The 72,089-nt window shown below is 45.2% G+C and overlaps 1 protein-coding gene and 1 pseudogene across 1 annotated transcript; one reads left to right on the top strand and one right to left on the bottom strand.

Annotated features, from left to right (window-relative positions):
- Positions 1 to 28,903: 28,903 nt before the first annotated feature.
- Positions 28,904 to 32,067, bottom strand: LOC125518107 (probable E3 ubiquitin-protein ligase RHA1A). Its single transcript, XM_048683044.1, is given in 3 exon segments — positions 28,904 to 29,063; positions 29,477 to 29,564; positions 31,704 to 32,067. Coding segments are annotated over 3 exon segments (612 nt in total).
- Positions 32,068 to 42,020: 9,953 nt separating this feature from the next.
- LOC125518106 lies at positions 42,021 to 70,611 on the top strand (annotated as a pseudogene).
- The last annotated feature ends 1,478 nt before the right edge of the window (positions 70,612 to 72,089 follow it).

Below are 72,089 nucleotides of genomic sequence, written 5' to 3'. Positions count from 1 at the left end.
AGCATAGAACATGTATAGCTCTCCTGATTCATCATACTGGAGCATGCAGATAAATCTGTCTCCTAATCTTGGGTTGCGCTTCACCTTACTGCCCCCTAGTACTTCTCTCCGATCGTTAACAATTTTGCTCCAATCTTTCACTATTAAGCATTCTTCGCTTTCAGAAATCCTGAATGCACTCATGTGCAATGTAGGAAATCTTGGTCGTAAGCTAACCATTGACATGCGACCTTTTGTCTCGATCCACTGAGGCACAACTGTCATCGGAAGTCCCTGTTGAACAACATCGTATAGTAATTAATATACTAAGCAATGAAAGTTTAGCTTCAAAAATAATGTATGCAAAAGATGCACTAATTAAGGACAAATATTTAAAATCTTACCATCTTTTGATTATAGATGTGACCGTAGTTCAATACGATCACCATTGGTCGCACGTTTTGAGTACTAACATTTCTAAGTTTAGAAAAAAAAATTGTCTTGACAGTATTACGATCCTCAAGCCATGAAACATAATGACTTATCTCCTCGCAGTTTAGTTGAGCCCCGGGGCAGTAGTAGGTCCTGTCTACCAAGCGCCGGACATGTTTGCTTGAACCGAAATAAGCTGACAATACAAATTAGTTGTCAACTATTTTTGAATAAACTGTATGAAAGACATAAACATATGCATGCATGGTTGAGAAAAACTCACCAAATGGTAGAACTGGAGGCGTTTGCACATCGACCCAGATGTCTATATTACCTTCAATATCATCTTCCGGACGAATATCAAAGGTGATAACCATATTAGGCTCAAATGCATAAGCCTTGCATAGTGCTTGCCATGTTTTGCATTCAAAATGGGTGTATGTGTCTCCATTATATAATTTGACGTTGAAAGTATACCCATGCTCCGTCTTCAAGTAAACTCTTTTTACCTCCATATCATCTATAGCACTAAAACCTATCTTATCCAAGACAAAAATTCTTGCATGGCAGGGAATGCGCTATAGTAGAATAGTGAAAATTTAAAATTATAAGTTGAAGCAAATGAAGCATGAGTTTTGCATTCAAATAATAATTGACAAAGTGACTTACTGTATCAACTTCGAATGTCTCATCCATCTTGATGCTGAAGCGCCTACCATCAACAAGGAAATTTTGGTCGCACAGGCCGCGCTGGTCTTCACAGTGTTCGCACAAAAAAAATCTTTTTCGTCGTCAGATGACATTTCCTATGTTCATATAGGTGAAACATTAAACACCTATATCTAGCCAAATATATATTCATCTAACATTTGACATTAATATATCTAACTATATATTCAATTGACATTATTATATATTTTTAACTTTTCTATCTAATTCATCTAACATTCGACATTAATCTAACATTTATATAAACTCAAAATATATAAAAAATTAAATAAACAGAAAAAATCATTAACAAATAATATTTTAATTAGATCATCAAATCTCAGATACTTAAATTTTTCTTACTAGAAATAAAATAGTTATATTAATTATTGAACTAGTTCAAATCTCATATACCTAAATTTTTCTTACTAAAAATAAACTAGTTATATTAATTATTGAACTAGTTCAAATCTCATATACCTAAATTTTCTTACTAAAAATAAACTAGTTATATTAATTATTGAACTAGTTCAAATCTCATAAACCTAAATTTTCTTACTAAAAATAAACTAGTTATATTAATTATTGAACTAGTTCAAATCTCATATACCTAAATTTTCTTACTAAAAATAAACTAGTTATATTAATTATTCAACTAGTTCTAATCTCTAGTTCGACAATTTTTCTATCTAGCTAATTCATCTAACATTCGACATTAATCTAACATTCGATCATCTAATTAACTTTTCTGAAAAACAGAAAATAAGAAAAAAAATGTGTGTGTATGTGTGTATACGTATATGTGTGTACGTATGTGTGTATGTGTGTGTATGCGTGTGTGGTATATGCATGTGTGTGTGTGTGTGCATGCGCGCCGCCCCGTACGTACGAGCGGGGGCACCGGCGTACGGGGCGGGGGCGGCGGCGTACGGGGCGGGGGCGCCGGCGTTCGGGGCGGCGGCGGGGACGGACGGCGGCGCGCGGCGTTCGGGGCGGACGGCGCGCGGCGCAGCGGCCGGGTACGCGCGAGGAGAGAGCGAGATACGTACGGACGGCGGCGCGGGACGACGACGGGACCGCGTCGCGGGACGACGACGGACGGCGGCACGCGGCGTTCGGGGCAGCGGCGGGGACGACGACGACGACGACGGGCGACGGGCGGCGACGACGGGAGCGGCGCGCGAGAGGTTGACGAAAGAAGTGGGGAGATGTAACTGAAATTTCATAAGTGCTGTATATATAGGGTGAGCCTTTAGTACCGGTTGGAGCCACCAACCGGTACTAAAGGCCTTGCACTGCCACCCCAAAGTTTAGTCCCACCTCGCCCGGCGAAGGGTAGCCGCACTGGTTTATAAACCCAACCGAGGCTACCTCTTTGAACTCCTCTATATAGCAGGCTTCTGGGCCTAATTAATTAGGGCACGCTGCCCTGTGGGTCTGCTGGCCCTCCTGGGACTGCATTTGCACACCCTAGGTCTGGTAGACCCACAGGGCAGTGTGCCAACAAATTTGCTATATAGTTTTTTCTTTTCTGCATTACTGATTTTCTTTTATTTATTTTTGAGTAGTTTTTATATAGTTTTTTCTTTTCTGCATTATTTATTTTCTTCTATTTATTTTTGAGTAATTTTTTTGTATGGCTTTTTTATTTTCTGCATTATTTATTTTTGTATAGTCCAAAACCCTGATACTCGGAAAGAGTTTGTCCAATTTGTACATAAAGTGCGTCCAGTTTTTGCCGTGACCCTCTCTACTCTTTCGCGCATGCTATGCGGATGATATGATGATACCATGCCAAGTTTCAACATTTTCAGGATTCATTTTGTAGTGATTTTCAATTTCACGGTCATTTAGCTCTCTAAACAATTAGGTAAATGACCGAAAAACAACAAATGATGTCAGAACATGTTCGAAATTGATGACGCCGCTTTAAATGCTGCATACTGAACACAAAAGAAGTCCGGAGTTTAAATAAGTTATTAAAAATAAAAAAGAGGTGCAATGCTGGTTAATTTGCTTCAAGCCATTCGGAAGAGTGTAGACTGCACTGCACATAGCTCAGTGCAATCTATGCTATTCCGCAAGGCTTCAAGCTAATCAACATGTAGGTGAGCATTGCAACTCTTCGTCATTGTCTGTACACTCACGGCTTATAAACCGCTCATACTGCCTCTCTCTTGGCGAAGATCACAAGATAGTTTGGTTAAATTGCATTACTTGTAAGTTCAGTTAACATGGATGCTTATAATGCAAGAGCAACAGCAAAAGTGAAAATTTCGCACAAATAGGTAGTTGTGTAACTAAAATAGGTAGGAGGAGAGATAGCTCTTATGTCACAAAAAAGAAGTTGTATCAAACCTTTTATGTCGGATCTAGAACAAACCAATCAGTATCGCCATCATACAGCCCAACCGTGGCTCGTGATGCATATATATGCATATCAAATGCACGGTTGGACGTATGATGGCGAATCCGAATGATTTGTATTCAGTCGATAAACTGGTAGATGTATGCAGTTGATGAACTGGTAGATGTAGGTAGTCGATGAACTGAAAGATTTATGTAGGGAAGGCGAGAGGTGGGCTAGCTATATATAGGGTCGTCTGGCTCACAAAGTGATTGTGGTAGTTTTGATCCAACGACTCACATGAGCTAGGAAGAAACACACCCTTGATCCAACGACTCGCAAGAGCTAGAAAGAAACACATGATCCGTGTGATTCTTCCTGATTGGTGGGATGCACATTAGTACCCACTCCGGACTCCGAAACCCTGATACTCGGAAAGAGTTTGTCCAGTTTGTACACGAAGTGCGTCCAGTTTTTGCCGTGACCCTCTCTACTCTTTCGCGCATGCTATGCGAGTGATATGATGATACCATGCCAAGTTTCAACATTTTCAGGATTCATTTTGTAGTGATTTTCAATTTCACGGTCATTTAGCTCTAAACAATTAGGTAAATGACCGAAAAACAACAAATGATGTCAGAACATGTTGGAAATTGATGACGTCGCTTTAAATGCTGCATACTGAACACAAAAGAAGTCCGGAGTTTAAATAAGTTATTAAAAATAAAAAAGAGGTGCAATGCTGGTTAATTTGCTTCAAGCCATTCGGAATAGTGTAGACTGCACTGCACATAGCTCAGTGCAATCTATGCTATTCCGCAAGGCTTGAAGCTAATCAACATGTAGGTGAGCATTGCAACTCTTCGTCATTGTCTGTGCACTCACGGCTTATAAACCGCTCATACTGCCTCTCTCTTGGCGAGGTGGGACTAAAAACAGCTTGCCATAAACTCATTAGTACCGGTTCGTGGTAAGAACCGGCACTAAATGGTGATGGTGGGGCCATAGCCTGACCGCTGGCTGATGCAGCCTCTTTAGTACCGGTTCGTGGCATGAACCGGTACTAAAGGTTCGCCACCAACCGGTACTATTGATCGCCGCCACGAACCGGCACTAATGTACACATTAGTGCCGGCTCTAATTCAAACCGGCACTAATGTGCTTCACGTTTGACCCTTTTTCTACTAGTGTTCTCATCCTGTCATTTGCAAATTCAGCGGTTAATTAGATACTCTGATTGAATATTTCTTGCATTTTTGTTCAGCAGAACTACTTTTGCTAAACATTAGGTCCATATTGTTTTTCTTGGAAGCCCCCCCACACCGTCCCCCCACCACACACACACACGCACACCCTGGCTCTAAACGGCTTAGTAGGACGCACTCTAATGAAACTGCTTGGACCACCTTGATTTACATGTTCTAACATGTCAACGCTTAATGTCCAATGATCTTGGACGTGTCATTAATTCTTATACATAGAAGATCTCGACCGTTTGATAGTATCTGATTCTCTCAAAGGAACTCAGATAATTCTCCAGTAGTCTACCTAACGAGAACATAATGTTTATTCCATCATATTCATCCTGCGCTATGCGTGCTCTGGATGACCTGGAGCCAGCTGCAGCAAGGGGCCATTGCACGCATAATGCACCCTCAATAGCAGCCCTGCCTCAGGAGCGTAGTAACGGACATGAATCTTCGTTTCAGATCGCTCCCTTCTTCTAGTTACAGACAGTAATCCTGCATGTATGGTGAGCCATCAAATGCCTGCAAAATAATACATTTTACTAATTCCAATTGAATCAACACAAGGACACAGCAATCATGTTTGATAGAGGTACAACATACAAAGCATATACAGTAACAAAAGTAAAGAAAGGGCCGTGTGAACATCCTGCAATCAAGGTTGCAAAAGTAACATCACATAGCAGAGAGATGACGATTCAGCAAATCATGGTTGCAAAAGCATCAGAAGAAATACCCATGAACATTCCGCAAGCATAGTTGCAAAAAACTATATAAAAACATACATAGCTTAATATACAGGATGGTTTAAGTTGGAGCATTATTTCAATCTGCTGAGCCTTCATACTTGTTGCATCAGCATATTTTTTTGTCCCCTAAAGTCCACTTAGCCAGCATGGAGCAAGGAAATTAACAGTTCCGTAGGGCCGAGTAATATAAGCATGCAGGTAAAGAAAAACTTTGTATACTTAAAAGTACAGCATGTACATTGGTTTTGTCTACTAGTAAGCGCGTAGTGGTAAGAATAATGTAAAATGCCAGTTTTCATGAATGATGAACGTGCCATTGTGTAACAGAATATCACAACAAATATACACATTGCATCTATTATGTAACCTCCTATCCAAATACGCATTTTCAAAATATAAGAAGTGCGCCAGCACATTCCAGCCCGAAATTCCCCTTCAATAAAATAAGGACAACGCTAACGCCCACACATGTGGTGGGAGCGAAACCCGCCCACACGCTTTATAACACACAGACTGCGCCACGTCACCGCATGCATGCATGTGGGAATTTTTTTGGATTTTCAATTTTTAAAATGTTTTATCTCTTAAATGAAAAATCCGATTGAAGATCCGTTTTCACCATTAAATTCCTCGCGACGAGATCTTCGAAACTAGATCTCATATTAATATATTTTGACGAATTTTTTTGGGTTAAAAGTTGACATGTCTATTGCACATGAATTGCCATGATGTTTACACTGAAGTTGCCATGACATGTGTCGGTGTCAAAACCGGTGGATCTCGGATAGGGGGTCCCGAACTGTGCGTCTAGGCGGATGGTAACAGGAGGTAGGGGACACGATGTTTTACCCAGGTTCGGGCCCTCTTGATGGAGGTAAAACCCTACGTCCTGCTTGATTAATATTGATGATATGGGTAGTACAAGAGTAGATCTACCACGATATCAAGGAGGCTAAACCCTAGAATCTAGCCTATGGTATGATTGTTGTTGTTGTTGTGTCCTACGGACTAAAACCCTCCGGTTTATATAGACACCAGAGAGGGTTAGGGTTACATAGAGTCGGTTACAATGGTAGGAGATCTACATATCCGTATCGCCAAGCTTGCCTTCCACGCCAAAGAAAGTCCCTTCCGGACACGGGACGAAGTCTTCAATCTTGTATCTTCATAGTCCAAGAGTCCGGCTGAAGGTATTGTCCGGCTATCCGAACACCCCCTAATCCGGGACTCCCTCAGTAGCCCCTGAACCAGACTTCAATGACGACGAGTCCGGCGCGCAGATTGTCTTCGGCATTGCAAGGCGGGTTCCTCCTCCAAGTACTTCATAGAAGATTTTGAACACAAAGGATAGTGTCCGGTTCTGCAAAATAAGTTTCCACATATTGCCATAGAGAGAATAATATTTACACAAATCTAATCTGCTGACGTATTCCGTAGCGTGACATCACACTACGGCCAAGCCTTTATTCGAATCGTTTTTACTCCCCCCACCTTAGCGCACTTTGCGAGGCGGTTTCCTTGGCACGTCTTGTCAAAGCAGAGATCGTGTCCCCTCATTTACGGGATTCTCATCAATACGGACGTGGGTAACCCAACCGCGCCATTTATCACGGCGCTTGGGGGATAAGCGAGTTTTATCAGGCTGGTGGGGACGCATAGCAGCATCCGCCCTTATAAGGGGATAAGGATCCACCTTTTTACCTACGCCTTCTTCCTCCTTTGCCTATTCATCTTCCGCGCACTCGAGCTCCAGCGCCCAAGTCCGCACTTCCCACCTCGACCTTCTCCAGCCATGTCCGGAGTGGGAGGCAAGTGGATGGTCTCCTCCATCACGGAGGGACACATCAAAAAACTGAGGAAGGCCGGATACTTGTCTAATGACATTGCGCACCGGCTTCCCGAAGAGGGGCAGCTCCTCCCCACCCCAAGGCCCATGAGAGGGTAGTGTTCCTTCCCCACTTCCTCCGCGGACTGGGCTTTCCTCTCCACCCATTCGTCCGGGGGCTCATGTTCTACTACGGCCTGGATTTCCACGATCTGGCCCCAAACTTCGTCCTCAACATCTTGGCGTTTATCGTCGTGTGCGAGGCTTTCCTCTGCATCCGCCCCCATTTCGGCCTATGACTCAAGACTTTCAATGTCAAGCCAAAGGTGGTGCGCGGCAACCAGGCGGAGTGCGGAGGTGCCATGGCGGGCAAGATGGCCAACGTCCTATGGCTCGAGGGCTCCTTTGTGGAGACCCTGAAGGGGTGGCAATCGGGGTGGTTTTACATCACCGAGCCGCGCGACCCTGAATGGGTCGCAGCCCCCGAGTTCCGGTCCGGACCCCCTACACGGCTCACGTCTTGGAAAGAGACGGGCCTGTCGTGGGGCAACAAAGGAGAGGTAACCGAACTGCAAAAATGTATCCAAACCCTGGTGAACAAGCAGCTCAAGCTCGTCAATGTAGTCCAGGTTATGCTCATCCGCCGGATCCTCCCGTGTCAACAACGGGCTTTCAATCTGTGGGAGTTCGACCCAGCGCAGCACCGAACTCTGAACAGGCACTTCGACACAACGTACGAAGACACCTGGAAGGTGCAATTCAATGGCGCCGAGGCCGCCGCATCCGCTTCCGAGGACCGAGAATTCAGCACGCAGCGTCACCCTAGTGCGGTATGCTATTTTTACCTTTTACAGGATATTAGTTTTCCCTAGTTTGACTCTATGCGGGATCTAAGCTCCCTTTCCTTTGACACGATTGGCAGGCGAAGTCCGGACAGATCGACTGCCCGGCCCCTTTGCCCGAAGACCCAGCCGATGCTCACTTAGCGAAGCTGCTGGCTCCGGCACCTTATGTGGTGCCGAAGAAGAAGGCCAAGAAGAACACCACGGGGACTCGAAAGAGTGCCCGGCGCCTGGAGGTATCGGATTCCTCATCCGACGAATCCGAGACGCGCTCCTCCCGTGAAGACGAGGAGGAGGAAGAAGAACCCTCTCCCCCTCCAGCGGGGGGAGGAAAGAAGAGGAAGGCCGCTCCAACAGGGGAGGCCGAGGGGTCCAAGAAGGGGAAGACCCTTTCTCCGGACTACTCCACCGACGCCAACGACGGCGAAGAGGAGTGGCCGCACAGGGCCAAGCACCCGTCGAAATCGTAAGTATTCGGGGTACCAGAGTGATTCATAGTACTCCTTTATGGCACAACCTTTCCTTATGTCGAATACAATTGTGCAGCCCGCCCAAGGCCGGGCTCGACGAGTCGTCGAGCGGCTCCCCGGATTCGTCGGATGTGAATTCACTTCCGACGGCTACCTCCCCCCGCCCTACGGACGACGCCGAAGTGTTGTCCCGATAGGTTCCAAGTCAGAAGGAGGTTGTCCTGGAGGCGCCGCAAGGCGACTTCCCGGACTCCAGGAGTAAAGGGGATAAGACCCCCCAGGGCTCCAAGTCCGCCTTTGAGCCGGACACCGCGCCGGAATCTTCAACGGTTCCGGACTGTAGTAGGCGAACTCCTTCCAAGAGGAGAAAGCCTACTGAGCCGGCGGCCCCCGTCCAACCGGAGGCGCTGGACAATCTGCTGGAGGTGCTTAACGGCGCCTCCATCGACGAGGAGCACCGCACTTTTATGAGTGCGGTGATCCAGAAGGTTCAGTCCGCCAAGAGCGGACTGACTGAAGCTTGTGCCAGCCTTCTAACAGGCTTCGAGGTAAGTACAGAATATGTAAAAATATTACCGCATAGACAGTAGCCCCTGATGCTCTGTTTTGCGTTCGGAAAGAAAAGCCGAATAGAGGATCTAATAAAATTCGCAGGAGTCTAACAAGAAATGAGTCAATATGCGTATGCAGGCATCGCTGCTAGCGACCGCCGCACTGAATGCGGAGGTGGGCCCACTGAAGCAGGGCCTCGAGCGGTCCGAGCAAGAGCTCGGCCTTGCCAAGCGGCAGCTCGAGGAGAAAGAAGGGAAGAGATACATTATAAAAAACAAAAATATATAAAAGTGCAATTGCAAAAAGATGACAAGATTAACGTGGCTATTGTAGGGGTCACAACTGAGGTGGCGACCCTCAAGCAAGCGCTGGCCGAGGCCGAGAAGAGAGCGGCCACGGAGTGCACCGAGCGGGAAAAGTATGAGGCCCAGGTTGGCGAGGTGCGGCAAGAGCTCCAGGCTCTCATGAAGAAACATGAGAGTTTGGAGCTTGACTCAAAGACGCGAGCGTCCGAGCTCGCGGCGGCAATTGAAAATGCCAAGTCTGCCAAGGCCGAATCCCAGAAGGCCCTCCAGGAGTTGGATGCGGTGAAAAAGATAACAACGGGTAAGGCATTCTTTATGCAAAGCAAACATGTAAGAGTGAGTTACTTGTTACTTACCCGAATCCGGAGCTCTCCAGGAGCATTCGCAGATCTTCCCCGTAGCGTGTCCGATGCCGCCGCATTCTACCGAGCCGAGGAGGGCAGCTCGACGGAGAAGGTGTTCTGGTCTCAGTATGCTGAGGCCGGACACCCTGTGCCCCTCAGCGACCAGCTGAAGCAACTGGTCGAGCTCCACAAGGCGGCCGAACGGGCCATGAAGGGCTTCATAGTTCGGCTGTGGCCTGGAGAGGCTCTGCCTGGGAGCTACTTCGGGTTGGTGCGGCGGCTGGTGGAGGCCTGTCCAAGGCTCGAAGTTATCAAGTGCTCCGTCTGCATCGAAGGTGCCCGTAGGGCTCTTGCCCACGCTAAGGTGCACTGGGGCAAGCTGGATGCTGAGAAGCTTGTGAAGGACGGGCCGCCGCCGGGGAAAGAGCATCGCAAGCCCGAGAATTATTATAAGGACGTTCTGAAGGGTGCCAGCCTTATGGCGGATGAATGTGCCAGGGATGTAATTTTGGAGTAAACTCGCTCGTTTTGTCCTGTGTGCTGAAAACTTGTTCATATGCGCTAAGCAATACTTTTTTAATTTAAAATATTACCTTCTGTGCGGCCGTTTATCAAATTTGAGAGATGGCGAGTCGTCGGCTTCTGCCCCCATGCCACTAGTGCTGGGGTGTTCGGGATAAACCTGAGCGCTCTTTTTCCCATGTTTGGGTCCTTCGAGGGAGGCGCTCAGCACAACGAACAAGGCAATCAGACTATAATGCTTGAACACTCTCACTTAGCCATAGAATTCTATAATTTTAAATTTCGGCGAAGCCCCAACTATTCGGAAGACCGAATTCGGGGCGCTATCCACGCCTTGGCCGGACAAAGCTGACTCCTTCCTCTAAGCGGCATAATTCTTTAGAGACTCGAAGAACCTCTCGAACAGCGACCAGCTCTCGCTTCATCATGACAGTCAGTTTTAGTTTTCTCTACCGAGGTGCTCAGCCCAGCTCAACTGGGGCACAATCGCAGTAGTTCTCCTAGTGCTACCTTAGCCGATAGAGCGGGAACGTAAGGCACCAAAACATAGGAGCCGGGCAAACCCAACTATTGACCCAAGACATGATTCGGAGCCGATGCATATAATGCTATAAGTTCGGGGTGTCGCACTTGTTAAAGTGTTCGGGCTTCTCACACCATATTGAGGGGTATTAAAGCCCTTGGCGTATTTGGCCGTACCAAAGTGTACGGGTGTAGCATGTCGTTAATGAACATATGTTTGTATAAAAGAGTAATGCAGGAATAGACAAAAGCTATGCATTGTTTATTAAAAAGGGCTGCGATCAAGGCAGAACGATACAAATAACGCGATAAGCAAAAGTTGGACTATTTAACATGTCCATTCCACGGGCAGGCTGCGGAATGGTATGCGAAACAGGTATACTGCTCGTGATAGAGACCACCTCGGAGTTCCGTTAATGCGGCGTGGCTTGTCTGCTTCCCTGGTTCTTGCATCGTTTGTGCGGCGATTGTACTGCCGGACAGGCCTTCCGGAGAATGGAGTCCTGAAAGTAAGAGAAAATTAAAAAATCGGCAGCCCCTAGTACGGTTTAAGCCGTGTTTCGGGCGTGCCGTCATGGTGCCCCTCCCCCTGTACCCATGGTATTTCTAGAGCGTAGTTATGTACGCGAAGCGCTGGTGTCGCCTTTTCGCGAGGGCTGGGGTTGGGGCCGCATTGCTACGCCTGCTCGGAACGTGCCAGGTGGTCTTGTTGTAGGTTACTCTGGGCTCGCTTGACGGTGTCCGGACGTTTGATGGCCGGACTGAAGAACTGCCTGGAAAGGCTGCTTTGTACTTCCGCTGCAAGGGCCACCGTGTGCTCCTCCGTTCAGAGGGAGCGTTCGGTGTTTCCATTGACCGTAATTACTCCTCGAGGGCCTGGCATCTTGAGCTTGAGGTATGCGTAGTGCGGTACCGCATTGAACTTGGCGAATGCGGTTCGCCCGAGCAGTGCGTGATAGCCACTGCGGAACGGGACTATGTCGAAGATTAACTCCTCGCTTTGGAAATTATCCGGGGGTCCGAAGACCACTTCAAGTGTAACTGAGCCCGTACAATTGGCCTCTACACCTGGTATGACGCCTTTAAAGGTCGTTTTGATGGGCTTAATCCTCGAGGGATCTATGCCCATTTTCCGCACTGTATCCTGGTAAAGCAGGTTCAGGCTACTGCCGCCGTCCATAAGGACTCTAGTGAGATGAAATCCGTCAATGATTGGATCTAAAACCAGTGCGGCGAATCCGCCATGACGGATGCTAGTGGGGTGGTCCCTTCGTTCAAAGGTGATCGGGCAGGAGGACCATGGGTTGAACTTCGGGGCGACTGGCTCCATCGCGTATACGTCCCTTACCGCGCGCTTCCACTCCCTCTTGGGGATGTGGGTTGCGTATATCATGTTCACCGTCCGCACTTGTGGGGGGAAACCCTTCTGTCCACTGTTGTTCGGCGGCCGGGGCTCTTCGTCGTCATCGCTATGCAGCCCCTTGTCTTTATTTTTGGCATTTAACTTGCCTGCCTGCTTGAACACCCAACAATCCCTGTTGGTGTGATTGGCTGGCCTTTCGGGGGTGCCATGTATCTGGCACAAGCGGTCGAGTATTCGGTCCAAGCTGGACGGGCCCTGAGTATTTCTTTTGAATGGCTTTTTCCGCTGACCGGATTTATAGCCTCTGAATCCGGCATTAACTGCCGTATCCTCAGCATTGTCACCGTTAATGCGGTGCTTTTGTTTGTTGCGACACGACCTGCCACTACTGTCTCTAGTATCCGAATTACCAGGGTTCTTGATCATATTGTTGCTACGGGCAAGCCAGCTGTCTTCTCCCATGCAAAAGCGGGTCATGAGTGTCGTGAGGGCTGCCATAGATTTCAGCCTTTCCTATCCAAGGTGCCGGGCAAGCCACTCGTCGCGGATATTGTACTTGAAGGCTGCTAGGGCCTCTGCGTCCGGACAGTCGACTATTTGGTTTTTCTTTGTTAGGAACCGTGTCCAGAATTGCCTGGCCGATTCCTCTGGCTGCTGAATTATGTGGCTTAGGTCATCGGTGTCTGGTGGTCGCACATAGGTGCCCTGGAAATTGTCGAGGAATGCGGCTTCCAGGTCCTCCCAACAGCCGATTGATTCTGCTGGCAAGCTGTTAAGCCAATGCCGAGCTGGTCCCTTAAGTTTGAGTGGGAGGTATTTTATGGCGTGTAGATCATCGCCGCGGGCCATGTGGATATGAAGGAGATAATCCTCGATCCATACTGCAGGATCTGTTGTGCCATCGTATGATTCGATGTTCACGGGTTTAAAACCCTCAGGGATTTGATGATCCATTACTTCATCTGTGAAGCATAGTGGGTGTGCGGCGCCTCTGTATTGGGTGATATCGTGATGTAGCTGAAACGAGCTTTGTCTATTGTGTTCGGCCCGGCCGGATTTACTATATCCGGAGTGACGATCACCGTCACGTGCCGCGGGGCGCCCGCGCGATCCGTAGATCGATCTTGTTTGCTTTGCCTTGTCCTCCAATATATTGAAGGAAATATGCCCTAGAGGCAATAATAAAGTTATTATTTATTTCCTTATAATCATGATAAATGTTTATTATTCATGCTAGAATTGTATTAACCGAAAACATAATACATGTGTGAATACATAGACAAACAAAGTGTCACTAGTATGCCTCTACTTGACTAGCTCGTTAATCAAAGATGGTTATGTTTTCTGACCATGAACAATGAGTTGTTATTTGATTAATGAGGTCACATCATTGGTTGAATGATCTGATTGACATGACCCATTCCATTAGCTTAGCACCCGATCGTTTAGTATGTTGCTATTGCTTTCTTCATGACTTATACATGTTCCTATGACTATGAGATTATGCAACTCCCGTTTGCCGGAGGAACACTTTGGGTGCTACCAAACGTCACAACGTAACTGGGTGATTATAAAGGAGCATTATTAGTGTCTCCAAAGGTAGATGTTGGGTTAGCGTATTTCGAGATTAGGATTTGTCACTCCGATTGTCGGAGAGGTATCTCTGGGCCCTCTTGGTAATACACATCACATAAGCCTTGCAAGCATTACAACTAATATGTTAGTTGTGAGATGATGTATTACAGAACGAGTAAAGAGACTTGCCGGTAACGAGATTGAACTAGGTATTGGATACCGACGATCGAATCTCGGGCAAGTAACATACTGATGACAAAGGGAACAACGTATGTTGTTATGCGGTCTGACCGATAAAGCTCTTCGTAGAATATGTAGGAACCAATATGGGCATCCAGGTCCCGCTATTGGTTATTGACCGGAGACGTGTCTCGGTCATGTCTACATTGTTCTCGAACCCGTATGGTCCGCACGCTTAAGGTTACGATGACAGTTATATTATGAGTTTATACATTTTGATGTACCGAAGGTTGTTGGAGTCCCGGATGTGATCACGGACATGACGAGGAGTCTCGAAATGGTTGAGACGTAAAGATTGATATATTGGAAGCCTATGTTTGGATATCGGAAGTGTTCCGGGTGAAATCGGGATTTTACCGGGTTACCGGGAGGTTACCGGAACCCCCCGGGAGCCATATGGGCCTTCATGGGCCTTAGTGGAAAGGAGAAAGGGGCAGCCCAAGGTGGCTGCGCACCTCCCCCCTCCCCTAGTCCTATTAGGACTAGGAGGGGTTGCCGGCCCCCCTCTTCCTCTTTTCTCACTTGGGAATCCTAGTTGGAATAGGATTGGGGGGGAGTCCTACTCCCGGAAGGAGTAGGACTCCTCCTGCGCCCTCCTCCTGGCCGGCGTCCCCCTCCCCCTTGGCTCCTTTATATACTGAGGCAGAGGCACCCCAGAAACACACAAGTTGATCCATGTGATCTATTCCTTAGCCGTGTGCGGTGCCCCCTGCCACCATATTCCTCGATAATACTGTAGCGGAGTTTAGGCGAAGCCCTGCTGCTGTAGTTCATCAAGATCGTCACCACGCCGTCGTGCTGACGGAACTCTTCCCCGACACTTTGCTGGATCGAAGTCCGGGGATCGTCATCGAGCTGAACGTGTGCTCGAACTCGGAGGTGCCATAGTTTCGGTGCTTGATCGGTTGGATCGTGAAGACGTACGACTACTTCCTCTACGTCGTGTCAGCGCTTCCGCAGTCGGTCTGCGTTGGGTACGTAGACAACACTCTCCCCCTCGTTGCTATGCATCACATGATCTTGCATGTGCGTAGGAAATTTTTTAAAATTACTACGAAACCCAATAGTGGCATCCGAGCCTAGGTTTTTATGTTGATGTTATATGCATGAGTAGAACACAAGTGAGTTGTGGGCGATATAAGTCATACTGCCTACCAGCATGTCATACTTTGGTTCGGCGGCATTGTTGGACGAGACGACCCGGACCAACCTTATGCGTACGCTTACGCGAGACCGGTTCCCCCGACGTGCTTTGCACACAGGTGGCTTGCGGGCGACTGTCTCTCCAACTTTAGTTGAACCAAGTATGGCTACGCCCGGTCCTTGCGAAGGTTAAAACGGAGTCTATTTGACAAACTATCGTTGTGGTTTTGATGCGTAGGTGAGATTGGTTCTTACTTAAGCCCGTAGCAGCCACGTAAAACTTGCAACAACAAAGTAGAGGACGTCTAACTTGTTTTTGCAGGGCATGTTGTGATGTGATATGGTCAAAGCATGATGCTGAATTTTATTGTATGAGATGATCATGTTTTGTAACCGAGTTATCGGCAACTGGCAGGAGCCATATGGTTGTCGCTTTATTGTATGCAATGCAATCGCGATGTAATGCTTTACTTTATTACTAAATGGTAGTGATAGTCGTGGAAGCATAAGATTGGCGAGACGACAACGATGCTACGATGGAGATCAAGGTGTCGCGCCGGTGACGATGGTGATCATGACGGTGCTTCGGAGATGGAGATCACAAGCACAAGATGATGATGGCCATATCATATCACTTAAATTGATTGCATGTGATGTTTATCTTTTTATGCATCTTATCTTGCTTTGATTGACGGTAGCATTATAAGATGATCTCTCACTAAATTATCAAGAAGTGTTCTCCCTGAGTATGCACCGTTGCCAAAGTTCGTCGTGCCCAGACACCACGTGATGATCGGGTGTGATAAGCTCTACGTCCATCTACAACGGGTGCAAGACAGTTTTTGCACAAGCAGAATACTCAGGTTAAACTTGACGAGCCTAGCATATGCAGATATGGCCTCGGAACACGGAGACCGAAAGGTCGAGCGTGAATCATATAGTAGATATGATCAACATAACGATGTTCATCTTTGAAAACTACTCCATCTCACGTGATGATCGGTTATGGTTTAGTTGATTTGGATCACGTAATCACTTAGAAGATTAGAGGGATGTCTATCTAAGTGGGAGTTCTTTAGTAATATGATTAATTGAACTTAAATTTATCATGAACTTAGTCCCTGATAGTATCTTGCTTGTTTATGTTGATTGTAGATAGATGGCTCGTGCTGTTGTTCCATTGAATTTTAATGCGTTCCTTGAGAAAGCAAAGTTGAAAGATGATGGTAGAAATTACACGGACTGGGTCCGTAACTTGAGGATTATCCTCATTGCTGCTCAGAAGAATTACGTCCTAGAAGCACCGCTGGGTGCCAGGCCTGCTGCTGGAGCAACACCAGATGTTATGAACGTCTGGCAGAGCAAAGCTGATGACTAGTCGATAGTTCAGTGTGCCATGCTTTACGGCTTAGAATCGGGACTTCAACGACGTTTTGAACGTCATGGAGCATATGAGATGTTCCAGGAGTTGAAGTTAATATTTCAAGCAAATGCCCGAATTGAGAGATATGAAGTCTCCAATAAGTTCTATAGCTGCAAGATGGAGGAGAACAGTTCTGTCAGTGAGCATATACTCAAAATGTCTGGGTATAATAATCACTTGATTCAATTGGGAGTTAATCTTCCGGATGATTGCGTCATTGACAGAATTCTCCAATCACTGCCACCAAGCTACAAGAGCTTCGTGATGAACTATAATATGCAAGGGATGAACAAGACTATTCCCGAGCTCTTCGCAATGCTGAAAGCTGCGGAGGTAGAAATCAAGAAGGAGCATCAAGTGTTGATGGTTAACAAGACCACTAGTTTCAAGAAAAAGGGCAAAGGAAAGAAGAAGGGGAACTTCAAGAAGAACGGCAAGCAAGTTGCTGCTCAGGAGAAGAAACCCAAGTCTGGACCTAAGCCTGAAACTGAGTGCTTCTACTGCAAGCAGACTGGTCACTGGAAGCGGAACTGCCCCAAGTATTTGGCGGATAAGAAGGATGGCAAGGTGAACAAAGGTATATGTGATATACATGTTATTGATGTGTACCTTACTAGAGCTCGTAGTAGCACCTGGGTATTTGATACTGGTTCTGTTGCTAATATTTGCAACTCGAAACAGGGACTACGGAATAAGCGGGCACTGGCAAAGGACGAGGTGACGATGCGCGTGGGAAACGGTTCCAAAGTCGATGTGATCGCGGTCGGCACGCTACCTCTACATCTACCTTCGGGATTAATATTAGACCTAAATAATTGTTATTTGGTGCCAGCGTTGAGCATGAACATTATATTTGGATCTTGTTTAATGCGAGACGGTTATTCATTTAAATTAGAGAATAATGGTTGTTCTATTTATATGAGTAATATCTTTTATGGTCATGCACCCTTGAAGAGTGGTCTATTTTTATTGAATCTCGATAGTAGTAATACACATATTCATAATGTTGAAGCCAAAAGATGCAGAGTTGATAATGAAAGTGCAACTTATTTGTGGCACTGTCGTTTAGGTCATATCGGTGTAAAGCGCATGAAGAAACTCTATACTGATGGACTTTTGGAACCACTTGATTATGAATCACTTGGTACTTGCGAACCGTGCCTCATGGGCAAGATGACTAAAACACCGTTCTCCGGTACTATGGAGAGAGCAACAGATTTGTTGGAAATCATACATACAGATGTATGTGTTCTGATGAATATTGAGGCTCGTGGCGGATATCGTTATTTTCTCACCTTCACAGATGATTTAAGCAGGTATGGATATATCTACTTAATGAAACATAAGTCTGAAACATTTGAAAAGTTCAAAGAATTTCAGAGTGAAGTTGAAAATCATCGTAACAAGAAAATAAAGTTTCTATGATCTGATCGTGGAGGAGAATATTTGAGTTACGAGTTTGGTGTACATTTGAAAAACTGTGGAATAGTTTCGCAACTCACGCCACCCGGAACACCACAGCGTAATGGTATGTCCGAACGTCGTAATCGTACTTTACTAGATATGGTGCGATCTATGATGTCTCTTACTGATTTACCGCTATCGTTTTGGGGTTATGCTCTAGAGATGGCTGCATTCACGTTAAATAGGGCACCATCAAAATCCGTTGAGACGACGCCTTATGAACTGTGGTTTGGCTAGAAACCAAAGTTGTCGTTTCTTAAAGTTTGGGGCTGTGATGCTTATGTGAAAAAGCTTCAACCTGATAAGCTTGAACCCAAATCGGAGAAATGTGTCTTCATAGGATACCCAAAGGAAACTGTTGGGTACACCTTCTATCACAGATCCGAAGGCAAGACATTCGTTGCTAAGAATGGATCCTTTCTAGAGAAGGAGTTTCTCTCGAAAGTGAGTGGGAGGAAAGTAGAACTTGACGAGGTAACTGTACCTGCTCCCTTACTGGAAAGTAGTTCATCACAGAAAACTGTTTCAGTGACACCTACACCAGTTAGTGAGGAAGCCAATGATAATGATCATGAAACTTCAGATCAAGATACTACTGAACCTCGTAGATCAACCAGAGTAAGATCCGCACCAGAGTGGTACGGTAATCCTGTTCTGGAAGTCATGCTACTAGATCATGATGAACCTACGAACTATGAAGAAGCGATGGTGAGCCCAGATTCCCCAAAGTGGCTTGAAGCCATGAAATCTGAGATGGGATCCATGTATGAGAACAAAGTATGGACTTTGGTTGACTTGCCCGATGATCGGCAAGCAATTGAGAATAAATGGATCTTTAAGAAGAAGACTGACGCTGATGGTAATGTTACTGTCTACAAAGCTCGACTTGTCGCAAAAGGTTTTCGGCAAGTTCAAGGGATTGACTACGATGAGACCTTCTCACCCGTAGCGATGCTTAAGTCCGTCCAAATCATGTTAGCGATTGCCGCATTTTATGATTATGAAATTTGGCAGATGGATGTCAAAACTGCATTCCTGAATGGATTTCTAGAAGAAGAGTTGTATATGATGCAACCGGAAGGTTTTGTCGGTCCAAAGGAAGCTAACAAAGTGTGCAAGCTCCAGCGATCCATTTATGGACTGGTGCAAGCCTCTCGGAGTTGGAATAAACGTTTTGATAGTTTGATCAAAGCATTTGGTTTTATACAGACTTTTGGAGAAGCCTGTATTTACAAGAAAGTGAGTGGGAGCTCTATAGCATTTCTGATATTATATGTGGATGACATATTGCTGATTGGAAATGATATAGATAGCATAAAGGGATACTTGAATAAGAGTTTTTCTATGAAAGACCTCGGTGCAGCTGCTTACATATTAGGCATTAAGATCTATAGAGATAGATCAAGACGCTTAATTGGACTTTCACAAAGCACATACCTTGACAAAATTTTGAAGAAGTTCAAAATGGATCAAGAAAAGAAAGGGTTCTTGCCTGTGTTACAAGATGTGAAGTTGAGTAAGACTCAATGCCCGACCACTGCAGAAGATAGAGAGAATATGAAAGATGTTCCCTATGCATCAGCCATAGGATCTATCATGTATGCAATGTTGTGTACCAAACCTGATGTGTGCCTTGCTATAAGTTTAGCAGGGAGGTACCAAAGTAATTCAGGAGTGGATCATTGGACAGCGGTCAAGAACATCCTAAAATACCTGAAAAGGACTAAGGATATGTTTCTCGTATATGGAGGTGACAAAGAGCTCATCGCAAACCGGATACATGTTTACATTAAACGGTGGAGCTGTCAGTTGGTGCAGTTCTAAACAAAGTGTCGTAGCGGGATCTACATGTGAAGCGGAGTACATAGCTGCTTCAGAAGCAGCGAACGAAGGAGTCTGGATGAAGGAGCTCATATCCGATCTAGGTGTCATACCTAATGCATCGGGTCCAATGAAAATCTTTTGTGACAATACTGGTGCAATTGCCTTGGCAAAGGAATCCAGATTTCACAAAAGGACCAAACACATCAAGAGACGCTTCAACTCCATCCGGGATCTAGTCCAGGTGGGAGACATAGAGATTTGCAAGATACATACGGATCTGAATGTTGCAGACCCTTTGACTAAGCCTCTTCCACGAGCAAAACATGATCAGCACCAAGGCTCCATGGGTGTTAGAATCATTACAGTGTAATCTAGATTATTGACTCTAGTGCAAGTGGGAGACTGAAGGAAATATGCCCTAGAGGAAATAATAAAGTTATTATTTATTTCCTTATAATCATGATAAATGTTTATTATTCATGCTAGAATTGTATTAACCGGAAACATAATACATGTGTGAATACATAGACAAACAAAGTGTCACTAGTATGCCTCTACTTGACTAGCTCGTTAATCAAAGATGGTTATGTTTCCTGACCATGAACAATGAGTTGTTATTTGATTAACGAGGTCACATCATTGGTTGAATGATCTGATTGACATGACCCATTCCATTAGCTTAGCACCCGATCGTTTAGTATGTTGCTATTGCTTTCGTCATGACTTATACATGTTCCTATGACTATGAGATTATGCAACTCCCGTTTGCCGGAGGAACACTTTGGGTGCTACCAAACGTCACAACGTAACTGGGTGATTATAAAGGAGCATTACAGGTGTCTCCAAAGGTAGATGTTGGGTTAGCGTATTTCGAGATTAGGATTTGTCACTCCGATTGTCGGAGAGGTATCTCTGGGCCCTCTCGGTAATACACATCACATAAGCCTTGCAAGCATTACAACTAATATGTTAGTTGTGAGATGATGTATTACAGAACGAGTAAAGAGACTTGCCGGTAACGAGATTGAACTAGGTATTGGATACCGACGATCGAATCTCGGGCAAGTAACATACCGATGACAAAGGGAACAACGTATGTTGTTATGCGGTCTGACCGATAAAGATCTTCGTAGAATATGTAGGAACCAATATGGGCATCCAGGTCCCGCTATTGGTTATTGACCGGAGACGTGTCTCGGTCATGTCTACATTGTTCTCGAACCCGTAGGGTCCGCACGCTTAAGGTTACGATGACAGTTATATTATGAGTTTATACATTTTGATGTACCGAAGGTTGTTCGGAGTCCCGGATGTGATCACGGACATGACGAGGAGTCTCGAAATGGTCGAGACGTAAAGATTGATATATTGGAAGCCTATGTTTGGATATCGGAAGTGTTCCGGGTGAAATCGGGATTTTACCGGGTTACCGGGAGGTTACCGGAACCCCCCGGGAGCCATATGGGCTTCATGGGCCTTAGTGGAAAGGAGAAAGGGGCAGCCCAAGGTGGCTGCGCACCTCCCCCCTCCCCTAGTCCTATTAGGACTAGGAGAGGTGGCCGGCCCCCCTCTTCCTCTTTTCCCACTTGGGAATCCTAGTTGGAATAGGATTGGGGGGAGTCCTACTCCCGGAAGGAGTAGGACTCCTCCTGCGCCCTCCTCCTGGCCGGCGCCCCCCTCCCCCTTGGCTCCTTTATATACTGAGGCAGAGGCACCCCAGAAACACACAAGTTGATCCACATGATCTATTCCTTAGCCGTGTGCGGTGCCCCCTGCCACCATATTCCTCGATAATACTGTAGCGGAGTTTAGGCGAAGCCCTGCTGCTGTAGTTCAACAAGATCGTCACCACGCCGTCGTGCTGACGGAACTCTTCCCCGACACTTTGCTGGATCGGAGTCCGGGGATCGTCATCGAGCTGAACGTGTGCTCGAACTCGGAGGTGCCGTAGTTTCGGTGCTTGATCGGTTGGATCGTGAAGACGTACGACTACTTCCTCTACGTCGTGTCAGCGCTTCCGCAGTCGGTCTGCGTTGGGTACGTAGACAACACTCTCCCCCTCGTTGCTATGCATCACATGATCTTGCGTGTGCGTAGGAAATTTTTTGAAATTACTACGAAACCCAACATATATCTCGCAGGTCTGGCACATTTTCCAGTGCCTCGGTATATTTTGAGCGGCGCCGGGGTGCGGCTTGAGTGGAGGGCCGAGAGGCCTTTCTGTCGCGGCCACGAGGTGGCCGGTCTGCCGTATCATACACTGGTGATGTAGGTTTAGGTGTTTCCTCCTCTGATCGGGGTAGCGATCTGCGCTTTGGGTAGCTCTTGGAGGGGCGTTCGAGTTCATACTCTTCGGCCGCAAGGACTTCGGTCCATCTGTCGGCTAGCAAATCTTGATCAGCTCTAAGCTGTTGCTGTTTTTTCTTGAGGCTGCTTGCCGTGGCCATAAGCCTGTGTTGAAAACGCTCTTGTTCGACAGGATCCTCTGGCACGACGAATTCGTCGTCGTCGAGGCTTGCCTCGTCTTCGGAGGGAGGCATATAATTATTGTCCTCGACCTCTCTGTCTGCCGCCCTCTCATGAGGGCTGGCTTCTCCATCCTCCTGTGCTGAATCTTGCTGGAGGGGGTTTTCTTCGGCACTCTCCGGAGTATTATTATCCCCCGTGCCGGAATCACCGTTTTTGCTGTGGCGGGATTTAGAGCGGCGCCGCTGACGCCGACGCTTAGGCTGTTTCTTGGAGGGGTCATCATCCGCTGTTCCATCGACATCTCCTTCTTTTGGAGTGTCCACCATGTATATGTCATATGACGAGGTGGCTTTCCAGTGTCCTGTAGGCGCTGGTTCTTGGTCGTCTCCTGCATCGGCGTCCATACCGTCGATGCCTTCGGAGTCGAAGTCGAGCATGTCGGTTAAATCGTCGACAGTGGCTACAAAGTGGGTGGTGGGTGGGCTTTGAATTTCTTCATCATCCGTATCCCAACCTTGCTGACCATAGTCCGGCCAGGGCTCTCCTGACAAAGAGAGAGACTTTAGTGACTTCAGAATATCGCCGAAGGGCGAGTGCTGAAAGATATCCGCGGCGGTAAACTCCATGATCGGCACCCAATCGGATTCGATCGGCAGAGGCGCGGAGGGCTCAGAGTCCGGAGAGGAGTCCGGCTCCTTGGAGTCGCGATCTTGGCGGAGTGCGGGGCTGGTGTTCGGCTCGATCGCCGTTGGGATCGCAGCCCCCGAGGCGGCGTCCAACCACCCATCCTCGATCGGCGCAGTTGGCTCCGAATTAAGGGTCGAAGCCGATGCGGGTGTGGCCTCCAGGGCACTGTTCGGCGGCAGAGCTAGATCATGCCCATCGTGACAGTGCGGCGCGCTTGGCAGTGGCTCGAATCCGTCGAAGATTAAGTCCCCACGGATGTCAGCCGTGTAGTTTAAGCTTCCAAATCTGACCTGATGGCCAGGGCATAGCTTTCGATCCGCTCCAAATGGCCAAGCGAATTGGCCCGCAGTGCGAAGCCGCCGAAGACGAAGATTTGTCCGGGGAGAAAATTCTCACCCTGGACTGCTTCGCTTATGATGATCGAAGGAGCCATCGGGCCTAAAAGTGACGACACAGAGGAACTCTCAATGAAAGCACCAATGTCGGTGTCAAAACCGGCGGATCTCGGGTAGGGGGTCCTGAACTGTGCGTCTAGGCGGATGGTAACAGGAGGCAGGGGACACGATGTTTTACCCAGGTTCGGGCCCTCTTGATGGAGGTAAAACCCTACGTCCTGCTTGATTAATATTGATGATATGGATAGTACAAGAGTAGATCTACCACGAGATCAAGGAGGCTAAACCCTAGAAGCTAGGCTATGGTATGATTGTTGTTGTTGTTGTGTCCTACGGACTAAAATCCTCCGGTTTATATAGACACCAGAGAGGGTTAGGGTTACATAGAGTCGGTTACAATGGTAGGAGATCTACATATCCGTATCGCCAAGCTTGCCTTCCACGCCAAGGAAAGTCCCTTCCGGACACGGGACGAAGTCTTCAATCTTGTATCTTTATAGTCCAAGAGTCCGGCTGAAGGTATTGTCCGGCTATCCGAACACCCCCTAATCCGGGACTCCCTCAACATGTCTCAGCTATTTTCTTCTACATTTAAAATTAAATTTTAACATTTATAAAACAGGAAATTAAGAAACTAGACTTGCCATGAACCACAAACTAAAATTGCCATGATGCATGCACTTCAAATTGCCATGGTTCATACAAAAGATAATTTTATGGTCAAAGTACTGGAGTTGTCATCATCAAAATACTAAAATTGCCATGCTCTATAAACTGAAATTGCCACATGGCAACTTTAGTTTAAGCACTATGGCAACTACAGTGTAAACATCATGGCAACTTTTGGGCAAAAAAAAATTCGTCGAAACATATCAACATGGGGTCTAGTTTTGAAGATCTCGCCGAGACAGATTTAATGGTGAAAACGGATTTTTAATTCAATTTTTTAATTAGGAGATAAAACATTTCTAAGCCGAAAACCAAAAAGATTCCTGCTGATGTCATCTGTTCACATGTGACAAAACGAGTGGTAAAGAAGGCGTGTGGGCGATGTGCAAGATGCCACACGTGTGGGCGTTAGTTTTTTCCTAAAATAATAATGTCTTGAGAAAAAAACACTAACTAAGTAGGAGTATATGATACGTACCATATTTCCTCTTTTGTAGAGTCACTTCTTAAGAGGTAAGAGAACGAAACTTGTCGCCCCTAATTCTTTCCTACTCGAGTTCCACTTTGCAATCCTGGGATTCATGTGCTCACACAACTTTTCGTCTCCACTGTCAATACGTATTTCTTCAAGTACCATAGCATTTTCAGCGAAAGTTTTTATCATCTTGACACCAAGACAGTCCTTCTCTAGTTGGAATTGTAAGTCCACTCTCCTTAGGGAGCTCTGCAAGCATTGGAATAAGTAGCGTGGACCTACCATGGCAGCCATCAGAATTTCCTTCCGAGTAGTTCCTTTCTGTCTGTGTACCGCTTGTTTATTCGATGCGTCCTCCTCCTCATACTTTGCGGTGAGGTTGATTCGGAGGGCACTGAGCACAGGGCAACAGTGGAGCAGGTTCAAGATGGTCGTCACTGCTGCAGTCTTGTCTTTGGTCCAATGTGTTCCTTGGAACTCGAGACGCTCGAGGCGGCCGAATACCGGCAGGAGCTCGACCTGCCTTGCCTCACTGAGGACGGCGATATCCTCAAGGTGGTTCACCCTTAGCCTCATCTCCTTGGTGCCAGTGAAGTTTCGAGCGAATTGCCAGAAGGTTTCTAAGTCATGGTTTGGATCCTTTACCCTGTAGCCTTGCTCGAAAAATTCCAGATCAACTTGTTCAAACTCGAGAGGCTGTGGACTGAATGAGTAGGAGCGGAGTCGCCCCTTGTAGCTGAAGCGGCGCAGCCTCATCGCGTCGATCTTCAAACGATCGACGTTCTTATAGAAGCACCAGCCGCAGCCAGGGTCAATAACGCGTTGGAGGGATCCTAGCTGCTGGGTGCAATGGCTCAGCCTTAGGGAGGACAGCCGCGGGAGCACGGCCTCCCTCTGGCGGACTAGTACTTCATTGCAATTGGTGAGTTCTAGGATCCGCAGTGAATCGAGAGTGACTGTGCAGTTGAATACCAGCAGATCATAGGGGTTGCCGGAAGGATCTTTGGCGACGAGCAGAAGCTCCTCGACATTGCGCGCCGCCTGGTGGGAGAGCACCATCTCGACCATGTCTTTGTAGGACGACACGACCTGGTAATGGTCGGGAAACCAGGTGATTAAACTGAGCCTCGTGACGGGGACGTCGGCGGCTTCGAGCGCCCCCGTGGCCGCCGAGACCAAGTAGTCGCTCCCGGAGAAGACGCGGGCGTGGGCATTGCCGTGCTCGTGCCCTTGCCGTCGGCGGTATTTCTTTTTCTCGACCACCCACGCCTCGAGGTTTACGGCGCCCGAGGAGAGCCAGAGCGGCTCCCGCCAACGCCGGGAGAGTGCGGTTGTTGATGCTGCCTCCTTGAGTGTGGCGAAGTGGAGGATGCGGCGGAGGAGGTTGTCGGAAAGCGAGGACAGGCGGTCCACGCCACCGCCGGCCATCGCCTACGTCGATGGGCGGCACCTTTGAGACGATGCGATGCGATGCGATGCGATGGTGATCTCGATTAGATTCACGCGTACGTGGTGTAAATATGTTAATGTAGATGAGTCAGTTTGGGTTTTAAACTTATGATAAATGTTTGTGGCCGGTGCGCCGGTCCAAGATTGAGCCGGTCACATGCGGCACGTACGATGGAACGCTATCGAACGTTTCCTGCTTCTCGTACGTCCTATGGGACCCACACACCGCCCAACCTTCTCCTTATCCATCCACGCCTCATCCATCATCTCCCTCCTCTGTTTCTTTTTCCCACACCTTTCTCCGCCATGGCTGCCACCATCGAAGCATCGACGAGGCTCACCTCCTCCCCTTATGCTCTGTGGTGGCCGTGGCCGGTGCCCACCCCGGCCCCCTTTTCTGCCTTTGCGGCCCCCGCCCCCCTCCTCTTCTTCCCTTTTTTGCGTCCTACGGTGCTGCGAGCCTGCAACCCGCCATGACCGTAGCACGCAATGGCCATGTCTGCCGCCACCTCCACTTTTCCCCTGGTGATGGCTGCTCGTGCGAGACTTTTTTGTTGGAGCCCGCATCCGCGTGTGCTACAAACCGCCACAGAATTGGTGCCACCGGCCACAACAACGCCGGCAGCCACTGGGTGGAATTGTCGTGTGCGGGGAACCACCGCCTTCTTTTTGCTACATCGGCTTTGTTTTTTGCTGGAATCAGCATCAATTTTTGCTACCACCATCTCATTTTTTTGCTGGAATCATAGATCTTTTTTTTGCTACCACCATCTTTGGACTTTGCTGGAAATAGCCATTTGTTTTGCTACCATCGGCTTTGTGTTTTGCTGGAACTACCACATTGTTTTGCTAGAATCATGTGGGTTTTGTGTCGGAACTAGCAATTTTGGTACAGTCGATTTTTGCTACAACCGGCAAATATTTTTGCTACGTTCCATTCACGGCGAGTTGCGCCCGTCACGGCGGCGATGATGATTTTGCTGCAACCGTCGTTGATTTTTGACACAACCGGCAAATGCTTTTGTTACTTCCATTCATGGCGAGTTGGGAACCACGGCGACGACCACGACATTCTTGCTGCATCCGCTGTTGTTTTTTGCTACGACCGACATGTTCATTTGCTACATCTATTTTATGGTGCGACTGGTGGCCATTTTTGTTCGTGGAAACTCATGACGGCGAGGGCGGGGGTGACGCACCAGAGTGCTACAACCATGGACGGCAACCGAGGTGACGTACACTGCAGGCTTGCCGGCGACCCGACGCTACCGGAGCTGCAACCCCGTGTTATACGTAGCTGCATTCGTGGATCCAGCGAGGAAGGCAAGAGGCGACGAAGAGGGTGTTGCGGCCGGCGGTGGCGAGGCTGTAAGTGCCGATGGTGAGCAGGAGCGGCGGTGGTCCAAAAACGAGGGCAGCGTGGATCTGTGTTCGAGATCCAGGGAGCAGCGGCGGCGCACGCTTTTTCTCCTCTTTTCCCGTGGGGAGGATGACGAAAGGGGAGGGGGGACGGATCTGACGGTTATACGCGTCCAGATCGAGCGGCTCTGGGTGGACCGGCCGAAATTGCGCCGGTGCGCCGGCGCCTAGCATCATCCTAAACTTATTCGGCGGATCGAGCTGAATACTAATCGGACTTAAGTTACCTTTTTTTCTGCACACAACAACTTATTTGTCGGGATTCCGTTCGGCCCTGAACAAGCGTTAATTAAAGCTATGTTGTTTCTTTTTCATTGTTATTATCTCGGTTTTTTCCTTCTCTGCACACAATAGCATTGTTATTTATTGGGATGTAAGTTTCATTGTTATTATCGGGATTCCGTTCGGCCCTGCACACAACAACTTATTTTCCTTCTCTGGACACAATAGCATTTCTAGAGTGAGCAGAGCACGGCGACATAGCACGGAAAATATCAAGATTTTTATTTTGAGAAATATATCAAGATATTATGTGCGACAGCCCACAGGAGGTAAACTGTTCAGGGTCTCAGACAGCAGTTCGAAATAATAAACTGCACGGAGAGTATCCTCGCACCGCCATCGCCTCGTCCGGTCGAAGATTTCCATGAAAAGGATTTTCATCTTAGATTTCGAGACCAACCACTGAGGGTCAACACTCATTCGATGGACGCCGCCTTGAACATGGTAACGAGGCAACTTCGTCGCTGCTGAGCCTGGCTAATAAATCGATGTTTGGGTCACTAACTTGATAATGGAACTTCCAAAAGGCATGCCAGCTACTACTCCATGCCAAACCGAAGTGGTGCTAGGAAGGGAGTGTGATACAATCATCCCACCCTACACCGTCAACATAGTCATTGACACTAATGCCCCCGAACTCGACGCGGCTCCATCGCTGATAAACAGCTTGGACCTTTGATGGCTCACCAAAAGCGAAACCATTACCGTTAAATGAATTAGACTGTGGCAACACTCCGGACACACCATCGAACTTCAGATCTGGCACCCCCCACATGACTAAGACGTCGGAGGAGGAAACCATACTTTTCAACCACGTACCACGAACCCAGCACACGATCCACCATCTTTCAGATGTCGTCGATGCAGATCACAATCTGCATCTGCTCCTGGACTACCTCCCAAGCTCCGTGCCGGCGCTGAAGCGGACGCCGTCGCAACGGCGGAGTCCGAGGACACAAGTCCACCACAAGGATGTCGCCGCCGCCACACCATCTTTGCTTGAACAGACTGGATTCCAGATTCATCCCTAGGCAAAGGACCAATCGCTTCATTGGAGTAGGATCTGAAGAAATTTTATTCAGCGCCACCATCACCGGCGCAGAAGCCAAGACGATGAACAGTCTAAAAAACTAAATTAATTTGACGTAAAACTATCCACACGCGTGGATTCAGCGAACCCCCTCACCCCTGACGACCGAGGTCGTCGGCGGAGGGGAACCGCCGGAGGACGGCGGCGGAGGAACTCCCTGGCAGCGGCGCAGGCGACATCGCCTCTTTCTTCGCTAGGAAGAAAGAACGATACTCCTGGGGTGCTGCCTGTGTATCTGCTAAGATTAGAAATCTGTTCGTGTACAGCAGAGCAAAAACCTTTCTCAACACATATATACAGATTCACCGATGTACCTACTTCCTATAATCTAACTTATTTCCTGTTGTGTATATATCCTCTTATTCTTCATGGTGTGTGGATTTTACTTCGGAGACTAAATCCATTAGACTGAAATCCAAATTAACTAAAGCTTGAACGAGGAACTAATCCCCATCCCTGGGGAGGGCATAGTGATAATCTCTCCAAAGGAGGGGCCTCTTGGAAAATATTTCAACACCTCTCTGCCATAGCCTCCTTAGCCCAAGCTGTGGGTTGGGCTTGATTTCATAAAAGCCTGACCGGAAACGAGAATTCGGAACTTGTCCTCAGGATTCGCCAGCTGCAGTCGCCAAATTACGCAAACAACTCCTCGTGGGAATCATGACGTCGGGAGCGGCACGGCCAGGAGGAAGGGCGGGAGGAACGGAGCGCGGCAGAGTGGGCAGGTGCAGTGGCCGTGAGCCACCCAGCGGTGGCAAAATTTCGTGTTTTGACCCTTTTGCGATATAAAATCAAGATCTAACCCTAGTTGGTAAAAAATTCGGGATTTGACCCGTTTGCTACCGCTAGGGCCACCGGCGGTAGGTTTAGACAACCTACCGCCGCGGTAGGGTGTGACGGAGGGGGACGGCGGCCGTTTGCCTGTGCTGACGTGGATAAGTACCTACTGCCAGGGGCCCTGGCGGTAGGCGGTCTAAACCTACCGCCAGAGCCACTGGCGGTAAGGTGTGGCAGGGTTTTGCCGTACAAACTTTCTGTAACGAAATATGCAAGGGCCCTGGCGGTAGGATGTCTGACCCTACCGCCAGGGTGCCTGGCGGTAGGGTCCTCTGTTCTGTTGTTTCAAGTTCATTTGGTTTTTTGTTTTCAAATTCAAATATGACAGCAATATCACAGCAAGTTTCATAAATATGACAGCAATATATGAGCTCACATATTAATAAAGGTTCCACATAGCAAATATCAAACAGTTTACACATAGATTCATAAGTAGGAAATTGCAAATAGCAAACTTGTCCACATAGTTTGACAACCCCTACTAAAACATAGATGCATATCCAATAGACATGTTTATAGGTTGGGTAAACCTCCCCCCTCGTATGTTAGCCCTAGACGTGGAGACAGATACGGCAGCGGATCCACCGGTTCAGGCGGAGGCGGAACGCTGGTCGGCATCCGACCATTCAAGCACTCCCACCTTGCCTTGCCAGCTGGAGTTTTCGCCTCCGCCCTTCCCCAGCTGATGATATCGAACGCCGATGCACTTGGGAGCGGCATCCTGAGTCTCTCCTCCGCATTGCTCTCGAAGTAAATCCTCCGGCCCAAATTGCGCAGCTCCCAGTTGGAGTGCTGCTTGGCAACTTCAATGGTCGCTTCCCGGCGTTCACGGGAGATAGTTGGATCTCCCTCCATCTCTGCCTTCACTCTCTTCCACTCCTTCACACTCAGCGACCAACACTTCACATCGTCGGCGATCCGTTCTGCCCTCTCGTGCCACCGCACTGCCCTCGTCTTGTGTAGGAACTCGTCTGAAAAAGCGGTCACCGGCTGCAGAAGCTCGGGAAAGGACTCGTACACATATGGAAGTGGCAAGCCGGACGGGTCGTGTTGGAGATGGATGGGCGATGGTTGCGCCACTGTTGCAGACCTAAACATATGGATCAAATAAATAAAATACATATATCAAGATGTGTCAAATGCAAAATCATACCATATCATACCAACCAAATCCACCACTTGCATCATATATATTTTGTTTACTACAATATGCATCATATTCATGCATCATACATAAAAAAAATCCTCCAACATTCATCTTGAATGTATTATCTCCAAACAACATCTTCATATCATCATATGAACATGCACCATAAAACTACTATCAAGTCCTCCCATATGCATTACATCATAATATTTTTAACAAAAAATTTTATGAACTAGGGTTCTTCTTCACACTATTGATTAGAGTTCATATTCAATACCACTACTTACTAAAGAACTAAGAACTACAACTACAATCAAGCTAAAACAATCTTAGGTACAAAAAATCCAATCTAAATTCAAAAATATGAGGGATTTGAAGCAAATAATGCGTCGAATCGGAAGCAAGTTTGCAAAAACTAATTGAAGGGATCAGAGGAGCTTACGTTTCTCTCTTCAGGATCATCTCGATCCGCAAAAACGGTGAAGAAACGGTGCAGATCCGTGGGGGAGAGTGGAGGAGATGAGAGAGGGAGAGAGGGGCGAGTTGGGGAAGAAAAGATGAAACTGCCGACGAGGGGAGGGGGGGTGGGAAGATGGGCAGGGGTGCGGGGTTTCGGACGAAATAACTGCCCGGACCCTACCGCCAGGGTGACCCCAGTATCCTGGCGGTAGGGTTAGACAGGTTACTGCCGGGTGCCCTGGCGGTAGGGTGCGACGGAGGGGAACGGTAGGCGTCTCTGCGTGCTAACGTGGATTACTACCCTACCGCAAGGTCCCCTGGCGGTAGCCTGTCTAACCCTACCGCCAGAAACCCTGGCGGTAAGAAAAAGGATCAAATGCCGAATTTTTTACCAGATCCTGATTTTATATCGTAAAAAGGTCAAAACACGAAATTCAGCCCCCAACGGTCAAGGCAGCCAAAGTGAAAGACGTGCTGGCACCCCCGCGGCCGGCGCACACGCGGGCCGCCGTGAAAGTCACTGAGGCATACCACGCATCCCTCTGGGAGGATGGGCGCCCTGGCGCTGGTGGCGGCGTTGGATACGGAGAGCTCGTCGAAGCGCACGGCTGGGAAGTGCTCCTCCAGCTCCTTGAGGCCGTGGTCGTCGTGGTACTACTACTGCCCCTGGTGGTGGTGATGGTGGTCGGCGTAGTCCGAGTTGTTTGGGTAGCCGATGCAGGCGCCAAGCAGCCAGGAAGAGAGGCAGCGGAGGTGGGCAAAGACGAAGACGAGGTTGGGCAGCAGCCTGGGCACCGCCGCCGGGATCCCCATTAGCTAGCTGGTCTCGATCGTGCAATCGAGCTATAGGAAGATGACGATGGCGGTGGCAGTGGCAGTGGCACATAAAGATTGTTCCGGCCTTTATAAGGAGAAGCAGAGCAGCTAGACATGGACAGGGAAAGCAAAAGAACTTTGTGTACAGACAGAGTGCACGTGCTTAATGTGTCCACAATCCAGCTTAATGCGTGGTTAATCATCGGTCGGGTGGGATGGGTCGATCGACGATCGTGCATGTGTTGCCACAGTGTCGCTACATGCAGGTCAGGTGCGCCTGTCAATCGACTGGCCGGCCGGCTCAGCTCCACCTGCAAGCGCCTAGCCAGTGTTCGTTAGTACGAAAAAGATCAACCAGCCTGTGAGTATCCAGCTTGGCAAGGAACTAAGCACCGACTAGCTAGGTAGGATATATTTGTACATGATACCATAAAATCTCGTGTGTCGTGTTCGTGTGTGTCTGTTCTACCCTCGCCTGATAAATCGATCAGCCAAGAGGGCGTAGTATTGGCAGCTCCTCGAAGTCTTCAGTTACATGGTCATTAACGAACGGTTGTCAGTGAATTTCTCTCGAAATTCAGAAACGTGGGCAGGTCACCAACACGCTCAGTCGCCTGATTCTGAGTAAATCCCGTGGTCAGAAAGGTTGTCTGGTCATGATCCAACTCCTGCCCGTTAAATAGTACTTCCTTCGTCCCATAATGTAAAACGTTTTTTACACTAGTGTAGTGTAAAAAAACGTCTTACATTATGGAACGGAGGGACTACATCATAGCAAAATTCAAAAAAGTCAATACATGCGCACAAAATTAAAAATTGTCTTCATATGTATGACCGGAAAGTACTTGCCTGGTTCACGAATATGTGATAGCCCTCGACGAAAAGTAATCTTCTATGGATTGGGCCAACAATGTGCAGGTACGAAGGGACGGAACAAGGCATTGTATGGCGCAGCCGACCAGACGATAGCATATCCAGAGTGAGCAGAGCACGGCGACATAGCACGGAAAATATCAAGATATTATCTGCGACAGGAGGAGCAGAGAAAACGGGCCCCCAGGAAGAGACATGACGAATCTTAGTTAAGGTAAACTGTTCAGGGTCTCAGACTGCAGCTTGAAATAATCTGGAGGAGTGTGACGGAGATCAAGAGGAAGACGAGAAAGAGGAAGCTGATGGAGAACATCATGGGGTTAATGATGAGGAACCTAATGAGGACATTTAGCCCGTTGATCATGAACCTAGTCGGGAACTCGGGATTCAAATGTGTCATTTCATACTATGGTAAATACAGCTCAAAAAGGGAAATTAAACAGTAGGAAAAAAATGAAGGACCAACATTTTTTCTCGAAAAGAGGTTGAAACCCTTGGCCTCTGCATTGCACACACATCTTTGTTATAGTTGATGCAAGGCATCAGTTCTAAAATCATCAACAATAGGAGTACAAAGCAAAGGCAACTCGGACAAAATCATTAAAAAAATGAATGCAACACTATGATTAAGTTGACTTCTTCTACAACAACGCCTTCAAGAAGGGATAAACATCCTCGCACCACCATCGCCCCGTCTAGTCGAAGATTTCAAGAACAAGGATTTTCATCTTAGATTTCGAGACCAACCACTGAGGGTCAACACTCATTCAATAGACGCCGCCTTAAACAAGGTAACGAGGCAACTTCGTCGCTGCTGAGCCTGGTTAATAAATCGATGTTTGGGTCACTAACTTGATAATGGAACTTAGGCATGCCAGCTAGTATTCCATGCTAAACCCAAGTGGTGCTAGGAAGGGAGTGGGATGCAATCATCCCACCATAGACCGTTAACATAGTCATTGGGAGGCCATCCATGCTGTGGCACAGATCTGGTCGCTCCACTCCACACCGACGTGAACCAACCTACAACATCCACCGTGCCCATGAGGTGGGATGAATAGAGGCAGATGCCGCATAGCTTCATGTCGATGGGAAACCTCCGGCGCACCCCAGCCCCAACAGCATCGTCTTGCGCCGGGAGAGCAAAATACTTGATGACGCCCATGAAAGGGAGACGTGCCGCCACCGGACACCAAATGTGCCACACGCAGGGCCATCGCCGCTCCCGCCGCATCATCACCTGTGGAATGATTTGATGCTAATAGTTGTCGTGCCGCTGGAACATCATCCCGCACTGCTAGGCTTTCCACTCGTAGCCGACGCACATGGAAACCAACAACATCATTGCATCGCACCTTGCCTTGTAGAAGACACCCCGTCAACTCATACAACCACATTAAGCCACCGGGAGAGCCACCAGCCGCCGCCGTCACAGTCACGCCACTGTGCAACGGCTAGCTTGGAGAAACAATCTAGGAAATGGTACAAAATGAAGGATAACGAGGACCATGAAATAGAAGATATTGCCAAGGGAAGAGTTATAGTTTCTTTTGTTAGATAATAACGAGAAATAAACGAGACACGAGAGACACGGATTTTTACGTGGAAACCCTTGCGGGAGAAAATCACAGACGCACGAAGGCGCAATCACTATGAGGAGGAGTATTACAAGCACGAGACGACAGACCGTCTGAGGTGCGACTACATGGGGTATATAACGCGTCAGTACCAACGCAAAAGGCCCACACCGTATGTACTACGTCTAGTCCAATACGGTACTAGAATTTGGATCACAATTTAACAATCTCCACCTTGAGCCAAATTCCCTCCAGTAGTCGAAGAAAGTGAATAACTCCATCCAAATCAGCATAAACACCTTGTGCGTCAAAGTCCATAGGACTAGTGAGAAATACCAACTAAGCCTGAGCAAAGCTCAAACTTATTGGTCGGAACTATCTTTGTCATCATATCAGCTGGATTATCATGAGTACTTATCTTGCATACCTTCAAATCGCCTTCAGCAACAACATCTCGAATATAATGAAATCTGACATCAATGTGCTTTGTCCTCTCATGATACATTGGATTCTTTGTAAGATATATAGCACTTTGACTGTCACTAAATACGGTAGGGCAAGATGAGTCTCCACAAAGCTCAGTGTACAAACCTCTCAACCAGATAGCTTCTTTGCATGCCTCAGAAATAGCCATATACTCGGCATCAGTAGTGGAACAAGCCACAATAGACTGCAAAGTTGCTCTCCAACTCACAACACAACCACCAATGGTGAAAACATAACCTGTGAGTGATCTTCTCTTATCCAAATCACCAGCAAAATCAGAATCAACAAAACCAACGAGTCCATCTCTAGTTTTCCCAAACTTTAAATAAGCATTAGAAGTACCTCGCAGGTATCTGAAAATCCACTGAACTGCTCTCCAATGCTCTTTTCCAGGATTAGCCATGTATCTACTGACAACACTCAATGCATATGATAAATCCGGACGAGAACAAACCATGGCATACATAAGTGAACCAACTGCACTCGAATAGGGAACTCTAGACATGTACTCAATATCGGCATCTGACTTAGGACATAAAGCTAATGATAATTTGAAGTGTGCAGCTAACGGAGTACTCACCGGCTTGGCATTATGCATATTAAAATGACGAAGAACTTTATCAATATAGCCCTTCTGACTGAGATACACTTTTCCAGATGGTCTATCTCTGGATATTTCCATGCCAAGTATTTTCTTTGCTGCACCCTAATCCTTCATCTCAAATTCATTACTCAATTGCTTCTTTAGTTCATTAATCTCTGACATACTCTTTGCAGCAATTAGCATATCATCAACATAAAGGAGCAAATAAATAGTTAAACATTTGACAGTTTTCAAATAAACACAACTATCATAGTTAGACCTTTTGAAACCTTGAGAGAGCATAAAGGTGTCAAATCTCTTGTACCACTGTCTAGGGGATTGCTTCAATCCATAAAGAGATTTCTTTAACTTACAGACAATCTTTTCTTTTCCAGGAATAACAAAACCTTCAGATTGTTCCATATAAATATCCTCTTCTAATTCTCCATGTAAGAATGCAGTTTTAACATCCAATTGTTCAAGCTCAAGATCATGCATGGCAACAATACTGAGTAAAGTGCGAATAGAGCTATGCTTCACATCAGGAGAAAAGACTTCGTTATAGTCAATACCTGGAATCTGACTGTAACCTTTAGCAACTAACCTTGCTTTATATCTTGTCTCATTATTAGGAGAAACACCTTTTTTCCTCTTGAAAACCCACTTGCAACGAATAGGTTTCTTCTCTCTAGGTAATCTTACTAAATCCCAAGTGCCATTCTTTTCAAGTGATTCCATCTCATCATGCATAACAGTCATCCACTTATTACTATCACCAGAAATAATAGCCTCGGAATATGAAGAAGGCTCAGCATTACCTTCAATTTCTTCTGCAACAGATAAAGCAAAAGAAACAATATTGCACTCTTCAATTAACCTGTCAGGTTTGTTAGTACCCCGCCTAACTCTGTCACGTGCAAGATTCCAACTGGGTGGAACAATAGGCTGATTTGGAGTGGGAGTGACATGATCATCATTAACGACGGGTTCATCATGTGCATCAACAATTTCATTACCAGATGTATCACCTTTATCAATAACATGCTCCACCTGAACAGTAGGCTCCTGAACAATAGGCTGCTGTTCACTCTCAACGGGAACATTAGTAGATGAAACATCATGTAACATAGCAGATTCATTAAAGATAACATTTCTGCTAATAACAACCTTCTGGGTTTCAGGATTCCATAATTTAAAACCTTTAACACCAGACTTATAACCAAGAAAGATGCACTTAACAGCCCTAGGCTCCAACTTTCCGTTATCAACATGAGCATAAGCAGTGCAATCAAAAACTCTTAACTGTGAATAATCAGCAGGTGAACCAGACCATACCTCAATTGGGGTTTTCTTATTAAGAGCAATAGATGGTGAACGGTTAATGAGATAACAAGCAGTGGAAGCAGCCTCAGCCCAAAAACGCCTATGCAAACCTGCATTGGACAACATGCAACGGGCTCTGGAAATAATGGTCCTGTTCATACGTATGCTCAGCAACACCGTTTTGTTGAGGAGTATAAGGAACGGTGTAATGTCTGACAATGCCTTCAGACTTGCAATAATTCTTAAATTGCTTAGAACAGAATTCCATACCATTATCAGTGCGAAGTATTTTTACCTTCTTTTCAGTTTGTCTTTCAATCATAATCTTCCACTCCTTAAATGCTGAGAATGCTTCATATTTATGCTTCAGGAAATAAGGCCATACTTTTCTTGAATAATCATCAATAATAGTCAGCATGTAACTAGCACCACCTAGTGACTTCTTGCGAGATGGTCCCCATAAATCAGAATGCACATAATCAAGAATACCTTTAGTTGTATGAGTCGAAGTGTTGAACTTCACCCTCTTGTGTTTGCCGAAGATACAATGCTCACAAAATTTCAATTTACCAGGTTCATATCCATCAAGAAGACCTCTCTTATTTAACTCTGCTAAACCAAGTTCACTCATATGTCCAAGACGCATATGCCAAAGGTTAGCAGCATCACAATCAGAATTCTTTGAAACAACTGGAGTAGCGTTACCTGAAACTGTAGAACCTCGAAGGTAATAAAGACCATTGGTCGAACTTAAGTCACCTTTCATCACAACAAGGGAACCTTTGGTGACTTTCAAAACACTATCTCCACCTGAATACTTGTATCCCTTTGCATCAAGGGCACTCATAGAAATAAGATTTCTCTTCATCTTCGGAATATACCGAACATCTGTCAAAGTTCTGATTATGCCATCAAACATCTTGATTCGAATAGAACCTATGCCTTCAATATTGCATGGTGAATTATCAAAACCCAAAACGGAACCAGCAGAAGTAGTGGAATCAAAAGTAATAAACCAATCTCTATGCGGGCACATATGAAAAGTACATGCAGTGTCAAGTACCCACTCATCATTGGTCTCAGCACATCCAGCAATAACGACAAGAGCATCATCGGAACTATCATCACGAGCAACGTTAGCAGAATTTTCAGCTTGTTTGTTACCTTTTCTCTTTTCCTTGTTCTGCAACTTGAAACACTCAGAGATGTCATGCCCGTCTCTCTTGCAATACCTGCAATATTTCTTGTCTCTGGATTGCGACCGGCACCATTAATTTCATCTTCTCCTTAGAGTTCAAAGCTTCATAAACTTCATTAAGCGTGAGAGTATCACGACTGTATAATATGGTGTCTCTAAAATTGGTATAAGAACTTGGCAGTGAACAAAGTAACATTAAAGCAGTATCTTCCTCTTCATACTTAACCTCCATTGCAGCTAGATCAGATATGATCTCTTTAAATTCTGAAATATGATTCAAAACATTACCTCCCTCGGGTAACCTGTGCAGGAATAATTTTTGCTTCAGATGCATCTTGCTGGTGAGATCTTTAGTCATGCAAATCCCTTCCAGCTTTAACCATAGAGCGGCGGCAGTTTTCTCGCTCAAAACTTCCTGCAAAATATTATTATGCAAATGGAGTTGAATTTGTGACAGAGCCTTACAATCAATTCTTTTCTCCTCATCAGTCCAGTCCTGAATTCTGTTCTTTCCAAAACTATCCAGTGCTTCATCATAGTCGGACTGTGCCAACAACGCCCACATCTTGACTTGCCATAGGGTAAACCTTGTGTCACGGTCCAGCAGCGGAAGATCGTACTTCATGGATGCCATGAGTCGATAAAATCTGTGTACACAAAGTAGTACAAGCCTGTAGAAAATTCTTGATAGAATTAATATGCGAAGCAAAAATCTAGGAACGGATAGCACCTGGTAGCTTCGGCGTGTGGACGTAGAAACTGAAGGAAAAACAAATCTGATCTAACTAGTACTCAACAGTACTAGTAGCAGACGTGTGATACTAGTAGTTGGCGTGCTAGTACTTGGCTTCGGTCTTCACGTCACGATCGGGAGCAGCAGCACCACAGGTTGATGCCCTCGGGACTTGAAACAGCGGCTCGGTTGATCGGAAAGAGCGGCTGCACCTTGATATGAACGCGTACGAAACTCCTGTCGGTCTCGGCGGAACAGCTGTGGGACACGAACAGCTGATCTCTGTGCCGGCGCGCAGTGGAAATCAATCCCGTGTCGGATTCGACGGATCGCGGGAGACGGCTGCGGTGGACAGACCGCAACCCTAACTCTGGTCTCAAATCTCGTATCTGTAACTTGGCTCTGTATACCACTTGTTAGATAATAACGAGAAATAAACGAGACACGAGAGACACGGATTTTTACGTGGGAACCCTTGCAGGAGAAAACCACGGACGCACGAAGGCGCAATCACTATGAGGAGGAGTATTACAAGCACGAGACGACAGACCGTCTGAGGTGCGACTATATGGGGTATATAAGAGGGGCAACACATAGGAGTTCTTGTAGGACAAGTAAACGAGTTGTACTCGTACGCGTCGGTACCAACGCAAAAGGCCCACATCGTATGTATTACGTCTAGTCCAATACGGTACTAGAATTTGGATCACAATTTAACATCCTTGACAATACCCGGCTCTAGCTGTACTAGTCAATACCCGAGCTCTCTCTGTGGACATGTTTTATGTTCTCAGAGTTTCTTTCCCCATGTGTGTCAGTTGCATCTCCTCACTCTCCCATGTGTCTTCTTTATGCGGAGACAATAATCCTAAACACACGGACCCTAGACAGGCGTTTGCAGGCTCCTTCCATCTATCTAAAACTAACCCTGTAAAAACCCCGTAAAGGTCCGTAAATGTAGCATTGAAGATACAAGTGTAATACGAAAATTGCTCGTTTACTCTACGCCCAGCTGGAAAAGCTAAGCACAAGAGACGATCTGGTTGTGCTGAAACCATCATGTACAACGAGATAATTAAGGCACGAGAGACGATGATCTGGGTGTATACAAATCCCTCTTATGTAGCTGTACTGTATGTGGGGGCTCCTCCCGCTCAGCCACGTAATGCATGATGGTTATACTATAGTAGTTTGTGGCTCCTGACGCGGAGAAGTGCTGGACGGATGCTCTACCTGTTGTGGAGGAACTGGTTGTCGTCCAACGTTCAACGGCCCATGGAAGAAGAATAAACTCCGGCACGGCCCGAGGAACCATCAGCATCAGCATCAGGGCCTGCAACGCTCGTGGAGAATGTCGGCACGGGCATCTTTGGAGGAAGAGCAGGCAATGGAGCCTCAAATTGAAGCACGCCTAGCGCTTGCTTGATGGACGGCCGCACACCGCGGTCCGGGTGCGCGCACCAGAGACCCACGATCAGCATGCGTTGCATCTGCGCTTGGTCCAAGTCGCCGTCCAGCCGCTTGTCAGCAGCCTCGAGAGCTGCGCCCCGGCCATAGAGGTTCCAGACCCACTCCAGGAGGGACGGCTCGAGGCCCGGGGCCTCCTGCCGCAGCACATCTCCAGCAACACAATGCCGAAGCTGTAGACATCAGATGCGGTGCTTGCTCTGTCGGAGGCCATGTACTCCGGGTCAGCATATTGGACTGTATCTCTATCATTTTCTAGCATTGTTCCATGAAAACAGCCTTAACTGTCACATCTTTTATCGACTTACCAAAGAAACCCTACTAAGTGATTACGAAATAAAAACCAAATTATATTTAGGTAGGTAATCACGGGCTGGATTTGATAATATTTATTTATACAATCACATTACTAGATTTATACCTAGTTGCAACGCATGAACAATTATCTAGTACGAGAGAAAAAAAGGTACGTACATGCGAACGAAGGTAACATACCACCAATTTACATGATTCTATAGTATAAAAAAGATCAATTTACCTGAATGACGACAAGTGGCTGAGACTTTCTCAGTCGACTGAGCAGCAACTACACCCTTAGATAAAACCATAATCAATAATTAACTAATCACTGAAATGAACTCGGTCAATTTAAGCTAAAGAAATAACTTGGCGTGTAAAGTATGACGTGATGAATAATTGTATAAAGGTCCTAAAGGAGAAGTCATAGCTCTATGGATGCATACGTATAGCAAACAAATATTTCTGTCATATACAAAGAGCAAGTCATGATTTGCATAGTTGCGCATCCCACCCGTGGCTAACAGCTGACACTTAATTAAAATTCACAACAAGAACCAATTGAAAGGTGCTTGAACTATCACGCCACCCGTTTGTTTTAGAACAAGTTGAGCTGGTGATCATTGATCAACATGTAGAATACCAGGGCTATGTAAATATAGTACAGACCTACTTGGCGTAGTAGGCTTTCGCGGAAATTTCTACTCATGATCCCGAGGCAGCGGGGCCGCTGGCCGGACTGGGCGACACGCTTCGGGACGCCCACGAGCTCGTCGTGTCATGCCAGGGGAGGAACGTGGTGTATCAGTTAGTCATGGCAGGGAGGCAAGCCGAAAGGTTCAGGGAGGTGCAGAGCAAGATCGATTCCTACATCATCCTCTTCCCCATGATCAGCCATATCGGGATAACACGACGCCTTGAACAAATCTACAACGTCCTTGTTCTGGATGACTCCACAAGCGGTGAACTGTCTCCACGTCCACAGTCGTCGTCCCTGCTGCAGGTATGAATAACAAATTGAACGTGCGGCTCTCGAAGAAGATAATGCAGAAATTGAACACACAAGAAGGGCGAAGTTATTGTGCCAGCCTTAAGCTCCGCAAGCCTGCTTACTGCTACTTTGTGGTCTCTTTTTCAGGAGTCTACAGAGGTCGCCCGGGAAGTACTACTGTATGGAACCCAGGAATTCACGTTCGTGGAGTTGGAGGCTGCCACCAATAACTTCGCCCTTGACGCCATGATCGGTTCCGGCGGCTCTGCAAAGGTGTACTGGGGCAGGCTTCATGATGAACGAGAGGTGGCCGTGAAGCACATCCATAGTAAGCTGGAATTCTGCACATCAGACCTCGAAATCCTAAACACATCATCCGCCTCCTTGGCTCGTGTGTGAACAAGGACAAGGACTCGGGAGGGATGATCGTCTACGAGTACATGAAGAACAGCACGCTCCACAACCACCTGCACTATGATGGTCCCTACTTGGCGCTATCACCAGTGAGAGTATCCTGGAAGATGTGCATCGATGTGCTCCTCGGTGTGTCACGCACCATTGAGCACATGCACTTACATGTTCCCGATTTTCCTATGAACCTTCTATCTGTCAGTTCAATCACAAAGTCACTTAATTGCAGAGCTATGTTTAAGCCCCGGTTCTGTGTATTTCAGGACCTGAAGTCAGGAAAAATACTTGGGACTGGAACTGAGCGTGATGGCCTGTACTATCTTGACAATGTTGCAGCTCCACTTGCATTTGCTACAGCATGTACCTCATCCACCTCATCCACAGATGAGTTGTTGTTGCTCCATTGTAGACTAGGGCATTTATCTTTCCAAGTCCTAAGTCGTATGTTTCCATCACTTTTTGCTTCCTGCTACAAGGATAAGCTTGTATGTGATGTATGTGAACTAGCTAAGCATACACGAGCTACGTATCTTAGTAGTAGTGAGAGAAGTCAAACCCCTTTTGAAATTGTGCACTCAGATGTTTGGGGTCCCTCAGTTGTAACCTCTCTATTAGGAGAGCGTTGGTTTGTGACTTTTATCGATGGCTTTAGCCGATATACTTGGCTTTATTTGCTCAAACAAAAGTGTGATGTGTTATCTGCATTTAAAGACTTTTATGCCTTGATTTGCAATCAATATAATGCAAGAGTGAAAATATTTCGCTCAGACAATGGGACCGAGTATGTTAATCAGGAGTTTGACTATTTTCTAGCTTCAAATGGCATTATACACCAGACTACATGTGTGAACACTGCTGCTCAAAATGGAGTCGCTGAACGTAAAAATAGACATTTATTGGAGGTTGCTCGGTCCCTCATGTTCACAATGAATGTACCTAAATTTCTTTAGGGCGAGGCCATTAAAACAACAGCATACTTAATAAACCGCATGCCATCACGGGTTTTGAATTATAAAACACCAATGGAATGCTTAAGTGGTACTAATTCGTTTACTGTACCACCAAAGGTGTTTGGTTGTGTTTGTTTTGTTCATGATTACAGGAACTCGGTGGGAAAGCTTGATCCCCGTGTTGTTCGATGCATCTTTGTTGGTTATTCTTCTACTCAGAAAGGCTATCGTTGTTGGTGCCCTACTGAGAAACGGTTTTTTGTGAGTATGGACGTCACTTTTCGGGAGAAAGAACCTTATTACACGTTAGCCATCAGTACTATTGATAGTATTGGTCGTGAGGGGGAGAATTATGATAAGGGGGATGTTCATATTGGTTCAATTTTGACTCCTTTGCTAGATATATCTCAACCAGATCAAGGAACAGAGGGGAGGAAAATGCGAGTACTAATGAGGGTAGGAGCAGCTCAACTGTTCATCAGGTATGTGACACTCCTACTTCTCAACAAGTTATACAACATGACAACCCTCTGTCTACAAGTTACATGTCATTGCCTCTTGATTCAGTGCCGCGTGAAGAAACAGAGGAAGGTAGCGGACATGCTATGGACCCTACTGATTCTCCATTAGTTGATGGTTATACTGATGACACGACTGAGGAAGGTACTGAAATCCCTATTGCAGCTCCTAAATCTCCACCAGATGATTGCCCTATCGCCTTACGAAAACCTGTGAGACATCGAGACGTACCAGCACGTCTTAAGGATTGTGTGGGTTATAAACATGATATTGCTAAATTTATCTCTTATGAAAATTGCAGCCCCTCATTTAAGACTTCCATTGCTTCTTTGGACTCTACCTCTATACCCACAGATTGGAGAGATGCTATTAAACATCCTAAGTGGAAGGAAGCAATGCTGGAGGAAATGAAGGCTTTGGAGAAAAATAACACATGGGAACTCGTAAAACTACCACATGGCAAGGAGCCAGTGGGTTGCAAGTGGGTGTATACGATCAAGCAGAATCCTGATGGCAAGGTGGAGCGATATAAGGCACGTCTAGTGGCAAAGGGATACACACAAACATATGGGATTGATTACGAAGAAACCTTTGCACCTGTTGCTAAGATGACTTCAGTACAAACTTTAATCTCATGTGCATCTAATCTTAGTTGGGATCTTCATCAATTAGATGTGAAAAATGCATTTCTCCATGGGGACCTTCAAGAAGAAATTTATATGCATATACCACCGGGCTTTGACAATGCTCAGACTAAGGATAAAGTTTTGTGGCTGCATCGGTCCTTACATGGATTAAAGCAATCGCCTCGTGCTTGGTTTGATCGTTTTAGGAGATCTTTACTTAAAATGGGCTATCATCAAAGTAATGCTGATCACACCTTGTTCTATAAGCGTAATATGAGCAAGTTAGCAATACTGATAGTATATGTTGATGATATCATCATTACAGGAGATGATACTAAGGAAATAGAATACTTGAAGATGCGGCTAGCGAAGGAGTTTGAGGTTAAAGATCTTGGACAATTACGATATTTCCTTGGAATTGAGGTCTCTCGGAGCAAAAAAGGTATTTATCTCTGTCAAAGAAAGTATGTTTTAGATTTATTACTAGAAACTGGGCTATCCAAATGTCGTCCAGCTCCCACTCCCATTGAGCAAAATCATCGCCTAGTTAGTGAAGCAGGATCTCCTGTGGATCGAGAGCGCTGTCAAAAGGCTTGTTGGACGACTGATTTATCTCTCACACACTCGTCCTGATATTGCTTTTGCTGTAAGTGTTGTTAGCCAGTTTATGCATGATCCACGGACTCGCCACATGGATGCTGTGATCCGAATTATTCGCTATCTTAAGGGATGTCCTGGTGGAGGTCTACTATATACATCACATGGCAATCTGCAGGTGGAATGTTATACAGATGCAGATTGGGCAGGCTCTTTGGATGATAGAAGGTCAACATCAGGCTACTGTACATTTCTTGAAGGTAATCTTGTCACATGGCGCAGCAAAAAGCAAAGTGTTGTAGCGCGGTCCATGGCTGAAGCAGAATTTAGATCCATGGCACATGGAGTGTGTGAAGTGTTATGGGTGCGAATCCTTTTGATGGAGCTGGGTTTATTTCAGACTAAACCATTGATGCTATATTGTGATAATAAGGTAGCCCTTAGTATTGCACAAAATCCTGTGCAACATGATCGAACAAAGCATGTTGAAATTGATCGACATTTTATTAAAGAGAAGTTGGATCAAGGAATTATTTGTATGACATATGCGAGCTCCTCAAACCAGCTTGCAGACATCTTGACTAAGGGCTTACCAGATAGAATGTTTTCTATCCTTTGTAGCAAGATGGGGTTATATGATGCATTTACCCCATTTTGAGGGGGAGTGTTGAGTTGTGTAAATGTGTGAATATGTAACAGTTGGGGGGCTAAGATGTAAAAGCGCATATCTATATACTCCCTCCGTTCCTAAATACTTGTCTTTCTAGGCATTTCAATAAGTGACTACATACGGAGCAAAATGAGTGAATTTACATTCTAAAATATGTCTACATACATCCGTATGTAGTAGTCATTTGAAACGTCTAGAAAGACAAATATTTAGGAACGGAGGGAGTAGAATACAGAGAAAGAGGAGGCCGGATAAGGCGCTCCAGATTTTCCCCCATTCTAGTTCTTCCTTCTACCATCTTCTAATCTAGATTTGTTGAATATTTCTCTGATTTACAACACATTCAGTCCTTTAACATCATTTTTGACGCCAATTGGGTGCCGCGTGTGTCGGACTTTGGCTCGTCGATCACTTTTCACATGGCGAGTGAGGAGTCGGCGTTGGAGTCCACCATGAAGCAGCGGTGCAAGTGCTGAGAACAACATGCTGTACTAATGCTAGTCAAGCTAGAGAACCGGCAAGAGGTTAGCTAGATGCATGCAAGTAGTTACGCATCACACGCTCGGCTGGGTTGTGGCCGTTGAGGGGATGATGCGCCGTTGAGTAGACGTGCATGCATTTAGGAGTTCGTTAGTGTGCCAGTCTCCTCTCGGCAAAGCGGCAGCTGGTCTATTCCTTGGTGTATGCGTGCGTGTGTGTAGAGTTTCACCATGTGTGTGTGTGTTATTGAGAGCAACCATGAGAGAAGAGAAGTTGTGTGAGGAAGAAGAAGCAGCGCTGCGAGAAGGCGGCGCCAACACGTTTGCCTGCGCAGTCGACGGATGATGCGGCGCTTGTGGGAAGCGCCTCCGCACGCGGCAGTACAGCAGCACTGATCCCCCGGAGGCGGCGGCGTTGTCTAGACTAGTACTGAATGGGCCTTTTCGTCAGCTAAAAAGTCCTCAAGACAGTCCGTGGGCCTTGCTTCTACTTCTCGAGGGGACAACACATCTTAAGTGGGCCTCAACACTCGGCCTGGTTGCTATTTGATTCAAAAAGATTTTTGTAGAAATTTTCAAGGATTCCACTATTTTTTTAAGGATTAAAATCCTTAGGAATTTTTCTACATTGGTTGTTTGATTCGTTGGATCAAATCCGATATAAACTTTCTTCTAAGAATTCCTTTCTACTACTATGTTCTATAGGAATTTGAGTGAATGTACGAGTTTTTTTTTGGCACAAAACTGGCAGCACACTGCGCGCGCAACATCTAATTTGGGACGGCGAGAATATATCACACGAGATAAATAGCTAAATACAAATCAATCTTGAACATATAATTTTGTGCAACTTTCCAGTTTAATCATTCTATTACATATTATTTATTTTCTTTATACCATATTATAATGTAAAATTACCATCATTTACTGAATTGGTTAATTGATTTTATAAAAATGATCGCTATTTTTTCGGTGTGACATACCCATTACTAAAACCTTTGTCCGCCGCTAATATTTGTTTTGCTACATCGGTGTTTTTGAAATGTTGTGATGCGTTCTGTATGTTTTAATCACCGCGAAAAATCACGGAAGCCTCACGTAGCCGCCTCCTCCCCCAAAAAAGTATAGGGTACCTCTGCCTCCCACTGGCACCGCCGCTGGTCCGTCTCGTCTCCAGTGGCCTTAGGGCCATGGCGGCGTCGTGGATCCTGGCCCTTGACAGCGAGATGGCTCTGTTTTTTAAAAATGGAGATGAAATAAATACAATCCATTTCTTAGACCATGCATGGTAGAATCCTCTATCAAGATATTTATAGATAAACCACACACATACACATATAAATGCCCTATAATGCATATAAAATGTCAAGCCACAATCCATATGCAAACCATGCAAAATAAACCCGTCACATGGCATGGTTTTATTATTTCTAATTAAATGGAACTAATTAATCCACAGATGGATGCATGTGATATTGTTATTTATTGTTCTTTCTATATATTTAGATCATTGAAATTTATTTCAACAAGTAACCCAAACTAATTATTTTTTGAATAAGACAATTTCCCTGATAAATTTGTTTTTGACTTTCCGTATTGCATTTATAATGATGGAAATTTGTAAGTAATGTTTGAGTTTTAAAATAGTGGTAATGTGATTATGGGGTAAACATTGCAGATGTAATGAAAATCTAGTTACATTTCGTGATAATGATATGTAATGAAATAAAAATATTTAGCATAAATTGGTGAATAGCTTCCTCATTCTGTTTGAATCAGCAGTAGACTCCCACTGTTGGGCATTTTCATTGCTTTCCACCTTGGTAATGCTCCAGCCAGCTGGTCCACAAAGTATGATAGTTGTGCAGCCGATTGTTTCCACAGGGTAAGGGAAGGCCCAGATACTTACATGGGAAAGAACCGCTAGGGCATCCAAGGACCCATACTACAGTTTCCATAATCTCATCCGAGCACCGTATCGGATATGCTGCACTTTTGGCCAGGTTGACCCGAAGCCCCGAGGCCTCACCAAATATTCTGAGGAGTGGCGCACAAGTGGACATGTCCAGCTCATTTGGTTTGGCGAAAAAGACAACATCATCTGCGAACGTCGATAGCCGGTGCTTCATCCCAGATCTTTCTAAAGAAGCAAGCAGTCGCATTGAGTTTGCAAGTTTGAACATTCGGTGCAGAGGCTCCATGATCATGATAAATAGCATAGGGGATACCGGATCACCTTGCCTCAGCCCAATACGATTGGTGATTGGCCTTCCGGAAGTTCCATTCACCATGATCCGTGTGGATGACGTCGATAGTAGCCCACAGATCCAATCCACATATCGATTCCCAAAGCTCATCGCCTGAAGTACGTTCACCAAAAACGGCCATTGCACCGAATCAAACGCCTTTGATATATCCAATTTAAGCATGACCGCCGGCTCTCAAAAGGCATGTAACCTCCGCGCTGTGCATTGCACAACATGAAATTATCATAGATCGAGCGCCCCTTCACGAAGGCGCTTTGATGATTTCCGACTAGGAAGGGTAGTTCTGCCGCAAATCAGGAAGATAGTATCTTGTCGAATATTTTGATCACCCCATGAACCAAGCTAACTGGCCTGTAATCCTTAATGTCTACGGCCCCATCCTTTTTTGGCAGTAGGGTCACAATTGCTTTGTTGATTGCCGACAAGCCTCTCATGTCCGCGAGGTAGAAAGCCTCCAAGGCTCGCATGAAATCCCCTCGTATTATGCTCCAACATGTGGCATAAAAGCAACCCGTGAAGCCATCGGGTCCTGGCGCCTTATCCAGTAGCATTGATTTCACTATCTTCTCCACCTCCTCTTCGGTGAATGGGACTTCAGGTTGAGACAAATTTCTCGATGGGAGATGAACCGCGCCAAGATCCAGCGTGTGTGCCCTCAGCCGTGCTTCCCCAAACATTTTGGAGAAATAATCATCCACCTCCATTGCGATTTCTTCCTGCCCAGTGGCGACTTTCTCCCCATGTCGAATTGTTGTCATCATGTTTCTCCTCTGCCTACCCACTGACGGCTTCTACAAATAGCAAGACCGCATGAATGTTGCGTCCTGAAATGAAGAGAGTTTATTCCCGTTTCTACGTTATAGCTAACACCAAACCGGCCACTGAAAGCTGATATACCAACCTGTCCAGCCAACGAGAAACTATGAAGCGCATGAGCTGAGGATCGGCTCAGAAACGAATGAAGATTGCAAGAGCTTTCCATCTAATCGTCCCATCATCATCAAGGGCAGGTACGTACATTGTATGAGCATAAGGACGACGACGAGTGAAGGAGTTGACCATGGAGGAGAGGAGTTGGCCATGGAGGAGTTGTCCTTGGAGCCCTGGAGCAAGCAACACTAGTAGAAAACGGCCCATTTGTCCCGGTTGGTAAGGGCCTTTTGTCCCGGTTCCTGAACCGGGACTAAAGGGTCGTTACTAATGCCCTGGACGTTTAGTCCCGGTTCAGGACTGAACCGGGACAGATGGGCCTCCACGTGGCTTGTGCGCCGAACCCAGACAGGAGGGCCTTTGGTCCTGGTTGGTGACACCAACCGGGACCAATAGGCATCCACGTGTTAGCATTTCTGTGGCTGTGGTTTTTTTTTGTTTCTTGAAAGAGGGGGGGGGGGGGGGGGGGGGGTGGGGGGTTTTGGGGGGTTAATTTAGGTGTTTCATATATTGTGTTAGCTAGCTAATTAATAGAGAGAAATGTCCTCTCTTATGTCCATGCTTGGTCGACGCTACGTACTATACATACGTATATAGAGGACTAGACACGCTAGCTAACTAGTAAGCAAACAAAGGAAACAGAAGATCGTCATGAACATATATGCATACAAAGAGAAGTGATATCGACCACCTCTCCTTCTCCGAGTGATTGGTCGAACAATAAGTTCTCGTATATCTATCCGACACTACCGGCTACATATATACAACAATTATATCTTACAATATAATCTCCTAATTATTTATGAACACAGGATCCACATAGTATTCTCCGTCTTCAGCGATCACGTGGTCAAGGAAGAATGCCGCCAATTCCTCTTGAATTGCTCGCATACGATCTGGTGCTAGGAGTTCATCTCGCATCCGAAACATCTAATTTGAAGAAGGGGGTCAATACATATATATATGAATAAATGAAACTCAACACAAATGATGGTAATAAACTAAAATTGTGAATATTATTGCTTACGCACTTCATATTGTTCGTCAGAGTACCCGCTCCGTTCACAGGTCGTGTGGCGGATGGACTAGCAAACGTAGTATCCATAGAAATCATTCCCTTGATCCTGCCACAACCACTTTACAAGAAATAGAGGTCAATCAAACTGATAAGCAAGCATGCCAAATGGTATTGATGAAACTAGCGCTTGAATCACTAGGAGACGCGCGAAACATGCTACTATAGTACTTACTTTCGGGTATCTAAATTGCAGCTTCTTCGGCAGTCCCGGAGCTTTTCTGGTGAACTTTCTCCAAACCCTGCCAGACAAAGAAAACAATTACTTGATATCAGGAAATGAACAAAGTTGCTGATATGGTGGATAATGATCGATTTAACTTACTTCTCGAGGATTTCAGTCATGTCCGCATACTCTTGGGGATCTTTTCGTCTCGAGTCTAAGACGGTTACTAATCCCTCCTCAAGCTTAATATCTAGGAGAATATAGTGAAAACTGCGCATGCATGCATAACTCATCAATTACATTACTATAACCTGGACTAATATATAAGGGAAACCGAATATGCACAAGACAGTAACACTCACTTGAAGTTGTAAGGAAAGAGTATTATATCTTTGTTTTCATTTATTACCAACGATCGTAGCAAGTTGGCCTCGGTATCTTTGGCATGAAATTTAACCTGAGTTGCATCTATGAGATTTGTGTTAATGAACCCAATATCACCGACTTGTCTTTTCTTCAATTCGGCGATCTTCAATCTGCATAATATAGTGAGGATAATTATAAATACATGCAATGAAAGAGCTTACCTATATAGAGAGACTTAATGACAGAAGTAGTAGTACTTACAGACAGTAGCAGGTGGCCGTTGCTTTGATTGAAAAACTGGAAGAACTCCTCAAATGGATAATTCAACAGTTCAATTCCAACGAGGTCATGCTCCTCTCTAACTCTCAGCGTCAAAGTATGTGTCCCCCCAGACTCTCTGCAGGTTTTCATGTACCAATCATGCAATCTTCGCATCATCGTTGATAGAGATCTTTCATCATTGACGAGAGGCTTTCCGTACTCGAATCTGTATATCGCCTCCACCTCCAAGAAATCATAATGTACATCGTCGGGCATGTAATCTCCAAGATTGCTATAACCGGGCACCATCCTCGAATCATTAGCGACGATGTCGCTAGGCACCTTGAGCGGGGGGCACGATTGGTTCGCTTGTTCGCCGAGCTGGGCAATTTGTTTCCCAGCTCGTCGTTCTTTCATCCTTTGATCACTGACAGTACTTCCCGACCGCTCCCGCTTCGACAAATGCCTTTCCAATAATGCGCTCATAGTTGCCTTTCGGTGGAGACTTCGGTGGTTTTCTTAGGGCAGCCAGAGTGCGCTTCGCTTTCACCGGATCTACCTTCTCCTTCGGAGGTGGATGTCTCTATGCTTTCAACCCTTGAAACCAGTCCTTCACTTCGGTTCGCGCGATCTTCGCGTTCATCTCCGGGGTCATCTCATATGGTAACTTCTCTGGAGTCTTCAGACACTAGTAGAAAAAGGGTCAAATGCGAAGCACATTAGTGCCGGTTTGTAAAAAAACTGGCACTAATGTGATCAATAGTACCGGTTCGTGGCGGCGATCAATAGTACCGGTTCATGGCGAACCTTTAGTACCGGTTCATGCCATGAACGGGTACTAAAAAGGCTGTGGCAGCCTGCGGTCAGGCTATGGCCCCACCATCACCATTTAGTGCCGGTTCGTACCTCGAACCGGTACTAATGAGGTTATCGCAAGTTGTTTTTAGTCCCACCTCGCTCCCCTAACAAGGCTTTTACCAGCTTAAATATGTTTATTCTCAAACTATCACAAGCACTTGGTCTTCATTGAACTCTATGTGTAGAATTTGTGGCCGCAATATGAGTCTTCACCAGTTTATCAATCGTTGAGGACTCATATTGACAATTCAGATTCTACACAAAAAGATCATTGACGATCAAAGTATTTTTGATGTATAAGATCATATTGACAATTCAGACTGTAAAGAAATATAAGATCATGATCTAAATGCTCTTATATTTTTTGCGTTCAGTATGCACCATTCAAAGCGATGCCATCAACTTTTAACCATTTCTGCCTTCATTTGCTATTTTTCATGCATTTAATGATTTGTTTTGAGAACTAAATGACCTAGAAATTGAAAAGCACTACAAATGAACTCTGAAAGAGTTGAAACTTGGCATGGTATCATCATTTCACCCACATAGCATGTTCAAAAAAGTAGAGAGGGTTACGGCAAAAACTGGATGCACTTCGTTTACAAACTGGACAATCTCTTTCGAAGTATTCAGGTTTCTGACGAAATTAAACTCATCCGTTACAAAGGCATTTCATTTTTTAAACTTATTACAACTCCAGACTTTTTGTGCATTCAGTATGCACCATTCAAAGCGACGCCATCAACTTTCAACCATTTCTGCCTTCATTTGCTATTTTCATGCATTTAATGATTTGTTTTGAGCTAAATGACCCTGAAATTGAGAAGCACTACAAAATGAGATACATTAGTCCCGGTTTGAATTTGAGCCAACACTAATGTGTAAATTGGTGCCGGTTCCAACTGCTAGGCGGGAGGAGCTCTTTAGTACTGGTTCATGGCGAACCTTTAGCACCGGTTCGTGCCACGAACTGGTACTAATGAGGTTGTGTCAGGTAAGGCTGGGGCCCCACGAGCATCTTTAGTATCAGTTCATGGCATGAACCAGTACTATAGTTTCTTAGTAAGCTGTTTTTTAGTCCCACCTCGCGAAGATAGAGGGACTAGGAGCGGCTTATAAGCCCTAAGTGCAGAGACGATGAAGAAGAGGCTCAATGCTCACGTTGCTTAGCTTCAAGCCTTGAGGAATATGGTAGACTACACAGAGCTATGTGCAGTGCAGTTTACAGTATTCCGACAGGCTTGAAGCTAATTAACGAGCATTGCACCTCTTTTTTATTTTTAATAACTTATTACAACTCCGGACTTCTTCTGTTATGGCAAAAACTAGATGCACTTCGTGTACAAACTGGACAATCTCTTTCAAAGTATCAGGGCCGGTTTCAGACAAAAACTCATCTGTTACACCGACATTTCATTTTTTAAACTTATTATAACTCTAGACTTTGAACCATCAAGTTTGACCATCAACTTGGCATGGTATATAAAAATAAATAAATAGAAGAAAATAAATAAAGCAGAAAAGAAAAAATAGCAGAAAAGAAAAAAACTATATAAAAAAACTACTCAAAAATAAGTAGAAGAAAATAAATATAGCATAAAAGAAAAAACTACTCAGAAATAAATAGAAGAAAAAATAAAGCAGAAAAGAAAAAAAAATTATATCAAAAAATTTGGGGCGCTGCCTTGTGGGCCTGCTAGACCACGGGCGTGCAATTTCAGGCCCACAAGGCCCAGCAGACTCACAGGGCAGCGCGCCGTAGTTAGGCACAAAAGCCTACTTTATAGAGGAGTTCGAAAGGGCAGCCGCGGCTGGGTTTATAAACCAATGCGACTGCCCTTCGCCCGGCGAGGTGGGACTAAACTTTGTGCAGGCAGCGCACCACCTTTAGTACCGGTTGATGGCTCCAACCGGTACTAAAGGGTGACTTTTAGTACCGGTTGGAGCCACCAACCCGTACTAAAGGCCTGCTCTTCCCGCCTCTTGGCCTGGCCAAAGTTGGCCTTTAGTACCAGTTGATGGCTCTAACCGGTACTAAAGGCCTCTCCTATATATACAACACTTATGAAAAATTTCAATTAGTTCCTCTGTTCCGTCTTCGTCGCCGCGCGCCCCGGCCATCCCCGCCCCCGTCGTTGCGCGCGCCCGGCCGTCCCCGTCCCCATCGTCGCGCGCGGCGCCCCGGCCGTCCCCGCCCCCGTTGCGCCGTCCCGGTCATCGCCCCCATCGCGCCGCCGCCCGTACGCCGCCGCCCCCGTCGCGCCGTCACCGTCGTCGCCGTCTCGCGCCGCCGGCCGCCCATACGCCGCCGCCCCCGCTCGTTCGTACACACACACACAATTTTTTTTACTTATTTTTTGTTTTCTGTTTTTTAGATTAATGCATGTCAAATTGTTAATTAGATGAATGTCAAATGTTAGATATGAATTAGATAGAAAAGTTAAATATTAATTAGGTATATGAGATTTGAACTAGTTGAATTAATATAACTAGTTTATTTTTAGTAAATGCTTAGTTGAATTAATTAGTTGAATTAATTAATAGAACTTGTTGAATTAATAGAACTAGTTGAATTAGTTGAAATAATAGAACTAGTAATGTTTCACCTATATTATAGAACTTAACTAGTTTATTTTTTCTGTTTTTTTAATTTTTTATATATATTTTTAGTTTATATAAATGTTAGATTAATGTCAAATGTCAGATGAATTAGATAGAAATATATGTTAGATATTAATGTCAAATGTTAGATGAATATTAGAATCAGTTAGATATTAATGAATGTTAGATAGTAAGTGTTTAATGTTTCACCTATATCAACATAGGAAATGTCGTCTGACGATGAAAAAATTTTCATTATGTGCGAACACTGTGAAGACCAACGCGGCCTGTGTGACAGAAATTTCCTTATTGATAATAGGCGCTTCAGCATCAAGCTGGATGAGACATTCGAAGTGGATACAGTAAGTCACAGCGGCAAGTATTTTTTCGTAATAAAGCATGACTTATGCTTCATTTGCTTGAACTTATAATTTTAAAATTTCACTATTCTACTAGCGCATCCCCTGCCATGCTCGAATTTTTGTCTTGGATAAGATAGGTTTTAGTGCGATGAATGATATGGAGGTAAAGAGAGTTTACTTGAAGACCGAGCATGGGTATACTTTCAACGTCAAATTATACAATGCAGACACATACACCCATTTTGAATGCAAAACTTGGCAAGCACTATGCAAGGCTTATGCATTTGAGCCTGATATGGTTATCACCTTTGATATTCGTCCGGAAGATGATATTGAAGGTAATAGAGACATCTGGGTCGATGTGCAGACGCCTCCAGTTCTACCATTATGTGAGTTTTTCTCAACCATGTTTATGTCTTTGATATTGTTTATTCAAAAATAGTCGACAACTAATTTCTATTGTCAGCTTATTTCGGTTCAAGCAAACATGTCCGACGCTTGGTAGACAGGACCTACTATTGTCCCGGGGCTGAACTAAATTGCGAGGAGATAAGTCATTATATTTCATGGCTTGAGGATCTTCATACTATCAAGACAAATTTTCTTCCTGCACTTAGAAATGTTAGTACTCAAAACGTGCGACCAATAGTGATCGTATTGAACTACGGTCACATCTATAATGGAAGAATGGTAAGATTTTTACTATTTGTCCTTAGTACATCTTTTGCCTACATTATTTTTGAAGCTAAACTTTCATTGCTAAGTATATTAATTATTATACGATGTTCTTCAACAGGGACTCCCGATGACAGTTGTGCCTCAGTGGATCGAGACAAAAGGTCGCATCACTAGTAGAAAACGGAGCTTTAAAATCAGTTCGTAAGGGCCTTTAGTGCCGGTTCCATAACCGACACTAAAGGGTGGGAACTAAAGCCCCCCCCTTTAGTACCGGTTCGGCACAAACCGACACTAAAGTGCTACCACGTGGCGTGAGCTCGCGCCCTGGTATGGGGGACCTTTAGTACCGGTTGGTGTTACCAACCGGTACTAAAGGTTTTCTTTTGAAAATTTTGGAATTTTTTTTGATTTTTTTTTCAATTTTTAATTTTTCAGAATTATTTGATGATTTAGTCTCTAATCACCTCTCTTAACTGCTCAAGTGTGGATCACTCATTCCAAATTGCCTAACTTCCCGGCCGGTCACCCATCCTCTCACTCCCCCAGCCTGAGCACGCTTAACTTCGGAGTTCTATTCCCCCTACATTCCCAGTCTGCACTTGTTGTTTTCCTGACAATAGTAAGATGTCAATCCTATTAACCCTCAGGAGTTTAGCTTGAGTATGAAGTCACACGTTTCACCGTTTGAGTTTGAAACTATTATTCGAAAAAACAGTAATTATTTAGTAACACTAATATTTCTTGAATAAGTTTGACCATAGTTTGACCATAGTTTGACCAGATTTGACCAAAATTCAAAAAATTGAAATAATTATTTAGTAACACTAATATTCTTGAATAATTATGTAGTAACATTAATACTTCTTGAATAAGTAGTTTGACCAGATTTAACCAATTTTTTTTTAAAAAAGTGAAATTTGACCATATCTTTTTTTTCTTTTGCAATTTGAGGATTCTAAAAAATTGCAAACAGGCCGTAGCCGGTCTCCATTGGATGCAGATTTTCATGCTGATTTTTTTGATATACTATACGTTTTTTTCCGACATCGTATGCAAAAGTTATAGCCGTTTTACATTTTCCCTACACTTTTTGCAAAACATGTCCAAATTTAAGTTTTCAAAATTTCCTAACTAGTAGATGTAGTAATATAACTACCTCTCGAAGGATTTTATTTTTTGAAGTTTTTATCATTTTCTTTTGATTTTTTAAAAATGAAATGGTGATACACGGGGAGGGGGGGGGAGAGTTTGAAAATTGCCCCCTTTAGTGTGGGTTCGTGGCACGAACCGGTACTATAGGTTAGACCTTTAGTACCGGTTTTTGTCACAAACCGGTACTAAAGGGGCTCGTGGGGACCCGGCCTGACGCTAGCCTGCCACTACCCCTTTAATACTGGTTCGTGGCACGAACCGGTACTAAAGGCTCAACACGAACCGGTACTAATGCATATGGCGCCTTTAGTGCCGAGCCAACTTCAAACTCACATTAGACCCTTTTTCTACTAGTGCATGTCAATGGTTAGCTTACGACCAAGATATCCTACATTGCACATGAGTGCATTCAGGATTTCTGAAAGCGATGAATGCTTAATAGTGAAAGATTGGAGCAAAATTGTTAACGATCGCAGAGAAGTACTAGGGGGCAGCAAGGAGAAGCGCAACCCACGATTAGGAGACAGATTCATCTGCATGCTCCAGTATGATGAATCAGGAGAGCTATACATGTTCTATGCTATTTTACCTGAGAGGGAGCAGCAGGAGTGATTTAGCTAGTTCATGCTCTTAGTACTTGTCCTCTCATGTCCGTATTCTCGTCCTGAACTTAATTAATCTCAAATAGTGATTTGCTTGTGAACGCTTATAATATCATGACCATGTTGAACTCGATGATATCTTTGCTTCTGTTACAAGTGAATGTTTCTTCTTTAAGCTAGTGTTGGTGGTGATTAGATAGTGGTAATGACTATGATGATTAAATAGTGGTAATGACGACTACGATGATTTTTAGCTAGCTAGTATATATATATATACTCTTGTTGGTGATGATATGATGCAAGAGTTTATTTATATATTAATATGTGATGATGATGAGTTATTATATATATCATTTATGAAAGAAACCGCAAATTAGTTTGAACTGGATGGATCCTAGCTAAGTGATCAAGTATATATATATATATGTCATATCCATATCCATATCAAGTATACCAACTCATTATAACGTAAAACAATCCTAAATTAAATTGATAACACAAATTTAAAGGAAAAATAAAAAATAAAACCAAAACCCACAAACGTTTAGTACCGGTTGGTGTTACCAACCGGTACTAATGATCTACCGCACCCGTGGCCTGGCTCGTGCCACGTGGTTGCCCTTTAGCACCGGTTCGTGCTGAACCAGTACTAAAGGGGGGGGGGGGCTTTAGTGCCCACACTTTAGTGCCGGTTACCGAACCGGCACTAAAGGGCCTTACGAACCGGTGCTATTGCCCGGTTCTGCACTAGTGAGAGAAGGACCGAATCTGTATTTCCTCCCGCCTCTGGCTGTACTGCTAGACGCCGGCAGAGCAGACGGAGCAGCTGTCTTCTTTCCTCGCTTACAAGGCAGAGGAGAAGGACTACGACGCGCCGGAGAAGCTGGAGCGGCGGCGGGTCTCTTCCGCCCTTGCTGACGAGGCGGAGAAGGAGGAGGCTGGCTGCTCGGGCGCGCCGGCGCAGGCGAAGAAGGAGGCGGAGTGCCGCCATGCGCCGGAGAAGGAGCCGGCCGAGTGCCCTGATCGTCACTCGCCGGAGGAGGAGGCGGTGGAGGAGGCGGAGTGCCCTGACTCGCCGGAGGAGGGGGAGGAGGCGGAGGCGTCCAGTTCGGAAGGTTGATGAGCTCCTTCCGCCATAGGCATGGAGTCTTTAGAGCAGAACCCAGCCGAGTCTCCCCTTCATCGATAGGGTGGTCAAGCTGGAGGTCCTCAAATCCCACCGTTATTTCATCCACCATCACCCTAGCATATCCTTCTGGAATCGGCCGACAGTGAAAAGTTGCGCCGGGTTCAGTAGGATAAACAGAGCCAACAGCCGCCTTGACCTTCATATTAATCCATTGCGTCATAAGGTGGCAATTTTGAGACTCTGTGATAGCATCCACGGGATAGCTGGCAAGAGCCGTCAATACATGCTCCGGCCGAAGCAGCTCGGTGGAAGCCATGCTGCTTCTCCGCTAAAATGGCGGGGTAGCTTCGGGGGAATCTTCGGCAGTTCGTTTGCTGCGATTTGCTTCTCGTTCCTCTATCGCTTGTACCCTTGCGTGCAGCGCCTGCAGTTCGGTCCGCTGCACTTTCTTCCTCCTCTCCTGGCATTTGTAACCGCCTGCGTCCAGAAACCCAACCTTCCATGAAACGGAGCCTGGCGTGCCTCGTGTCCGTCCAGGGTGCTCAGGATTCCCGAGGGCCATTGTGAGCTCGTCGTTCTCTCTGTCTGGAACGAACGTCCCTTGCTGCGCTGCATCAATATATTGCTGAAGCCTCTTGACTAGTATATCCAATTGATCGTCCGTCCAAATGCACTTCCCTGATACAGGGTCCAAGGTTCCGCCAGCCCCGAAGAACCAAGTCCGGCAACGGTCTGGCCAATTCATTGTCTCTGGTTCGATCCCTTTATCAAGCAGATCATTCTCAGCCTTGGCCCACTTAGGCCAGGCTACGAGGTAGCCAACTGACCCCGTGCGATGGTGAAGCTTCTTCTTCGCAGCATTTTGCTTGTTTGTCGCCGACATCTTCTTACTCTTTTCTGATGTCTTGTGGGCCAAAAATGCGGGCCAGTCATCTCTGATCTTCTCATATTTGCCCTTGAATTCTAGTGTCTCTTTTTTATCGACAAACCTATTCAGGTCTTTCTTCCACCTCCTGAATAGGTCTGCCATCTTCTTAAGAGCAAAAGACTTGATTAATTGCTCTTTCACTGGCTTCTCCGGATCATCTTCTGGCGGTAGGGTGAAATTTGACTTCAACTCAGTCCAACGATCATTTTTCTGCATATCATTGACATAAGACACCTCAGGGTCTTCTTTAGCCGGCTTTAACCATTGCTGGATGCTGATCGGGATCTTGTCCCTAACCAGAACCCCACACTGAGCAACAAATCCGTTCTTTGTCCGGATGGGTTCAATCGGTTGGCCGTCGCGCGCGATTTCTATGATCTCAAACCTTTCACCCGAGCTCAAGTTTTTCTTCGGGGCTCGTCTCTTTACCGAAGTTGTGCTCAATCCGGAGGGCTAGAAAAAAGAACAAAGACGAGAGTTAATTAATATGTGTACATACCAAAACAATGAATGCATCAATTAGCTAGTCAGCACAGGCTTAACTAATATATATACCTGGCCGTACTCGGTTCGGTCACCGGAGCCGTCATCACGGTCTCCTTCTTGCACCAGCATTGGGTCACCGGAGCCATCCTCACGGTCTCCTTCTTGCACCGGCATTGGGTCACCGGAGCCATCATAATCATAGCCAGCTGCTTCTTCACCCTCTCCTTCCAGACCATCGGTGTCGTTGAGAAACAACGAGCAGACGGCATCACTTCCTTGTGCGATTATGTCCCTCAATAACGCTTATTTTGCTTCGTCTCGGGCGGTGTCCATAGTTTCTACAAATATTTACAACATGGCAATTATTATTCAAACATGACAGATAGATATATTAGTGGCAAACGTAGAACTAGCTAGCTAATCACAGTAAGGAATCATATTAATTAGTGGCCTCGACGCTGCTTCTCTAGGGTTTGGGGTGGCCTCGACAACGCTTCAAGGGTTTGGGATGGCCTCGAGAACGCTTCAAGGAGGGGGTAATATCGACAACGACGAGATACATACACGGGAAAATAATATTATCGGGGAGGGGGTATATCGACACCCCCATACGTGTTGAAGTTATCGGGGAGGGGGTATATCGACCCCGCCTCGTGTTAAAGTTATCGGGAGGGGGTATATCGACCCCCCACATGTTGAAGTTATCGGGAGTTTATATCGACACGACATATGTACATGGGAAAATAATATTATCGGGGAGGGGGTATATTGACCCCCCCACGTGTTAAAGTTATCGGGGAGGGGGTATATCGCCCCCCCCCACGTGTTGAAGTTATCGGGGAGGGGGTATATCGACCCCCTCCCCCCACGTGTTGAAGTTATCGGGAAGGGGGTATATCGACCCCCCCCCCCACGTGTTGAAGTTATCGGGAGTTTATATCGACACAACATACGTACATGGGAAAATAATATTATCGGTGAGGGGGTATATCGACCCCCCCCCACGTGGGAAAATAATATTATCGGTGAGGGGGTATATCTCCTCTTTTTCTTCTTTCTTCCTCTTCTTATTTTCCTTTTTCCTCTCATTCTTTTTCTTCTTCTTCCTTTCCTAGCTAGATATATAAAACTTTTCTAAAAATGTAACTTTTGCATATATAAAAGCTTTTCTTCCTTCTTCTTCCTTCTATTTCTTCTTCCTTCTATTTCTTCTTCCTAAATATATAAAACTTGTTTAAAAATGAAACTAACCTAAAATGTACTAAATCAGAGAACATATATAGATAAACTTTTCTAAAAATCTAACTTTTGCATATATGTATTTTTAAAACATCATTACAATTGAAAAAAATACATACATACATACATAAAAAAACATGTAAAAAATACATACATACATATATGAACATACATAAAAAAATACATATATCTAAAAAATACATACATACATATATATATATATATATGAAAATCTAAAAACATGTAAAAAGTAGCATGTATAATTAAAAAAACTTGCACGACGGCGGCGGGGCTGGCAGAGGCGCGGTGCTCACAGGCGGCGACGCGTCGGGGCAGGGGACGGCGGCACGGCGACGGCGACGGGGCAGGGGCGGCGCGTGTCGGGGCAGGGGACGGCGGCGCGCGCCGACGGTGTCGGGCGAGGGCGCGGGCGACGGCGACGGCGGCGGGCGGCGTCGGGGCAGCCTGGCGGCGTCGATGTGCTCGGTGTCGTCGGGGGCAACTGGCGAGGGAGATGTGAAAAATTTCCTAAGTGTTGGCTTATATAGCAAAGCCATTGGTCCCGGTTCGTGGCACAAACCGGGACCATTGGCCCCCTTTAGTCCCGGTTGGTGCCACCAACCGGGACCAAAGGTCTCTTTTCAGCGGCGGCCTTTGGTCCCGGTTGGTGGCACCAACCGGGACCAAAGGCCTTGCGCTACCCGTGGCCAAAAGTTTAGTCCCACCTCGCTAGTTGAGAGGGGCTCGGAGTGGTTTATAAGCCCCACTGCGGCTGCCCTCTCGAGCTCCTCTCAAATGCAGGCTTACGGGCCTAATCTCATATTATGCTGTCTGTGGGCCTATTGGGCCTTCTGCGGGCCTGAATCCTGGCCCAGGTTGGGTTTCTAGTCATATTCAGGCCGTGGAGGCCCAATAGGTGGCAGTTTTTTTTTTATTCTAGTTTTTTTGTTTTTTTTGCATTATTTATTTTCTTTTATTTTTTGCTATATTTTTTAATTCTTTTTGCCTTTAGTTTTAGAAAAATTATAAACTTTCTGTTAGTGTCATTAATTTTAGAAAAATTATAAACTTTCTATTAGTGCCATTAGTTTTCAAATTTGAATAGTTAAAATATGAATTCTTTGAAATTTGTGTGAATCACAAGTTTTTGATTAACTTTACTATAAAAATAGTTTTTTTGTTTTGTTTTTTGCATTATTTATTTTCTTTTGTTTATTTGCTTTAATTTTTAATTCTTTTTGCTTTTAGGTCAGCAAAATTATAAAGTTTCTATTAGTGCCATTAGTTTTCAAATTTGAATAGTTAAAATTTGAATTCTTTAAATAGTTAAAATTTGAATAGTTAAAATTTGAATTCTTTGAAATTTGTGTGAATCACAAGTTTGTGATTAACTTTACTATAAAAATAGTTTTTTTCCCATTTTTTGTTTTGTTTTTTGCATTATTTATTTCCTTTTGTTTTTTGCTTTTTTAAATTCTTTTTGCCTTTAGTTTTAGAAAAATTATAAACTTTCTGTTGGTGCCATTAATTTTAGAAAAATTATAAACTTTCTGTTAGTGCCATTAGTTTTCAAATTTGAATAGTTAAAATTTGAATTCTTTGAAATTTGTGTGAATCACAAGTTTGTGATTAACTTTACTACAAAAATAGTTTTTTTAGTTTTTTATTTTATTTTTTGCATTATTTATTTTCTTTTGTTTTTTGCTTTAATTTTTAATTCTTTTTGCTTTTAGGTCAGCAAAATTATAAACTTTCTGTTAGTGTCATTAGTTTTAGAAAAATTATAAACTTTATGTTAGTTCCATTAGTTTTCAAATTTGAATAGTTAAAATTTGAATTCTTCGAAATTTGTGTGAATCACAAGTTTGTGATTAACTTTACTAAAAAATGAACATAGATGCACCTATAGAGAAAATTCAACCTAAATTCATAATACATTTCTATGAATTTCAGAGAAATTCACTACAAATTTAGGTCAAATTCCCTGTATATGGGCATCTATTTTCACTTTGAGTGGAGCTCAACAAGGCAGAGAGGGACGGGCTTATAAACCGGTGTGAGCGCCCTTCGGTTAGCGAGGTGGGACTAAACTCTGACCGCAACGAGGACCAACCCTTTAGTCCCGGTTGGTGGCATGAACCGGGAATAAAGGGGAGCCTTTGGTCCCGGTTCAAGCCACCAACCGGGACCAATGGTGGTGGGCCAGGAGCCATGCCCATTGGTCCCGGTTCGTCCCACCAACCGGGACCAAAAGGTCCAGACGAACCGGCAGCAATGGCCCACGTGCCCCGGCCGGCCCCCTGGGCTCACGAACCGGGTCCAATGCCCCCATGGGTCCCGGTTCTGGACTGAACCGGGACTAATGGGCTGACCCGGCCTGGACCTTAGAGCCCTTTTTCTACTAGTGCAAGCAAGCCAGTGGTGTTTTATCTTATCTAGGGTGTAGTTTTATTATTGTCGTGTTGGGTTGAACTATGAACTATCTATATAAGTTGTAGTGATACTATGTATGTCGTGCTTGGGACCCGTTTATCTATCTTCAATGTGGTACTATCTAGCTCATGCAATGCTACTACTTATGCTACTATATTGTGATGTCTTATATCTGTTTTTTCTATCGAGTTGATATTGGTCAGTTGATATATATGGTGGTGTGTTGCACGTGTGCATGCATGTATCTAGGGCCACCCTAACTAGTAGGTGTAGGGTGCAAATTTTTGTGCAACCATGGACATGCAATTGAAATGCCCAAAAAAAATATTTCTGTGCTCCTAAAAATGTTGGTTTGAATTTTACCTCTGGCCATTATTTTTAGAGCAAAACATGAACATTTTCTTGGACCTATTTCAAGCGAATTTTAACTTGATCATTTCCAAAAATGTTTTCTGAGGCTTTCACATATCCCCATCAAATTTGGGTTCCATGGAGCCATAGACATGCATAAAAAGAATCACAAAACAATAGTGGACAAGCAACAAATATGTAAAGCAAAACAAAAAATACAATACATACGGCCCAACATTTATTCGACACAAAAATTTGGCTAAAGAAAAAACAAGTAAAGAAGTATATGTTTGTTAAAGGTTTATTTGCTGAAGCAACATTTTATTTTTGAGGTTTTAGTCAAAGCATTTTTTTAAAACATGGGCGCCTCTATGCTATAAAACTGGGATGGTGCCCCTACGCGGGTGGGCTTGTCTCAATTTGGGCCTGGTTATTTCCTCACGGCCCAACATCTATTTGGCAGCAAGATTTGTTTTTCTGAATTTGGGGGGTGTGCACTCTGTTAACTGAAGAACAAGAACAGAGCATGAACACTGGATATCTCTGCTTCGATTCAGTTACAAGAACTTTGCATGGCGCACATATCACATCCTATTACCAGAATATCATTGGTTCTGAATATCATTACCAGAACTCAGGCTTTACTTCACACAAATTCAAATTCAGCTTCTAGCGATTGATGAACATCAAGTAAAAGAAACCCATAGCAATGACACAACAATAAAACGCTCCAGCCATCATGTTTGCTTGGTGCTTCAAATCGATCAGCTGCTTTAGTTGCTTGCCCATTTTCTTCCATTCACACTTCACTTCAGTATTGTCCATCATCGAATCGGCTTTGTCCACCAAATGTGAGGCGTGTTCCACACCAAGTTGCCCCCCCAAATTGAAATTGAGCTCCTGTGTTGAAGCCTCCAATTTCAATCTCTCAACATACTCATCGAGCCACTCGAAATGTCCACATTTCTTCATAACTTGAAAAACAGGGTAAACAGGGGTCGACGGCGGCATGAACCCTAGATCAGATCCACCGCCCAAATTCGACGGAAAAATAAAGAAATCAATCCAGCTGCTTGGTGCGGTACACAGATCTAACCTGCCCCGGTCGTGGCTTGCTCAAGCATTTGACGAACTCGCGCCCACGGTTGCCATTTTCCTCCTTCACACAAGTCAAACGCTTCAGAGGCTCAATGCGCGGGCAATCGGGGCATCTTGTCAATGACACTGGACCGTAGTGCGGCCATGATTGGCGAGAGGCCGAAGTTGAGCTAGACATCACTCGCCGGCGGCGCGCTTCGTTGCCGGAGAAGAGGAAGAACAAGGTGGGGGAAAGGGGAAAGGGGAAGGGCAGGCCATGTGGGGTGGGCTGGCTCGGGCTCGTGGATGGCTCGGGTCGGGGCATGCTTATGTGGATAAGTTATGGGTCCCGCACGCATGTGAGTAAGTGGTGGGTCCCACATTCATGTGGATAACTGATAGGTCCCGCGTGTCATAACTCAAACCACTAACCCCTTATGTTTTGCATTTCATGGTTAAACATGGCCATGTCGCATTGGAGCTATTGTTGGCTGCAAATAGGTCGCACCAGAGATATTTTCGTCAACTACGTCGCTCTTCATCCAATTCATCTCGAAGACGTCGCACAGGGGTTATAGACCCATGAACTCAGTATCCTTGCTCGAATGGCGGGATCTGCAAGAACAGGTTACTGGGCTACGACTGTCCATGTAAGCCCGGAATGAAAGGCGACGGCAAGAAGTCTGCACCGAGAAATTCCCCCGGCCAGCTAAGGTAGCTGTAGGTAAGTCAACACGCACCAGAATAAACCTTACCTCTGCTGCTCCTTTGCTCCTGTTTGTTTTCCATACGGATATTTGAATTTGTACATATCTATACTCCTATTATTTATTTATTTATTTATTTATTTTGATTCCTCTCAACTTGAGGTACAAGCTGTTGTTAGTATCTGAACTCATGCACAAGACGCACACCCCACATGCATTTCTTGTGCGCAAGCTAGAACAACACCCACACCTTTCTAGGCGTTCTGTTGATCCCAGAGTCTAGACTCTGTCGGCAACGGGTACGTGCGTGCATCCACTACAGGAGAATCACATGTCCCCCTGTTGCTCGACGTAAGTCAAGTGTAAAAACACGGGTACTCGGCTTACTTCCTCGTAACCGAGGACTGAATAAAGGACGCACCAGTACTCGGCTTAATAGCCGATAGGCCGAGAGAGAAAAAAGAGATCTGGGCTTATAAGATGTACTCGGCAGGTTTTTTTTTACACAAGTGCTTATATATACGCGCATACACTCACCCTTATAAAGGCATACACACATCCTATCCTATGAGCACATTCGAGAGACTGAGCCGACATATCATCTTGAGATTTACGAAGTCATCATAGGCGCCTCGTCATTAACGGGCGTCTCCTCCTACTGAAAATGCATCGCCGGAAATCCTGAAATAAATACATGAATAATGTAAGCACCAGGACTTAAACCTTGGTAAGCTGGGGATACCACTGTCCCTCTAACCATCCAACCACATGTTGGTTCGCTCTCTTGCAGGCTATCTTCCCCTCACAGACGGTGACAAGTTTGTTGACCTATTTCCGCCGCAGGAGCCATATTTTGTCCAAGCCGGTCAGTTGCTCTCAAATGCGCCCTCCACATTGGCAACGCTGCCGGTTTGCGCTTGGAACAATCTGTCCGTATGCCAGCCAATCACCTCCTCAGACCTGAGACACTCTACTCCGCTGTTGGCATCTTTGCCAGCTCGTGCTTCCCTCTTGACGAACCCTCGCTGCTGCTTTTCTCCAAGCTTGCTGCAGAGGCATTGCCCACGAGTATTATGTTCACAAGATCTCTGATCACCTCTTTGGTTTCCATGTTGCCTACAACGAGATGGCTAATCTCTTTCTTCTCCATGTCATACAACGCCAACTCATCTCGCTCGTTATGCTGCCATATGACCGGCAGATGGCTACTCCATCGCCATCTAGCTTCCTCCACAAGTCCACTTACCACCACTTGGCAGCTGATCCAGGTTCCGTTCGACCTCGGCCTCGTCTTCGAGCATCTGGTTTGGTCAAGGCTAGGCTACCTGGTTACCATCCAAACCGGGCTGGCTTCCCACGGCTGCCGCTCCTACGGACGCATCAACCAATTCCCATATGATCTTAGAGTGGTTTCTCTAGTCTTAGTTATGGCATGCCTCATTGGTGGTGACCATAAGGCATACAATGTCACTGTGGAGGACGTCGGGTGTTTCTCCTACACTGGCGGCATGCCCTCCCACCGCGCCACAATCTACATCTAGCTCTGAGACTTCTATGACTATCGGAGGGTCTCGACCTCCCCTGTCTCCAAGGTACGCCATGTAAGCCGGGTGCTCGTGAAGTGGATCTCGGCTTACAGGGTATAAGCTGGTCTAATATAAGCCTAGAATGAGTGCGGTACTCGTCTTACAGTAAGCCAAGGTTAAAGTGACCTTCGATGAGTATGTTTCATACTCAGGTTTATTTAATTTTCCTTTAGTGGTGACCTATTTTTAAACAATTTAGAAAAACAAGTATAAGATCCAACTATGGGCAATATACTTTTGGGTGCCATGGGCCGTTTACTCTTACTCTATAAAGAATGCTAGGAGGATATATGCAGTGCACAAGCTGGCGCTATATATATACATACCGCGGGCCTGTTAATATACATACAAACACCCATTGTAAATTTTGACCCGAGGAAAAAGTGTTGAAACATACCTCGATAACTTCAGTAAAAATAGCATGGTACTTATGCACCGCTGATTTGATAACTCACGTACAAGCACCATGGTAACTTTTTTACCCGGGAAAAAATATGTTGAATAATATAGACCGGTAATTGTGTGTAAATAATGGTAATATACAAACAATAAACATGATAACTCACTTACAAACACTATTGTAACCATTTGACTCGGGAGAGGGAGGGGGGATTATTAGAAAATAAACCCCAGCAAATTTTGTGTAAAAAGGATGGTAATATAAGCACCACAGAGCTGATAACTCATGTAGAAACACCACGGTAACTCTGCCCAGAGATAAAAGTTGCTAAAAACCATACATCCGGTAACTTTCGTGTAAATAATATGGTAATATACGCACAATAGAGCTGATAACTCACATACGAACATCGTGATAATTTTGACGAGGGGGATTTTTTCTTTGAAAAACATAACTCCGATAACTTTTGTGTGATGATATGGTAACTTTCTATCGCTTACAACAGACGGTTCTGTTTATAAGCAGACTTTATCATATCTGCATGTGGACGTTACCTTGTGCCCCAAGCAAGACACCGGTGCTAGAAGGGGGTATTGCAGATTTGATAATTAACTTACAAATGTCATGGTAATTTTTTACCTAAACAAAAAAGTAGTCGAAACATACCCCCGTTAACTTCAGTGTAAACACCGTGATAAGTTACATACTGCGAGCATGATAACTTAAGTAGTCTAGCATGATAACTTTTGATCTGAAAAAATAAATTGTCGAAACATACCAACATGGGATCTAGTTTTGAAGTACTCATCGCGATGATTTTTTTACATGAAAAGGGAATTTGAATTGGAGCGACGGTTTGAGCTACAGAACATTTTGAATTATGAATTCCAATGAAATCACTGCTGATGTCAGCAATTTTTATGCATGCATGCATGTCTAATCAGTGCATACCTACATAATCTAATCATGTGAATATAATCCATTCGTTCATTCTCATGTACTGCTTTCAAATAGCGACGGCTCTATGTGGGGAAATAACAGTCGTTCGGATCTATACTTATACACACCTAATTTTTATTTATAACTTTGTGCGATGGCTTGAATCCATAGTCAATCCTACTTTCGATAGGACCAGTTGACAATTGAATCCAAATTTTCCCATTATTTGACTATCCATAATAGCGCAGAAAGAAAGCCCGGAGGAAGAGTGGCCTTGAGTTTCTCGCCCCTTTGCTCAGCAAATGTGAAACTTGGGATGACATCGTAAAGAATATACTGTTAGTAGTTTTATCAATAATTGGTCAAAATTGTGGCACATTAGATATTCCATTTATTGATGACATACATGACAGATTAGAGATTGCATTTATTGATCATGAAAAATTATATTTTTCACATGCAGGCGTTGTAGGTGGTATTTCCATCATTGTTGTGCTTGTGCTATTTGTGCTTTTCCTGAGTGGGAAGAAAAGGATGAGAGAATTCTTCATAAGAAATGGTGGTCCTATGCTGGAGAAAATAAACAACATAAAGATCTTCAAGGAGGAGGAACTGAAGCGGATTACAAAGAACTATAGCCATATTCTAGGAAGCGGTGCCTTCGGGGTGGTATACATGGGGTTTCTTGATGATAAACAACATATTGCAGTGAAGAAGTCCAAAAATGCTAATAAAGCACAGATAGACCAATGAGCACGGTTTTGTGTAGGCTGAGCTACGTGGTACTCTATATCAGGGCCGTCCAGAATGAACTATGTTGCATCGAGATGTGTGCAGGAGTTTGAAAATCTGCAACACTGTCACAACGATCAAACGCTTAATACTCTAAACTTGGCTTGGCACAACTCTTGTCGGCATCTCTGGCAGGACAAGTTCGTGTAGCACGTGTTAGGTGTCACGTTCTACTTACACATCGTGTTCCTGTAGGTGAGTTGACTCGGTGCTTGCTCGGTTGCTCACCGTAAGAGTGTCATGCTACAGGAAAAGATAAAGAAAAAGTGTGTCTTTGATACAAATGTCAGGAGAGAGAGTATGTCTTGCATGCAAATGACAGGAGAGATTGTGTTTGTGTTGTAGTGCGTCAGTGCTCATGGAGTAAAGAAATAGGAGAGAGAGAGAGAGAGAGAGAGCAAATGTCAGTGTAGAGAAAGAGTGCGTTTGTGCTGCATGCAAATGTCGGGAGAGGTGTCACGAGAGAGAGTGCGCGGTTTGTTCTGCATGCAGGAGAGACCCTGCTAATTACGCTGACAATGTCAGAATGTGGGCACATGATGCCTTAGGCGCACAGGTCTCAACGTGAAACGGGCGGACATGATAACAGGTACCGTGTAGCTCGACCTCCAGAGAAACTTTACTATAGACCAATTCACAAATGAGGTCAGTATCCAATCATGAGTCATCCACAAGAACATTGTGAGGCTCCTGGGTTGCTGTCTTGAGGTTGACGTTCCTATTTTGGTTTATGAGTTTGTCCCCAATGGCAGCCTTGAAGACATTCTCCATGATAAAAATAGGGTTGCTCTCAGAACTGATCAACGTCTAGCCATTGCGGCAGAATCTGCAGAAGGACTCTCTTACATGCACTCTAAGACCTCTACAAATATCCAACATGGTGATGTTAAGCCTGCAAATATAGGATGATGATTTTGTACCAAAGATACCAGATTTTGGAATATCAAGGCTAATTGCCAGAGGTAATGATCAACATAGTGACGAGGTCATTGGCGACAACAACTATATGGACCCAGTCTATCAAGAAACTGGCCTGTTGACCAACAAAAGTGATGTTTATAGTTTTGGTCTTGTGCTCTATGAGCTCATTACTGGAAAGAAGGCAATTGGTGGTGATAACTGTGGCTACATTATATATCATCTTGGGACAACAGAGCGAATGTGACATCTGGCATACAACTCGGAGAGGATGAGAACTTTGAGCTTCTCCAAAGTCAAATCAGAGAAGGTAAAGACTCTGAGGTTCTCCAAGTCTTGCTGAGATTGCAAGAGAGTGCTTGCACCGTAATGTGGATCAAAGGCCAGAGATGACGGATATTGCAGAACGTCTCCAGAATATCAGAAAGCGTTATGCCTGCAAATCGCCATCTCCCTAGTTGACAGGTGTATCAGCAGTGGGCACAATTGCTAGTTGAGTCTCATCCCTTCTCCATCGACATGAAGCTCATGCCCTGCAAATTTATATTTCAATTGTATTTTCCATTCTGCCAGTTCAAGGAACATTGGATATCTGGGTTGTCGCCTTCCTGATGCCCATGATGAACTATGCCTTTTCCAAAATATTGTTTTGTAAGGATGTCATATAAGCTGTGATGATGGATTTTCTTTCCCTAATAATTCTGTTCGTGTTGTGCAATAGAAGATGCACATTCTGCTCCGAATCTATTACAATTTTCTTTGGCCGTTTCCAATTTCTTTCACATTTGTTTTTTGATACAAAGGGTAAGGGCTCTAAATATCATAGGCGGGTCTTCTATTGGATCATATGTAATGTGCACCTCTTTAAAAATCTACTGGTCAGATGGATATTGTGAGAAAGACAGTACGACGTGTGTTGGTTTGAGGCAGGGGTTATGCGCCACTGTTGAACGTCTCAGTGTGGTCAGCTGGGGCGGCGACGTACTATACCAGTCGGCATGTAGCACCGTCAATAGTTGTGGATCACAGCTACGCCTGCAAGTCTTGATTTCCGTTGTTTCATTAACTTGTTTAGTAGGTCGATATGAAAGGGACGGTGCAGATAAGTCAGTCAAATTAAGCAAAGGAAACACACCTGTTTGTTTCAGAACAGTCGAACTAGTGGTCAGCATGCGTAGTAATTTGCGGGGCTATAGACAGGAAATTTCCACTCACGTTCCTACAAGTTCCCACATTAATATTTAAACTAAACAGGAACAGCTACCTGCTACCGTCTTGTTTAGTTGCCGTGCACGACCCGTATTCCTCACCGGACTATATAATTATGCAGAGCTAACCTACATACAACTAATTTGAAAACAAAATGAAGGAAAATGACACTTGAACTAACCTGCATTATCCTAGAAGAATAATGGCCAGCTACCGCATCTTGTTTGGTGAAATTTTGGAGTTATCTGTCTAACACCTGGAAACATCGCAGAAAGATAACGCACATCAAAAAAATATCAGGCATCTAAAAATATCCACCAAGGATGATCCTATTCTTAACGGAATGAAGTTTTTGAGAGATGACAACTTAGTGCTAGTTTGTAACTTACTGACCTGCTGGAGCCTATGTGGCGGTGGTCGGAAATGGCGAAGCTTCGGACAGGGCCGGAAGCTTTTCAGTCTTCATTTCCTCCCCGCACCTGCTTCAAACAAGCAGTGCCTGCTTCATGCAGCTAGCATGCCAATCCTCACTCATGATGGAATGGAACCATATAGTGTGCACTGTGCACAATTGGCATTGAGCACCGCCGCTCGCAACAATCTGAGCCTGGTATACATGCAAGGGGGCAGCCCCCTCTCTGAATCTATCTGGCCTGTTGGAAATTCCAGTGCAAGGTTAGCCGCTAAACCAGTGATAAAATTCACTCACTAAAAATCCCTAAATCGC

This window comes from Triticum urartu, chromosome 7 (genome assembly GCF_003073215.2).
Source record: "Triticum urartu cultivar G1812 chromosome 7, Tu2.1, whole genome shotgun sequence".
In the NCBI taxonomy this organism is placed as follows: Eukaryota; Viridiplantae; Streptophyta; class Magnoliopsida; order Poales; family Poaceae; genus Triticum; species Triticum urartu.
This window is presented reverse-complemented; position numbering and strand designations above follow the sequence as displayed.